This window comes from Elephas maximus, chromosome 5, assembly GCF_024166365.1.
Source record: "Elephas maximus indicus isolate mEleMax1 chromosome 5, mEleMax1 primary haplotype, whole genome shotgun sequence".
Taxonomy (NCBI): Eukaryota; Metazoa; Chordata; class Mammalia; order Proboscidea; family Elephantidae; genus Elephas; species Elephas maximus.
This window is the reverse complement of record NC_064823.1, coordinates 159,451,298-159,521,081: the sequence shown is the minus strand read 5'-3', so window position 1 is coordinate 159,521,081 and position 69,784 is coordinate 159,451,298. Positions and strand designations below refer to the sequence as shown.

At 49.1% G+C, this 69,784-nt stretch overlaps 1 protein-coding gene across 2 annotated transcripts; it reads right to left on the bottom strand.

The window, feature by feature from the left end:
* Window positions 1-9,036: 9,036 nt before the first annotated feature.
* MAEA (macrophage erythroblast attacher, E3 ubiquitin ligase) lies at window positions 9,037-60,264 on the bottom strand. 2 transcript variants are annotated; one of them, XM_049886570.1, is made up of 10 exons: window positions 60,160-60,264; window positions 40,687-40,869; window positions 30,029-30,232; window positions 25,868-25,990; window positions 25,052-25,165; window positions 20,758-20,834; window positions 16,081-16,189; window positions 11,030-11,163; window positions 9,497-9,692; window positions 9,037-9,224 (listed from the first exon to the last, which is right to left on the bottom strand). In XM_049886570.1, exons 1-10 carry the CDS (start codon window positions 60,226-60,228, stop codon window positions 9,129-9,131), a joined length of 1,305 nt encoding a protein of 434 aa, XP_049742527.1. In that variant the 5' UTR covers window positions 60,229-60,264; the 3' UTR covers window positions 9,037-9,128. The 2 variants fall into 2 exon arrangements, with proteins under 2 accessions (XP_049742527.1, XP_049742528.1); XM_049886571.1 differs by lacking the exon at window positions 25,052-25,165.
* Window positions 60,265-69,784: the final 9,520 nt, after the last annotated feature.

The window sequence follows — 69,784 nt, the reverse complement described above, 5'->3', positions numbered from 1 at the left end:
CAGAGGAAAAAGGCATAATATGTCCAGAGTTACAAAGACAAGGCAACCGTCAATTTCTTGGGAGAAACAATGAAAGCCATGAGACAATGGAATGACATCTTTAAACTAGTGAAAGAAAAAAATACTGTCAACCTAGAACTGTATATGCAGTGAAAATATCCTTCGAACATGAAGTAAAAATATTTTCAGACAGAAGCTGAATGAACTCATTTCCAGCAGATCTGCAGGACAGGACATGTTGCAGGAAGATTGTCATATGAAAGGAAAATGACACCAGATACACACTTATATCTATAAAAGAAATAGAGTGCTGTAAATGTAAAAATGGGGGTAAATATAAGATCTATTTTTTCTTATTTTAAATTTCTTTTTATGAATGACGGACTGTTTAAAGTAAATAATGCACTGTAATATATCTGTTGCAGTAAAATATATGATGACAATGGCTCAAAGGACAGGAGAGGAGACATGGAGGTATATGTTATAAGATTCTTACATCTTACATATAAAAAAAAAACCAAACCCATTGCTGTCAAGTCAATTCCGACTCACAGCAACCCTATAGGACAAAATAGAACAGCCCCATAGATTTTCCAAGGAGCTCCTGGCGGATTCGAACTGCCAACCCTTTGGTTAGGAGCCGTAGCACTTAACCACTATGCCACCAGCATTTCCATCTTACATATACTGGTATAATATTATTTGAAGGTACATTGTGATAAGTTAAAAATGTACAATGAAACCCTAGAACAACCACAAAAAAAGAAGTATAGCCAATAAGCCAACAAAGATGAAGTGGAATCATTAAACACACACACACACACACACACACACAAAAGAAGATAGGTAAAGATAAAAAGTGGAACAAAAAACAGATGAGGAAATAGAAACGAGTAGCAATGTGATATATTTAAATCCAACAATGATTACTTTAAATGGTCTAAACACCCCAATTAAAAGGCCAAGATTGTCAAATTGTATTTTAAAAAAGCAAGACCACTAATATGCTAACTGTAAGAAACACACTTCAAATTAAATGCTCAAGTAGGTTAAAAGTAAAAGGATTAAATATATAAGGTACGAACACTAAGCACACAAAAGCTGGACTGGTTTTACTCATATCAAAGTAGACTTTATAACAAGGAATATTACCAAAGAGGGACACTTCATAATGATAAAGGGGACAAAACTTTTAAGAAGGCATTAATCCTAAATGTGTATACTCCTGATAACAGTGACTCAAAACAAATGGAGCAATACTTGACTGAACTATCCTCAAAAAGTTAAACAGATAATTATTACCCTATGACCCAGCAATTCTATTCCTAGCTATGTACCCAGAAGTCTTGAAGCAGATACTCCAAAAGATACTTGTACACCAATGTTCACTGCAGCATTAGTCACAATAGCCAACAGGTGGAAACGCCCAAATGTTCATTAATAGATGAATGGATAAAAAATGTGGTACATACATACAATGGAATATTATTCTGCAATAAAAAGAAATGAAGTTCTGATACATGCTACAAAATGAGTGAACCTTAAAAACATTATGCTGAGTGAAATAAGTCAGACACAAAAGGATAAATATTGCGTGATCCCACTTATATGAAATATCTGCAGTAGGCAAATGAATAGAAACCAAATTTATTAGGGGTTTCACTGGGTTGGGGAAAGTGGGAGTTATTGTTTAACAGGCCCTTTGTCAAAGATAAGGAAAAAAACTGGAAACAGTGATGATCCTTGCACAACATGGTAAATGTTATTGATGTCACTTAATTGTATATGTATTCCTCTCTCAGTAACTGATGTAACAAGTAGAAAGGAAATCAATGATGTGAAAGATTTCAACTCCATCAACCAGTCTGACCTACTGACATTTATAGAACACTACCCACATTAGCAGAATTTCTTTTCAAGTGTACATGGAACATTCACCAAGATAGATCCCATTCTGGGTCATAAAACAAGTCTCAATAAATTTAAGGGAACTGAAACCATACTGAGTATTTTCCTTACGACAGAATTAAATTAGAACTTAATAATAGAAAAAGTTTTGGAAAAACCCTAAATACTTGGAAATTAACCAACAGACTTCTAAATAATGCATGGGTCCAAGAAGAAATCACAAGGAAAACTATAAAATATTTTGAATTGCATGAAAATAAAAACACAATTTTGATAAACATAAAAAATATGTAGGATGGTTATATTAGAAAAGAAAGGCCCCAGATCAGTAAACTAATCTTCCCCTTTAAGAAGTTAGGAAAAAAGAGAAAATTAAACCCAAAGTAAACAGGAGAAAAGCTATAGTAAAGACAAGAGCAGAAATGAATTAAACAGAAAACAGGCAAACAATGGGGGGGCGGGGGAGGGAAGAAGCCAATCAAACTAAAAGACAGTTTTCTGTAACAATCAATAAAATTGATAAATACCTAACTAGGCCGATGAAGAGAAAAACAGAGAAGAAACAAATGACCAGATAGGAGACATCACTACATATCCTACAGACATTACAAAAAATAATAGGGTATATTATGGAAAACTTTGTATCAATAAATTCTACAACTTAGATGAAATGGACAAGTTCTTTAATGACATAATTCTCAAAACAGACTTAAGAGGGAAAAAAGACTTGAATAATTCTATAATAAAATATATGTCCCATACACTGAAAACTATAAAACTTAGATGAGAGAAATTAAAGGAGACATAAATATATGGAGCGCTATACCAGGTTTGTGGGTTGGAAGACTCGATATTGCTAAGATTTCAAGTCCCCAAATTGATCTATAGATTTGATTCCAATTAAAATCCCATAGACTTTTTTTCTTTTGTAGACATGGAAAACTGATTCTAGAATTTATATGAAAATGTGAAAGACTTAACAACAACAAAAACCAAAAACCAAACCGGTTGCCATCAAGTTGATTCCAACTCACAGCAACCCTACAGGACAGAGCAGAACTGCCCCATAGGGTTTCCAAGGAGCAACTGGTGGATTCAAACTGCGAACCTTTTGGTTAGCAGCTGAGCCCTTAACCCCTGCATCACCAGGGCTCCACACAAAGGATTTTGAACAGCCAAAACAATATTTGAAAAAAGAACAAAGTAGTTTCACAATTTACTTTAAAACCTCAGTAATCAAGATAATGTGGTAATGGTGTAAGGCAGACTTCAAGATCAATTCCACAGAAGAGATTTTCCAGAAATAGACCCAAACATATATAGTCAATTTTTTTTTTTTTTTAAACAAAGGAGCCAATATTCTTCAATGGAGGGTGGGGAGTGGGGGGATCTTTCCAACAAATTATATTAGAACAACTGGATAAACATAAAGGGGAAAAAAATGAACCCCCACCACTTCCTCACACCACATGCAAAAATTAACTTGAGATGGGTCACAGACCTAAGCATAAAAGCTAAAAGTATAAATCTTCTAGAAGATATAGAAGAATATCATTGGGATCCTGAATAGGCAAATATTTCCTAGATAGAACACAAAAATCACAAACCATAAAAGAAAAAAAATTGTTAAACTGAGCTTCACTAAAATTAAGATCTCTGTTCATCGCTGACATTGCTAATAAAATGTAAATGTCTACACGTATGGCAAACAGCCTGTATCAAAAATATTTAAGAATTCCTACAAATCAATAAAAAAATACAGATAATCCATTAAAAAATGGGCAAAAGACTTGAACAAATATATGAATGGCCAATCAGCACATGAAAAGGAGGTCAATGTCATTAGTCATGAGAACACAAAACCACAGTGAGACACCACTCCTCACCCACCTGGATGGCTAAAGAATGACAGAATGACAGAGCCAAATGTTGGCAAAGATGTGGACCAGCTGGAACCCTGCTGGTGAGTATAAATGATATGACCACTTTGGGAAAATCTTTGGCAGCTTTTATAAAATTAAATATAGAGCAACACTATGACTCAATAATTCCATTGTCAGATATTTAACCAAAAGAGATAAAAATAACGTCCACAAAAAGGCTTGCGCACAAATATTCATAGCAGATTTATTCATAATAGCCAAAAAGTGGAAAGGGCCCTAAATGGGTATCAAGAAGAGAGTGATAAACAAATTGTGGTATATTTAAACATGGACTACTACTCAGCAAAAACAAGTCAGAACCACCGATACATGCAACAACGTGGGTGAATTTCGAAAGCATTCTGTTGAGTCAGAAAAGCCAGACACACAAGAGTACATAATCTATGATTTGATTTACCTGACGATAAAAATCGAAACAGTGATTGTATATAAGGGGTGTGGATAGCCTGGAAGGTGCACTGGGTTGGATAGTGTTCCCCCTCCAAAAAAAAAAAAAAAAAAAAAATTACGTTCTGCCTGGAACCTCACAATGTGACCTTATTTGGAAATAGGGTTGTTGCAGATGTAACTGGTTAAGATGAGGTCATACTGAAGTGGGGTGGACGCTCAGTCCAATAGGACCGATATCCTCATAAGAAGAGGAGAAGAGGCAGAGACAGAGGGAAGATGCCGCGTGAAGAGAGAGGCTGAGACTGGAATGATGCTGCCACAAGCCAAGGAATGCCTGGCGGCCACCAGAGGCTGGAAGAGGCAAGCAAGAATTCTCTTCTGGAGATCCCGGAGAGAGCGCGGTCCTGGTAACACCTTGATTTCTGACTTCCAGCCTCCGGAGCTGAGAGAGAAAGAATTTCCCTTGTTTTAAGCCATCTATTTCACGATACTTTGTTACCACAGCCGTCCTAATACACAAGGTAACTAACTTTCTGGGGTAATGAAAATGTTCTACACCTTGACCTGGTGGTGGATACATACATGTATACATTTATCAAAACTCATAACATTATTTACTTAAGACTTGTCCATTTCAATATATGCAATTTTTACCTCAATTAAAAAACAAACAAAAAAACCCATAGTGAGATAACATACAGAAGCAACGGAATGTCTAAAACTAAAAAGCTTCCCAATGCCAAGTTCTGGCAAGGGTGTGGAGCCGCTGAGCCCTCAGACGCTGCTGGTGGAGGTGTAAGCTGGCACCACCACTTTGGAAAAGTGCTTGTCAGTATCTAGTAAAGCTAAAAATATAACCCAGAAATTCCCCTCCTGGGTATATCCCCACAGAAATACACACTGTATGTACACCCTGGGTGTGTCTGTGTTCGTGTGTGACATACTATTGCACTGTGATACCACTGAGTTTATCACACATTGTATATATCCAGTGTATGTCCATATGGGTAAGTGTGTTTACAGCAGCTGTATCCATAGCAGCCAAAATCTGGCAACAACCCAGAGGTCCACCAACTTGTGCTGTTCATGTCGTGGAATACTACACAGCAATAAAAAGAAGGAACTATCGCTACACCATGAATGAAACTTCCAGCAGGCTCCGGGCAGCCTGGGAGGCTGGCACCCAGCAGGCTCCGGGCAGCCTGGGAGCCTGGCACCCAGCAGGCTCCGGGCAGCCTGGGAGCCTGGCACCCAGCAGGCTCCGGGCAGCCTGGGAGCCTGGCACCCAGCAGGCTCCGGGCAGCCTGGGAGCCTGGCACCCAGCAGGCTCCGGGCAGCCTGGGAGCCTGGCACCCAGCAGGCTCCGGGCAGCCTGGGAGCCTGGCACCCAGCGGGCTCCGGAAGCTGAACAGGTCTGGGTTAGCAAGCCTTGAAGGTAGTTTGTTTCCCAGGGTGGGAGCCATGCAGTGGTTAAAGCAGAAGCCCTGTCTTGAACTCTGTTCTTATGAGTCCTGCTTCTACCCCCTGGGTTAAGAAGGATGGGGCGGGATTTTTATCTTTTCCTGTGTTACGTGTTTGCAAATTCAAATTTAAAGAGTTCTAATAAAGCATCAAATTTCAAAAGGAAAAAAAAAGACGACCATGCACTACATGGGGTCAGGTGTTGCCCGGGCGTCCCGTGGTTCATGACTACATGTACTGACCTTGAAGGACATCCATGTACTGCAAGTGGCAGAAGTACGTTGGAGAGCATCGCATAGACGTGATCATGTTTTCCAAGAAAACACGTACGATGCTTGCGTGGACCACAGAGTGTGCGGACATACGTACGGCCAGCACCGTGGACTGCCTCCACACACAGGACTCAAGGGAGCTCTGGCTTTTTGAAAAGGCACTTTTCAAAGGCTTGTAATAAAACAGAACCACTAAAAAAGTGGCTGTGTGAACAGAGACTTGGGCTGGAGGGCTCTGAAGTGGGATGTCTGGGTGAGGGGTGGCTGGGTCATCCCTAAGGGTGTGGCGCGCCCGCCTCCACGGAGGAAGCTGGGTTCACAAGGTGGCTCAGAGGGCCTCTGCTGGACCTAGTGGTGCCTGGGGTGGGCGTTGGGGGCAGGGAGGACCAAGGAGTCAGAGGCTGCTGTGGCAAGGTGGGGGCTCCCTGGCCCTGGCTTTTGCTTTCTCAACAAAGAGGGACAAGTTCATCCAGGAAAGACAGACGTGGAGACACAAGCATGGCAGGGCCTCGCTGGAGGCTCATGGGAGGGAGGCCAGAGTGTGCATAGGGCCAGGCAGCCACAGCTGGAACAGAGGTGTGGGGACAGGAGGGTCGGGGGCTGGGTCCTCCAGGTGAGCTTGGAGGAGGCCAGGGGTGAGGACGTGGCCTTGTGGAATCAGGTGGCCAAGCTGTCTCTGTGCCAGGCCAGGCCGGCACTGGAGGTCTAGGTGTGAACAGCTAGAGATACGAGGATGGGCTCTTGGCAGAGCCTGCGTGGTGACAAGGGACGGACAGCGAACAGCGTTGCTGAGCCACCTTCAGGAGCCACCACGAGGAGCTGTGGACAGCCAGCACCCTGCACTGAAGAGGGCAGGTGGGAAGGCCCCAGGCTGGGGCATCCAGTGTGGACCTGAGGGAAGGGGCTGTGCTGCCGAATGAGAATGGAGAGAAACCCAGTGGCCACCAGCAGCTCTCAGAAGAAGGCTGCAGGGGGTAGGGAGGGTAGAAAGCCAGTGGCCGTCCAGGCCCTGGCAGCTGCCTCAGGAATGGCAGGGCAGGTGGCCCCAGGCTGATAGCAGCAGCCACAGGCCTCCCCAGGTCCAGCCCCCAGCCTCAGTACGCCAGCCCCTGGGTCACTGGTGGCTGCGGCCAGATGCTGCGCCCACAACAGATGATGCCCGCATGTCTCCACAGGCTGCCCCGAAGGTCCCAGTAGCCAGGGATGCAGTCACAGACACGCAGAGGCTGGAGACAGCTCCTCGAATCCAAACCAGGAGGGCTCGGGCTGGGACACCAGGATGTGGGTGCTCTCACCCTTCAGGGACCCCTGGACTGGCCAGTGGATGGCCATCCATGGCGCTGGCAGGTCTGAGTGCCAGCAGGAAGCAGCCCCTCCAGGATGGATGCACCCTACTCACACTGCTAATTGTCCTTTTGGTAGACAGGCCTATGGGGCCTCTTGCTGTATTTTGGGCCCCCTTTAGCTACAATCAGGGAAGCGATGCTGATCAAGAGGGAAGTGTGGAAGGAAGCGAGCCAGTTCTCAGGGCGGCTGGGGCTGGAGCAGCTGAGTGAGCCCTCCCCAAGGGGAGAACCCACCGTGCAGGGGGCCCCACTGTCATTGTTCTGTGCCCTCATTGAGACCACAGCTGCCTCAGGAACGCACCTGACAACGCCTTCACCAGCCACGCCAGCAGAGGGGAGCTCCGAGGGGGAGACAGGAGGCATCTGTTCCCAAGGAGCCTCACACCCTGGAGGCTGTGTGGGGGAGTGGCCAGCACAGCCCCGGGCTGCTCAGAGGCTGCTGCAGCCCACAGCTCGGGTGAAACTGGCCTGGATTCAGAGAGGAGGCCCGGGGGCGTAGCCATGACACCGGGGGCCGCCAGTCTCGTACCCACTCAGCACGGGGCACGCTTCAGTTCAGATGATCCTAAAGGACCTGAGAGGCCCAGTCACCAAACCCTTGGTGACAGCCCCAGGGGGCAGCTGAAGTGAGACATGAGCAGGCCTCTTGGGAGGGTTGGCATGTGGAGGCTCACGTCTTGAGAACCACAGCTGCTGTGGCACTAAGAGCAGGCGGGCCTCAGTGGGCTGCCCGTGTGTGACAGACCCAGGCCCCGTGCCAGCCACTGTGGCCAGGAAGCCTGGAGGCTGGGCTGGAGGGGACGCTGCTCACTCACTAACCGGGTCAGGAGAAAGGGCTGGAAAAGAAACCTGGAGCCAAGGGGGAGGAAGAACAGAACCCAACAGCAGCCTCCTTCTTACACAGAAATGAGAAATAGAAAACAATTTTATTAACATGTTTTACATTTACAGTTTATTAGCTAATCAACATTGACATGCAAAAATAAGCGCTAAATACAAACCTCTACAGCATGGTTCTGTCAACTACCACAGGTTTTGTGTCTGGAAGGTCACTGGTAGCTGTCCTGACTGAACTATTTGTTTCTGTAATGAATAATGTTTACTCTAAATGTATGGAACCATCCGGCAAGGCCTCTGCAGAAACTCGGTCCAGTGGATTTCCACATGAATACATTCTCAAAGCAGGAAGTAAGGCGGCGTGCACGGCGGCGTGAGGTTACCTGCGCACCCTGGTGAGGCAGGCGGGCTCCTGTGAGGCTGGCTCCCCATGGGCCTGTGGGCAGGTGCCGGGCGGCTGGCAGCAGCTCTAGGAGGGAGCCATCATGTCACTAGCAGGGCACGCCAGAGCTGCTGCGGTACACCCACGGTCACACTGCGTGTCACCACTTGGCCAGGTCCAGGGCTGAGACAGATGGGAGTCTGGTGAAGAACCAGCCCTCGTTTCCCAGGTCTCATTATTAGCAAAAACGGGAGGGAAACTGTGAGAAACCATGAGGGAAAGAATCGATTCCTATTTTTGAAATGTTCTAGAAGTTTCCCTTGGTGTTGAAGTCCGTCTGTAAAGAAAGGTCGCCTTTGAAAGGTGAAAGGACGTTCCAGAAGCATCCAATAGGTGTCGTATGTTACAAAACCCTACCCATCAAAACGTTTTCCAGTACAAACTTACGAAATCGTATTTCCTCTCTTCCTGTGAGTACCTGTCGTTGCTCGCTGATCTTTGGTCGCAGGAAACAATGATGCTGTGGCAGGTGGGAGCTGAGGGGGGCGCCTGCTGCCCGCCACCCCAGCCGCTGCGTGCCGGCGACGGCCTACATGATGTACACCTTCTCAGCTTGTGAGAAGTGGAAGACTTCTTTGGTTCTTGGGCAAACGACTTTATCATCTTGACGGATAGAAAGCAGAGACTGAAAAGTAAGATCAGGACACATTAAGACAAGCACGTGTAGCCTGAATTAACTCCCACTGAAAACTCACACCGTGAGGCGTCAGGGAGTACACTGTTGTATTTGCCAAAGTTACTTCTGAAGACCCCAGGGCTCTCTCTCAGCTGTCGTTCCCCATCTCTCCTCTGCCCACTTTCAAATGACAGGCGGGCGGCAGCATGGACAGCAGTGCGGATGGCGTGTGCTGCCCTGGCCCCTCCCCACCCCTCCTCGTCCCCTGTCCCCTCCCTCACGTTATAGCCATAGACGTATCCGTTGGGTAGCATCATGGGTGGGTTATTCTCATTCATCACATCGCCGGAGATCTTGCAGACCAGGCGGGAGTTGGCACAGTGGGCCATGGGCAGGGGCTGTGCCAGTTTGTTGAGGGACCGGCTGCACACGGGGCAGTCAGGGCTCTTGGAGCTGCCATCTTCCTTGTAGCACTGTCTGCGCGGCAGGTTAAGGAAGGCTCGGCAGGGCCACCTGTGGGCAGTGAGCAGGTGGGACGGGGACACGCTGGTGCACTCACCTGCCCCAGGCCCATACAGGAAACAACACGTGCTCACTTTTCAAGGCAAAGACAACACTTGCACCCACCAGGAAAATGGCCTCACTGAAGCCTCCGGGTCAAACATGGAGCAGACCCGGGGCACCCACAGGCACTGGGCCCCTGGAGCTCCACTGGGTCAAATAGAGCAGACCGGGGCACCCACGGGCGCCGGGCCTCCGGGACTCCAGGCTGCAGTGGCACTGGCCTGGGAGAAACCTCTGCCCCAGGAGCCTCCAGCTGGGAGGAGGGCAGAGCAAGGGACAAAGAGCAGAGGTGAGAGCGCCACCCCCTCCAGGGACCCTCTTCTGTACATGACCTTGGGGACCACAGCCATCTTTGTGCCCCAAAGTGCACTGACCCTCCACCCTGGTTAGGAATTTCTTGTGGACTTCAGAAAAGGCAACATGTTCTAACTCTTGACAGCAGGGAGGGCAACAGGAGGGCCTTGCGCTGGGCGCTGCCAGGTTATGGGTGGCTCCTGGACAGCCACTAACCCTATGGGGCAGGGGGCGATGAGTTGTCACACACATGGAAGGACGGCCCGACAGTGCTCAGGTGAGGATGCTGAGGACAGATAATGACTAAGAGGCAGTCTCCAGGGAAGGGGCACCTGGCAGGCCTGGTGGAAAGAAACCACAAAAGCAGTCCTGAGGGGACCTGTGGAGAGGACAGCGTGGCTTGACTGTGCCCTCAGCTATGTGTGCACAAGAGAGACCCGCAGGTGCCGGTCAGTGCGCCGTGTGGCTCGCTGCAACGGGAGAGGCTGCAGTCTGCTGGAGAAGCAACTGCCATAGTACAAACTCATTTGAAGAGAAAAGAAATAAAATGCAACTTGGATGCGACACTGAGGGTTCAGACCAACTAAAATGCTTGAGGATTCTGGAAAATCAGAAGGGAAAGCCATCTGAGAGACTAATGTCACAGCTGTCAGTCTACATGAAAGCGTTTGCTTACAGAGCAACGTACCGTGTACCTAGTAATGCTTCAGACTGTGGGAGGGAGACGAAGCACACGTGCAGAAACAATGCGGAGACTTGGCATCACATGTGCTGGGCTCTTTGTAAAATCAGACAGACCTAGAGCCCGTCTTAACCTCGCACAACAGTGACAGCACCGACCTCCTTTTCCATTGCAGAGAACAAAGCTGAGCCGGTACAAGATCGAGTCTATCAAGATTAGATCAGAGAAGTGAACAGCAGACTGAAGCGAGAGGAGCGTGCAGCCGAAAGGATACGGGGTCTTGATGGCCGAGAGGCCAGCCTGCAGCGTGAGCGTGAAGACGGAGTTGTTGCCCAGCTGATGCAGCCGGTAGTTGTCATACCGGAACTGCTGGATCAGCATCCGCCACCGGGCTGGGTCCAGAAGGTCCTGGAAGAGACAAGGACAGAGCGGCTCTGCAGGGCCCTCCCAGGGCAGCTCCAGGGGACTCAGCATCCAGGTTGTGACCCCTGATGGGACAGTTTAAAAGAGCAGTGGGGGTGGGGCGGGGCGGTGCCCTCAGCTGCTAAGAGCAAACTAATCCGAAACTTTTTCCGTGTAGATGAAAGGCAACCACGTTAACCCAAAACCAAACCCAACCCGTTGCTCACGGCAGCCCCGTGTTTCAGAGAACTGCACTCCTGACATGCACGGCTCCAGCTTCAGGCTGAAGGTCGGCACCAAGCGTAGCTCTCCCTGAGCCTGGACTGACAATCCACGGTCAAGGCCACACGACTGACGTCATTTTCCAGAACATTCCCTTGTCTGTGAAGCAACAATAGTACTCTGGCGCATGGGGTCCCTGCGGTCGCAGTATAGGGCTCAACGGACCTGACACACGGCTTGGCGCAATGTAAGCTTCGGAGTCTCTCTCCCTAAAAGCGAAGAGTTAAAGGGCAAAATCTTATTTCAGAGAAACTATTTGTTTGATTGGAAACAGCAACTCCAGCTCAGTTTAGAGAACCACAGAACAGAAATTTAAATTTGGTTCACATTTGTTCCTGAATCAACATTGGGTACAGCAGAGCGAGACAGGGACGGGATATGAACACGAACATTGACGTCAGCCAGGTCTGGAAAGGCTTTCCCCAAACTGCCGGGGGACAGCCACTCCCGAGGCAAGGGAGATGGTCGTGACGTGGGCACGATCAGGCATCTCCTGTGAGCTCCACAGGGCACCATACTTAATGACGACATTTTCTTAAATTTTAATTTTGTATCAAAGTAAAACACATCCAGAATTAAACACACAGTCCATAAGTGCTCACGATGAAAAGCACAGCCCCTGGACCCAGCCTTCCACTCTCTGGGTACCCCTGAACTTTCTGGCCACCGTTGGCCATGGCCTCCCGGTGTTTCCTGCTTGATCCCGTTTAGACCTTGCCTACTGACTTGTCGCCACAAGATGAGGGTTTTGTTTGTACTTTGGCAACTCTGCTGTATTTCAACAGTGTTCTGGTTCTTTGCTCCATTTTTCATAGCATCCTGTTCTCGTTTCTAGGATACAGTACAGTCTCAAATTCCTTTGAAGATATAATTAGAATTTTAAGAGGTTTTTTGGGCTCTGAGCTACCCGTTTCCTCTGAGACGCCGTTTTCCCGTGTTTATCTGTGTTTTCCTTTTCCCAGGCTGCAGTTTGTCTGAACGTCTGGTAATGCTTGGTTGTCTGAAGTCATGTGTATGTGGAATGTGCTTGTCATCCGACAGCCTTGAATCAGGGAGGGTGGGTGGGTGCCGGCTGCTATGCTAGGGACCCCTACGTGCAGAGTGGAGGTGCTCTGCTCAGTCGAAGGAATGCTGCACGGCTCCCCAAGCGCTTCTCCCTGGCACTGGTGAAGCGCCTGCCCTGCAGACGCTGGTGAAGCACCCGCCCCGGCTGACACTGGTGAAGCGACCGCCCTGGCAGATGCTGGTGAAGCGACCGCCCCGGCAGATGCTGGTGAAATGCCTGCCCCGGCAGATGCAGGTGAGACACCTGCTGTGGCTGCTCTCTGCTGCCTTCAGCCTCTCCTGTTTCTAGCCCAGCTCCTGTGCGTGCTCCGCCCTCTGTCCTCAGCTGGCGTTGCTCGAGAAGGTGGGGCTGTGTCTCCTCACTCTTCACCACTATATAGCAGAAGAGGGAGCCACACGCACTCCAGGCTCCACCTTGAACTGGACATCTCAGTTCTAGAGCAGGTGGCCTTCTTACATTTCTCAGTCTTCTCCAGAGCAACAAAGTGCTATGACTTCAAATCTGAAGAGCTCTGTGACCCCACTTGGCTGTCTTTTATTATACAATGCTCCAGACGCCTCAGAACTACGTGAATTCAGTCAGGGCAGAGAAAGCTTCGCTGACAGGGCCACACTAGTGACATAATTTTCCGGAATAGTCACTGGTTTGTGAATCAACAATAACACTCTGGAGTACGAGGTTTCTGCATGAAGGCCTGCAGCCACAAGCTCCGTGGTGGGGGCTGCCAGGGAAGCAGTCTAGGTTCTGCCACGTTGTTCTACAAGATAAGATGGCCAGCTGCAAGGCTCAGTGATAAACTTCGTGCAACCTATGAGAAGGGGATCTTGCTCTTTTTTCCTGGAGCTGTGTGAAAAGAGCAGCAGCGCGATGGATGAGAGAATTGGCACACATGAAGTCCTGTCAGCAGCAGGTTGACGAGGCCAAGGAGGCGGGAGAGGCACTTCAGGCTTTGCAGTACCCTGGATTCAGAAATGCCGGGCTTCTTGTTAATGAGGGTACAATGACAACGTGTCCTTGCCTCCTGAGACTTCACAGTCAAGAAACTACAAAGATATCAACCCACAAGGTCAGAGAGGGTGGGGACAGTCCTCCTTGAGGATCAGAGGTGTGGGAAGCAGTCCTGCCACTGCAAAGAGAACAAAACCGGGATAAACAGGAAAATGAGGCCAGGGGGGCAGAAACGATCAAGGGAAGAGAAAAAACTAACCACAAGAACCTGCCAGTTATCAGAGTTAGAGGGTGTGCATTTATAGCTAAAACACCAGCCAGAGAGGTGCAGAGGCCCCTGGCGGTCTAACTCTGATTAAATGGGATCCACAAAGAAACAGAGAAAAGGAGGGAAACACTGCAAATAGTCAAGCGGGATTTCCCAGGGCTGGAGATGCGAGTTCTAGACTGAAAGGCCTCTCTGGGCAGTACAAGTAAGGAGTCCCACCCACAGAACAATTGAGAAGCTTCAGAGCATCAGGGCTAAGGCAAAGATCCTAACCCCCACCAAAGAATAGGCCCTGTGCCAAGGAATGCAGGGCTCTCAGCAGGTCTGTGTGCTGTGGGAATAGGGTCTGTAAACCTGCCTCTGTCCTCCCAAATGACACCCCAGGGAGAGCGGTAGGCCCAGGAGGGTGGCCAGAGGCACTGTAAGGGAGATAGCCCTGGAAAAGAGACCTTAAAAATGGGGCACAATGCAGCTCAAGGGGTCAGAATTAAAGGTATGCTGGGGCAGGTGAGTCCCAGGCAGGGAGGCCAGCAAAAACTGCAGAAAGAACACAGGAGCCATGGCAGGAAAGAGCTATCAGCCAGGGTGCTGTTTGTCCGGGGGCACCATGGTGGGCGGCCACACCCACTTGGTGTGGACTCACCAAAATCAGCACCACAGTCACAGCTGCCATCGGCCAAAGCTCCTCTGCTTGAGGCCGCATCACAGCGGGAGCTCCAGGCTACGGCAACGGTCGGGTCTCTGCTTGAGGCCGCATCCCAGCGGGAGCTCCAGGCTACGGCAACGGTCGGGTCTCTGCTTGAGGCCGCATCACAGCGGGAGCTCCAGGCTGCGGCAATGGTCAGGTCTGTGCTTGTAGGGGGAGTGGAGGCCAAGGCTCCGGGAGCCTGAGACCTGTCCCAAGTGAGTGGAGAAGGGCCAGGGGCCCCAGGTAGCCTCTGCACTGCACCTCTGGGCCCGCGTGCTGGACGGTGATCTACTGAAGAGCAAGTCCTGGCACGTCTACTTGCCCTCCTCTCCGAGTTCCTTGGTGTCTGGCCTCCAGCTGTGAGCCGCCCACCCAACAAGCCACTGTCAGAGCTCAGGATATTTTAGAACGCAGCCATGTAGGTCAATCAAAGTGCTGTTTTCCACCGAAGTGTGAGAGGATGGCTGGAAGGACTAGCAGACACGTGCCTCCTCCTTCCCAGCTGGGTCTGTGTCATGGCACCACCTCAGGGCGTGCCAGCCATTCTTCAGGGCTCTCACTGGCATTTGACCTAAGCCATGAGTCTGTCTGGAGGGGTTTGACAACAGATGACCTCACACGCACCTTGACTGAACCCAACACTACTTGTGGAGCTTGCGGGGACATGAAGACGGAGCCCACGTTGGGGACAGCTAGCCAGGAGGTGGGGACGCTGTGCTCCTACGATGCAGAGAAGAGTCTGGACAAAGGCAAGTAGGGCAGCCCTGCCACTGGAGAGAGGGACTCTGGGGCGTGCGGGGAATCCAGAGGCTTGACAAGGACGCACACAATGTCCTTCACTGAGACACAAATTGGGTGTGTTTGGTCTGGTTCAGTTACTCATGTGGGCAAGGAAATTAAGCCGAACTTTGATTGTCTGAAAACCAGAGGCCTCCGTGAACACTTGCTCTGAGGTGGGCCAGGCTGTATGCACAACAGGCCTCGTTTGAGCCAGGCACTCTTGTCAGACTGTTCTCAGTGGACACTGGAGCCAGGCACGCACTTCCCAGCCCACACTTCCCATCGTGCCCTCCCGATGCCTGGTCTCTGGCTCTCCTTGCTCAGTCATGTCTCTGTCTGTAGTCCCTCCAAAGCACCCAGTCTCAAGACGCCTTCTTGGTCCTTGCTCTCCCTCCTACCGCGTGGTGGCGATGCTGCTGCAGATGCTGGGCGTGACCAAATCCTCTGTAGCCACCACCATCAAGGTTGTACAGTCCTGACGGCGGTGCCCTCAATACATGGGTGTGGAGGCTGGGTGAGAAGGTGGGACAAGTGCAGGTGGAGCTCTCTTTACACTGTCCCATCCTGACTCATACTTGGGGCAAGAACGTGCAGAAAGGACAACTCTGGGGTAAGACAGGCCTGGGGCGGTGATAGCTGGGGGAACTCGAGCATGTTCTGGAATGTTCCTGAACCAAACTTCTCACCAGCGCAGTGAATAAAATGGGACCAGCCTGCTGGGTGTGCTGAGCAGAGGCATGCGTGTACAGGGCTGTGGACAGCCCAGGAGTGGAACGTGGGAGTGACCAGACAGACCTTCAGCGCAGTCCCCGTGTCCTCACGCACTGGACACACATCCTGCACACCTCAGGCAGTGGGAAGCCTGGGTGGCGGGGCGCGGCGGGCTGTTACCTTGTACGGGGAGATGTGTGTGTCTGACGGGAAGGCCAGCATGCCCATGACCTGGCGGACCTCATCCAGCTGGCTCCCTTCAGCCTGGCTGAAGTGCTTTCTTGCGTGTCTAGAAAACAACAGTTTGCCACATTTAAATTTCTACATTTGCACCTTTAAGAACTGAGCTAACAGTCTTTATGTCTGAGTCTAGGTAGAAAATGAGCCACCCTGCCCCATGTGTTGGGAACCCTCACACTCCAAGGAGCCTCACTCCATCTGCTCACTGGGGGGCCACCTGCTGCGGGGCCTTTCCTCCCACCCAGGCGGTGAGGGGAGCAGACTTAAAACGCAACAAGTGCACCAGCCACAAAACCCTCGGGGCAGACAGGGATGGGATCCAGAACAGTGTGCACCGAATCCTCCAAGTCTTATTTCGGTTTAAAATGAACCCCTATGACTCTACTGGCAAACCTCCCTGGGATGCCTACCCCATAAAACACAGCTGGATAAATGGGAGAGGATACAGCATCTGCTTCCGTTTCAGGCTCTCCTTCCTTTGGGACCTGTCCCACTAATGTTACCACAACTGTCTCTACGTGTCCCAGCTGCCCTTCAGACCACCAGGCACTCACACTGGTGGGGAGACGGCAGATGCTGAAGCAGATATGGCGCTTGGTGCCCACTCGAGGTCTCTTTAGAGCAACAAGCCAGTTAGAAGCCTCCACTAAGAGCGAGTGAGGCTCAGACTCCATTGTGCCTCGACCCTGTGTCCACTCCCACAGGAGACAACCTGGCCGCGTTCCCGGGCCCCTCTTGCCTTCCGGTGGCCTGTGCCCTATCTGAGCCTGCCATGGTTCTGAGGTTCTGACAGATGCTGCAGCACCAGCACAGGCCGCCAACAGAACAGCTGTTGTTGTTAGGTGTCATCGAGTCAGTTCCAACTTATAGCGACCCTACGTACAACAGAACAAAACACTGCCCGGTCCTGCGCCATCCTCACAATCATTGTTATGCTTCAGCCCGTTGTTGCAGCCATTGTGTCAATCCATCTCATTGAGGGTCTTCATTTTTTTTGCTGACCCTCTACTTTACCAAACATGATGTCCTTCTCCAGGGACTGACTGATCCCTCCTGATAACATGTCCAAAGTATGTGAGACGCAGTCTCGCCATCCTTGCTTCTAAGAAGCATTCTGGCTGTACTTCTTCCAAGACAGATTTGTTCATTCTTTTGGCAGTCCATGGTATATTCAATACTCTTTGCCAACACCACAATTCAAAGGCGTCAACCCTTCTTTAGTCTTCCTTATTCACTGCCCAGCTTTTGCACGTAGATGAGGGGAATGAAAACACCATGGCTTGGGTCAGGCACACCTTAGTCTTCAGGGTGACATCTTTGCTCTTCAACACTTTAAAGAGGTCCTTTGCAGCAGATTTACCCAATGCAACGCGTCTTTTAATTTCTTGACTGCTGTCTCCATGGCTGTTGATTGTGGATCCAAGTAAGATGAAATCCTTGACAACTTCAATCTTTTCTCCATTTATCATGATGTTGCTCATTGGTCCAGTTGTGAGAATTTTTATTTTCTTTATGTTGAGGTGTAATTCATACTGAAGGCTGTCGTCTTTGATCTTCATTAGTAAGTGCTTCAAGTCCTCTTCACTTTCAGCAAGCAAGGTTGTCATCTGCATAATGCAGGCTGTTAAAGAGTCTACCTTCAATCCTGACGCCCCGTTCTTCATATAGTCTGACTTCTCGAATTATTTGCACAGCATACAGATTGAACAGGTGTGGTGAAAGGCTACAACCCAGACGCACGCTTTTCCTAACTTTAAACCATGCAGTATCTCCTTGTTCTGTTCGAATGACTGTCTCTCAATTTATATATAGGCTCCTCATGAACACAATTAACTGTTCTGAAATTCCCATTCTTCGCAGTGTTATCCATAATTTGGTATGATCCACACAGTCGAATGCCTTTGCATAGTCAATAAAACACAAGTAAACATCCTCTGGTATTCTCTGCTTTCAGCCAGGATCCATCTGACATCAGCAATGATACCCCTGGTTCCACGTCCTCTTCTGAAACCAGCCTGAATTTCTGGCAGTTCCCTGTCCATATACTGCTGCAGCCGCTTTTCAATGACCTTCAGCAAAATTTTGCTTGCGTGTGATATTAATAATATTGTTCTATAATTTCCACATTCGGTTGGATCACCTTTCTTGGGAATAGGCATAAATATGGATCTCTTCCAAGCAGTTGGCCAGGAGGCCGTCTTCCATATTTCTTGGCGTAGACGAGTGAGCACCTCCAGCGCTGCATCTGTTTGTTGAAACATCTTAATTGGTATTCCATCAATTCCTGGAGCCTTGTTTTTTGCCAATGCCCTCAGTGCAGCTTGGACTTCTTCCTTCAGCACCATCGGTTCCTGATCATACGATACATCCTGAAATGCTGAACGTCATCAGTTCTTTTTCGTATGACGGCTCTGTGTTCCTCTATCTTCTTTTGATGCTCCCTGGCGGTGTACTTCTGAGAAGCATTGGCCAGTGAAAAGCTTATGAACAGCGGCAGAACAGACCAGCAGCACCCACCAAAACCAGAGTGTGCACATATCTGGTCAGTAGCAACTCTTGGAGCCACAGAAGGTTGGTGGGAAATTCAGAGCAGTCCAAGCCTCAAGGCGACACAAAAAGCACGTGATTATCAATACAGCCAGCTGTTAAGGACGCCTGAGCACCAATTTGAAAACAGAAAGTGTGGGCAGGCACCTAAGCTTCGGGTTCTGCCAAGTCATGTCAAAGGGAAGCAGGGGTGAGATCAAATTTTAAATGACGTGGCTCAGGATGAGCTGCCTCAACCGCAGAGCAAAGGGTCTCTGCCGCACCTCTGTCTAGCCCCTCATGCTGTTTTCTCTCCAGGCTCTTCCCTGAGGCACTGTGCCCAAGCCCCCACAGTCAGGGCCACCAACACAGGGCCCTGCCCGCCGCCCGTCAGCCCGACGCGCTCCCCACTGCCTGGAGTTGGAAGCCCACGATGGCAGATGCACACCTTCCTTTGGGATCCCTGGGACATCTTGGTTATCGTGTCCCTGACTTAGCAACACTGGAGAGAGAGAAGCCTCAAAACACAGAGTTTTTAGTTTACTTCAGGGTAGTTTACAAGAGAACAGATGCTTCCCTCCCTGCCAGGCCTGCTCCTGCACGTACAAAAGCTTCAGTTCGCCAAAATAATCATGAGGGTCGGGAGGGGATGGCGGGAACAAAGGCTCAGGGCCGGGGGCACCAGGCCTACCCCTCAGACGCTGTGGAGCCTCCTCAGTAATGAGCCCACGAGTGGATGTCGGCCTTGCAGCCTCTGGCTCAGCATTTCACTGGACCTTGCTGTGGCTGCCAGCATCCCTCATAGGCTCACTGCGGCTATGTACACAGTCTACTTCTGGGGGACATGGGGATGACTGCCAGACCAGGGTGCTTCTGACAGTGCAGTGCAGTGTAGTACTCTGACACTCATCTTTCAGCAAACATGTGTTGTGTTGATGCACTGCCCAGCAGCTCGCCCTGCCACGGGCACCGTGGGGTCCTGTGGCACCTCCAAGGAGAGTGGGAGGGCTGGGTTGCTATTCTGCTCACAGCCCCCGTCGCGGCTGCCAACATCAAGATTTAGGCTGGTGGGCACCTCAGCCGGCTGGGAAGCAAGTACACCTCCAAAATCAAGGGGTAGGCTCTCTGCTGCCAGCTGTACCAGCTCCCACAGCCAAGACAGTCAGCGGGCCTCTGAAGGGCAGGCACACACATGGCAAGGGTGGGAACACTCCTGTGCATGGGGGTCCTCAGCAGCCCTGCTGGGAAGCAAGTAGGAAGGCAGTGCACAGGCCTCTTGTATGGCTCTATGCTCTGTGGACACAACGGACCAAGGTCCCCAGCACTTGATCTGCCCATCCCACCAAGCTAAGCGCCATCTTGGGCCCGCAGCCAGCCTACCCATGCCTCCCAGCCTGGCGCCAAGCACACTGCTCAGGGTCCGGCACTGTCCTCGGGGTCAGAGATGCTCCGTGAGGCAGATGAGGCAAGGAGACCATGTGCCACCAGGGCACTGCCTGCCACGCTTGGAAAGCCCTCAGATGTTCTGAGTGCTGGCGATACTTTCTCCGATGATCACACCTGAACTTCCTGCCTTCTCACCTGCCCTGAGGACCAATCCCTCAGGCACACGCCTATGCGACAGCAAGTCACCTGCACCTCACCAAGTAAAAATATTGCTCGTGTATTTTGTATGGATGGTATACTATGAAAGAAAAACAAAATAAAAATCATAACCCCTCAACCTCTGACCCGCTGCCTTTCACCGGTCTGGATGCTCCTCTGACAGCCACTCCAGGAGCCGGGAGCCCCCGTTTTCCAGGCTTTACCCCACTGCTGCTCCTGTCCTCAGAGTTCTCCACCCAGTGGCAGGACCAGGCCGCCCCAAGACTGGAGAGGAGCCCTAGATACCCTGCTTCCTCCCCAGAATCCAGAACATCAGGAGACCGTGCGGAGGGGAAGGCACTTCTTGTTGGGTGAGGAAAGGAAGGGAAGGACCCGGGTGCCCATGCACGTGACGCCAGGCAGGGAACAGGGACAAGGTGTCCCTGCCAGGCAGGGTTTCTGGGGACCCACCCCCGCTGGCAACACTGCACGCATCCGACAGCCTACCTCACGGCGTCCAGTCTCTTATTCTGCCGGATGAGCTCAATGAACTCCTGAATCCGCAGGCTGAATTCCAGGCAGCTCTGAGTAAAGACAAGACAAGGCTCGTGTAGCAGCTTTCGGGGTGGCGGCAGCGCTGGCTGCAGACATGGCCCTGATGTGTGCACACTTCTGCACCAGAGCCAGCCACCACCTGGGTGGGCACAGCTGAGCGCAGCGCTCCCAGCAAACGGGCCCTGGGAAGGTAGCCTGGTTACTCTGCAGTAAGCACTTTTTAACTGCATCAACGAGCTTGGCCTCTCCTGGTGCTACTAGCATGGAGTGTGGGTCACTGCTGAGGGCAAGTGGGCGCTGAGGGCGTAATCACAGGGTGAGCGCCCTGGGGGAGGGCCGGGTGGCACAGCAACAGGTGCAGGCCCTGAGCGAGCCTGCCAAGGACACCCATGTGCAAAGGTGCCCGCCCCGTGGAGGAGCAGCACCAGCCTGGAGGCAGCGCGTGGTTTCCGGTAGGGCAGATGTCTCACCAGGAGCTGTCCCCAGTTCACAGGCTGACAGAACAGAACACCGTCACCTCCAAGTAAAATCAGTGACCAGAACAGGAGGACTTACGAACTCTTCACAAGGACAAGAAGCCTCTGGGTTCTACTTTGTTATCACAGAAGCCGTAAAGCGTGTGTACACTAGGCAGCACTTTCCTCACTGAGGTCTATTCCCTCCTCTTCACCAGTGGCCTGGGCCCGGGGTCCCCAACTAGCTGGGCCTCAGAATCATGCAGAGCACTCTTCCCCCAGATATTTACTTCGTTCTACATGTGTGCACCGGGGACCAGCCCCACAACAGAGGCTGTTCTGGGAACAAGTCCCTGCCTCTGAGCGTGGACGCCTGGTGGAAGGAGACGGTGAACAAAGCGAGTGAGTCTGACTGGTGCAGGACACACACACAGAAGGTGGGGCACTATCCCGGTGTTGCTAAGCAGGTGACAAAGGCCTGCAAGGGTGAGGGGAGAAGGCCCCAGGCAGAAGGAACGGCCAATATGAAGGCCTAGGTGGGTGCCTGCCTGCAGGCTCCACCGACGACATGGTTGGCTTGGACAGGGTGGAGACAGGGCAGAGGGCAAGACCTGGTCACTCACTGAAGGCCTGCAGAGGCGGCAGAAGCCCAGGGTCTGCTGACAGATACCCACGAAGGGTAAGAGGCGTGGGCTGGAACTACGAGCAGGTGGCACTTTGTGTATGGAGGCAGGAGGCCAGTGAGGCTAGGGGGAACCGGTCTGCAGGACTCTGCTGGCTTCAGGGATGGGTCTACTGTTAAAAGCGCCACACGAGACTGTGATGGAACGCTGGCAGAGCGGACCACTGGGGTGGTGCAGCTTCTGGGCAAACCTACAAGCTCACTTAGAGACCTCACCAGTATCAATCACATTTTGGCCAAAACCTTTGTGGCTGGAGCACAAGGGCAAACATGCAAAATTAACTTTTACAACCTCAGATGAAAAACTTGATTCTTTTACAGAAGTAATAATTGAAACCATAATATCTTCAACATAGTTTCGAAAATTAAAGACTCAGTATTTCCAGCCAGAAACTGGGTATGCAGAGCTAAGAGAACACGAGTCAAATCCTGGTGGTCTTCTCTCATGTGTCGTTTTTAGCTACCTGGTATCCGGGTCCCAAGATGTTGTGAAATGGAAACTCTACACAGCAAATAAGTAACCCATCTAAAACGTAAACTCAAAGTTTACCAATAACTTTGACCATTCCCACCTTGGCCTCCATGATGTGGTCACTGGTCTTCTGAGAAACGCTCCCAGCCCGACCCTCAGCTCACCTCCACAGACTTGGCCCCTCAAGGAACTGCCTTCTGCCCACCCTGCTGGCCACCCGCCGGATCCACAGACCCAGCCTCTTCAGCAGCAGCTCTGAAGGCTGGAAGATGAGCCAGGCTGGGCAGCAGAGACAGAGGTGAGGGCAGAGAGAAGCACCCTCCTGTCAGGGTGGGGCTGCAGAGGGTCACATTTCCAGTGCACCCTGCCAAGCAGCAGGGCTCCGACCAGAGTGGCCTCACTGTCCTCTCCCTTCCACCACCCAGAGGGCACCTCACAGAGCGGAGGCAGTGAGTGCTCCCGGTCCAAGCCCTGGGGCAAGGCTGTGGCATGGGCAGCAGACACTGAGTGGCAGGGCTGGTGTGAACCCTGGGGTGAGACTGTGGCGTGGGCAGCAGACACTGAGTGGCAGGGCTGGTGTGAACCCTGGGGCGAGACTGTGGCGTGGGCAGCAGACACTGGGTGGCAGGGCTGGTGTGAACCCTGGGGCAAGGCTGTGGTGTGGGGAGCAGATACTAAATGGCAGGGCTGGTGTGAACCAGTAAGGTGAGACAGGTCCTGCAGGCACGCTCCCTGGGAGGGGTTCGGACAGGCAGAGAGGCCTCTGCCATCCGCTGCCTTCAGTGCCAGACCAGCAGGGGCTGAGAAGGCAGACCAACAGCTCAGTGTGGGTGTGCTGCTGAGGGCCAAGGGACCCGGGCTCCCTAGTAGAAGGAGGCCATGCCCCCAAGGTCGGGGCCCCCCAGAAGCCTGCTCTTCCTCCATCCCCAAAGCGCCAGCCCCAGCCCTGTCTGCCTTGCCCAGAGGCCAAGAGAGAGCCACAGCTGGCCCCAGTCAATGGCCACGGCTTCCCGTTCAAGGGGCACCGAGGGGATGCCGTCTCAAAGCAGAAAGGAGCTGCCACGTGGATGTCCCGAAGGCTCATTATCTGGGGGAGATGCTCGGTGATGGCTCTAGCAAGCTAACTTTCAGTACTTTCAAACAGTCCACAGAAATGTGTGCTGAAACCTGGGGACACACAGTCCGATGGTAAGTGCTGTGATTCCGAAGGCTCCCATGGAGCCATGAGGCTGACAAGTCCTGCACAGCAGTCAGAGTCTACATGTCCACAAGGATGGCTCCATCTGACCTTCCTGGACACGCAGCACGGATGTCCTGACGTGTCCAGAGAGGAACTCAGCAGGCACCTGCCCCAGTATTTTAAAGCATTCTCCGCCATGGGAATCTGGGGCTTAGGAGCTTCTTCCACACCTACACTCTCCTCTTGCTTTGTGTGACTTCACAGAAGAGCATCACGCGGACCCTCAGCCCCCATGGCTCTGACCTGGGGGTCCCTGTGAGTATCCAGTGTGGTCCCGCCCAGATCACATCCCCTCCCTGGTATGTGAATGGGTGTCTATGTGAGTGTGATAGTGCCTGAGTGTACATGTTTATGTGGCACGTGAGTGTGTATAAATGTGAGTGTACACGTGGCATATGAATACATCAGTGTGCGTGTGAGTGTGAATATGTGCATGGGTGTGCTTTAAGTGTGATTGTACATGTGGCGTGTGAGCTAGTGCATAGGTGCACACAAGCACACGTGCACAAACACATACAAGACGTGCAGACACTTCTGTGCCCTGTGCTGTGCCCGTGATGTTTTGTAAGGGGCAGATTCTCATATCACTAAGTGGTCCTCACAAATCACTCCTGGGTGGCTCTTTGTGCTCCTTATGAGCCAAATGTCAGACGCAACACTCATCTGCAAACCACAAATGCCACCATCGATCATCCCCACACCTGTGGAAGGTGCAAGCTGCACCTGAGCCACTGGCCAGCTGGGAGGGCCCTGGCCAAGGGGCACAGTGGGACCACCCAGCAGTCCTGAGATGCCAGAGCCTCGTCTGGGAAACGGTTAGGGCTTGCAGAAATGGGAAGTCTATCTTCCTTCTAACGTCCCACTTTCTCAGGTGAGTTAGCTTACAGGGGTGGAATGGAGGAGGTGGCAGATACCAAGAGTTATATACCAGTTCTGTTCTAACGTCCTGTCTTCCCGGGTGTGGTGAGTGGGGTGGGCGGGGAGGGTGGATACCAAGGGTTATATACCAATTCCATTCTAACGTCCAGCTTTCTCAGGTGTGGGGGCAGGGGGTGGATGCTGAGGGTTATGTATCAATTTCATTCTAACATCCCACCTTCTTGGTAAGTAGGAGCAGAGGGTGGATGTCCAGGGTAACATTCCAGCTCGGTTTTAATGCCCTGCCTTCTCGGGTGAGTGGCGGGTGGATGCCAAGGGTTATATACCAACTCTGTTCTAACATCCAGCTTTCTCAGGTAAGTGGAGGTGGGGGTGGATGCTGAGGGTTATATACCAATTCTGTTCTAACACTCTGCCTTCTTGGGTGAGTGGGGGGTAGCTGCCAAGGGTTATATACCAACTCCGTTCTAACACACCACCTTCTCGGGTGCGTGGGGTGGCTGTCGAGGGTTACATACCAACTCCGGCCTTGCTCTCACGGCCTCCACACCCAGGTCCTCACTCTCTCTGGGGGAGCCACTGGCCGCTCTACTTTTCCGTGCCGTCTTCGCTTCGTGCTCGCTTTGGCGGCCCTGAGTGGCAGAGATTGCAGCCGGGGCCAGGCGGGCCGGGGCCGGGGGAGAGGGTCCAGTTGGCAGGGGACTACGTGCACCCCAACAAGCTCAAATGGGGTGGGGGTTAAAGAAGCACTCGGTTTAGAAAACAGAAAACAAACAGTTTTTCTAACAGAGGCAGAGGGTTGGTTAATGTAAGTTAAAACATTTCTGCAAGCCCTATAGTGACAGTCTTTTAGTAAGCAAGTGTAAATTCTAGAATTTACGCTAAAATGCCTATGCTTCAGGCTGCTGCAGACCTCGGGAAGAGTGTGTGTTTGGTGATAATAGCATAGTCCAGGGCTCTGCGCCTTAGCTCGACGGGCGATTTATGACTCAACTGCAGCCAGACCACAGGCGCCTGCAGCACACAGGCAGGGCCCAGTGACCCTCCACGTGCGGTGTGCCCACATGCTGCGTGCCCCCGCCGGCTTCACACTTGCTCCCTCAGAACGCTGTGCTCGGCACAGTCACCCACACCCAAGTGCAGAACACGGTGCACTGTTCATGGTTTTCACCCAAATGCCAAGCACCACCACCACAAAACCCAAAAGCCACACCAAGCCAAACAACCCCTACCCTACAAAATGAAACCAAATAGCCCCGTGCCCCAAGATGGAGGCCGGGTGTGCCGTGTGGTGGCAGCCATCTCTACCCACCCTCCCCCGGAGCCCCATGCACCTTCATTTTCCGCAGTCGGGACTTGTTGTCATGGCACCAGGCCAGGCAGGTGGCTGTCTCCCGCCTCTCCAAGGACTCCTCCACTTCTTTGGCCGTCAAGAACATCTCGATATTCACTAAGTCCTTCAAGACAGGAAGTGGTTCCTGGTTAGAACACGTCCCAGCTCAGTGACCTACCTTCCCCCAAATGCCTCCCACTGAAGTGGTGGGGAGCCCCAGTCCAACGGTTCCCTGGCCTCCCTGCCTGCCAACTGGACCCTCTTCCCCGGCCCCAGCCCCACCAGGCCCCGGCTGTGATCTCAGGTGCCCAGTCCCTGCTCTCCCCAGCAGCCTCCACACGGCTCTGCTCCTGCTCGCAGGACAGGACGGCCTTGTGGAGGGCCCCCCCGCTTTGCCGGCACTGTTGCACTGCAGGGCTTGGTGACATGGTAGCACCATTGCAACCCCATGGGGACCTCTCACTTCCTGTCCCCATGGAGCGGGGAGGGCGGCCCTGCACACACAGGTACACGCTGGATCAGGAGAGACATTTAAACCACACACCGAGAATGCTCAGCTCAGGTCAGAGACTAGCAGACCTCTCACTCCCTGTCCCCGTGGAGTGGGGAGGGTAGCCCTGCACACACAGGTACACTCTGGATCAGGAGTGACATTTAAACCACACACCGAGAGTGTTCAGCTCAGGTCAGAGACTAGCAAGGCAGCCCCGCCCATTTCCCGGTTTGCTGGCTCTCAATAACAGGAATAAACCGAAGAGCCCAGAGCACAACTGCGGCCAAGCCAGGAGCAGAGGGGGTCCTTGGTGAACAGCACATAGAGGGTGGCACAGCCATTGACGCCAGGACACAGGGGACAGAGGCCGGGTGGGGGACACAGCCCAGTCAGCGAGCTGGGGCAGGGCAGGATACAGATCATGATGCAAGGTGGAGAAGACGGACACCTGGCCGCGGGGAAAGACAAAGGGGAGAGGAAACGTTTGAAGAGCTAGTAAGGACAAGCATCCCGGAACTGAAGGGTGATGACGAGCCTGGTGCTGAAAGGGCTACCAGGGCGCAGAGGGAGGCAAGGAGGCCCGGACAGATGGGCCAGGGCAACGTTCCGAGCATCCAGGGCCTGGAAAGCCCCCAGCAGGCCAGGGCGGCTGCATCAGAGCTGAGCAGGGCCCAGCACTGCCGGTGACGACAGGAGCGTAGGGTCTCGATGAGGACACCCAGCTCAGGTCCCTGGTGGGCGCACGTACACAGTGAGGACGTTCCAGACATCGAGACAACTGAGGGTCGACAACACGGCCCACGGCGGGTGGCGTGAACAGTTAACACACTCGGCTGCTAACAAAAAGTTGGGGGTTCCAGTCTACTCAAAGGTGCCTTAGAACAAAGCCCTGGTGACCTACTTCCCGAGAACCAGCCTCTGAAAAGGCCCCGCGGACACAGCTTGACTCGGACACCAGGGCTGCTGGCGGCGGAGACGCGCCGGCCAGCGACGGCCTGAACGGAAAGGCAACCACGCGCCTAACGACTTAGACCCAGAGCTCTGGACGAGGTCACCAGGTGGAGGGCCGGGAGGAAATCGGAGGCTCCCGACACTCGTCTGAGGTGGGCAGTCATGGCTCTCCTTCCCTCCCTTCCGACCCCAGGGAACCCAGGGGCTCAGGGCTGTCAGCGTCTGACCGCTGTCACCACGCCCACGGCCGTCGCTCTGCACCAAGACTGAGACAGCTCGGGCCTGGGTCACAGGAGTGATCCCTGCGGATGCCCAGCGGCCCCCTTTGCCCCTCCGTGTGAGTTTTCAGAGCAGCAGGGTGAGCCTTTTAAAGCAAGCCCTCTGCTCCAAGCTCTCCCTGGCACACCTTGGCAAGTGAAATCCCCGGTCCTCATGATGTCCTCCAAGCTCTGCGTCTGCTCTTCCTAGCCCACGACAGCTCCCTGGTTCTGTCCTGGGACAGACGAGCTCCACGTGGTTCTGGCTCGGCCCAGACCCTCCCCCCCAGGGAGAAACACAGCCCACTCTGTCCCCTCCTCAAGCCATGTCATATGGTCTGTGACCGAGGGCTGAGGGGAAGCCTGTGGGAAAAGCCTGGAATCTCGTGATTCTGGGGAAGGACCAGGTCAGAAGAAACATACATGGGGCCTGAGGGTGGACACGCGGAGAGGAGGCCAGAAGCAGACTGTGAGGCCGCATAGTGTCCGGGAGCACCCGGCCCCAGACCTGCCTCTCACTGGCTGAGGAGCTTCCCCCTCTGAGCACGTCGACTCACTTATAAAACAGGGTCCCATGCCTGGCTGGGTGGTCCTGAGGAAGAGAGCCGACGTTTGCACAGGTCTGGGCAAGCAGGGGGCTCTCAAAAACATGAGCTTGTTCACACATTTAACCAGCCAACCCACATGGACTTAGCATCAACCAAAAAGAACAGCCTGCACCGTTCTGCCCTCCCGGAACGTTCCTTCCAGCAGGACTGATAACGCAGGAACACAGGTATGAACAAGTGAGTCAGGCAGACCCAGGCGGGGAGGGTGTTGTGTCCTGAACGGTGAGGAAAGGCTTCTCCAAGGACACGGCACTGGAGACTGTGTGGGGCGAGAACAGCGGCACACAAAGTGCTGGGGCAGCCGTGTGTGGCCAGAGTGCATGTCGCACGCGGGGGAGAGCAGGCAGCTGGCAGCTGGTGAGGCCCCAGGAGGGCTCTGGTTTGGGTGAGGGAACAAAGGGCCCAGGCGTCCATTGCGCAAAGGCACTGTGACTGTATGTCTGACTATGTGTTGGAGGGGTGAGGGCCAGAGGGGCAGCAGGGAGCCCGCCAGAAGGACCCTACGTGCCCTGGTGGCTGTGACTCAGATGGTGACACCAAGATGGCAGGACGCGGAGGGACCCTATGCAGAGACAGGGCACTGAGGATGACCAGGCCTTTGGGCCTGAGGGGCACTGAGGCTGCTTCCTGGGGCGGGGAGGGTGGGGCAGGCAGGCACCTGCATTGGGGTTTGGACTTGCAGGGCTGAGGCTCCATGAGACCCCAGGTGAAGAGGTCGCGTGGAGAGCAATATCCAACCTGGGGCTCGGGGGAGGTACAGTGCTAGGAGCCACACACGTGGGCAGGGGTTCCAGCCAGGTAAAGGGGTTAGGATCACTCTGGGGGCAAGTTAGACAAGAAGGGGGAGAAGGCCAAGATGGGTCCAAGAAGGCCACCGATGTTTAGAGGCCAGCTAAGGAGACGGAGGAGGGACATGAGGGAGGGGGAGGGGCACAGAAGGAAGAGGGAAGGGGACCAGGAGGAGCACCAGGAGGGAGGACGACAGGTAGATGGGAGACACGGTAGTCAGAAGCCCAGGAGAAGTGGCCGAGAAGGGGAGGCCAGTCAGGGGCTGCAGAGAGCAGAGGTGGCAGTGACTGATCAAGGGGTGGGTTGAGAAGAGGTCGTGATGAGGACATACAGACGAGGAAACCAGCCTCTGCAGACACTTTGCCACGAGGACAGCTGGTGAGGACAAGGAGGTTTAGTGACTACGGGGCCCGTACACTGTCCTAAGAGGAGGTGGGCCACACAGTGCGTGGCTGGAGGTGACCCAGGATAGGGATAAAACAGAAAGACCAACATGCTGGTCAGCGAGCAATAGGGGAGAGGACCCTGGCCATCCCCAGCTGTAATGCTTGAAGGTGGAGGAAGCACAGTGACCCTTAAGACCTGCTAGGGGGCTGAGGTGACCCCCACCGATGCAGGGATGCCTTCCACACCATGGGCATCCTCACTGTGTCAGTGCTGCAGACACGAATGCCTCGGCTGGAGATACAGAAAGCAAGGGCCTCACATACTTCTGCACCTTGAACGTTGGTGGCGCTCAAAGCGCACCAGCGGGAATTATGGCAGGCTTGGAAAAATCCGAGGAGCCCACAATAGCAGGAATAACGACACAAACACACCTATGTGGGTAACAATGGGAAATGCGTGTGTCAGGGTCAGGAGAGGTCCCTTTCCATGTTTCTCCAAATCAGAACACGTTTCAGCTGGTGGAGACAAACCATTAGCCCTATGGTGCCATCATGCACAGACACTGACATCCTGGGTGCAGAAACACTGAAGGTGAAGACACGTTCACACCAGGCCTCCCGGAGCAGTGCCACCGTGAGTGCTTCAGGCACCCGCGACAGACAGAGGCCAGGGCCCACCTCGATGCCGCTCTGCCGCGCCAGCTTCACGGCCGTGTTGTAGTAGCCGCAGCGCAGCAGGTGCTCCACCATCATGCGGTCCATGCGTTTCTTCTTCCACACGCTGGCCGCCGCCGGCTGGTCGCTGCTGTGCTCCTTCAGGTGCTCGATCCGGCGCTTGCACAGCTTGGCGCTCTCGTCCTCAGCCTGGATGGACTCCACCGCCTGGGACGTGCAGAAGAGAGAAGACATGAGGATGGGGGCCCACTGCCACCTCAATGAAAACCCTGTGCAACCTGCAGGTCACCATCCTCATGGCTCGTGAACGTGACAGCCGCCATCACTGGGCTGTGCCACAGAAATAAAGACCCAGCTACGAGGACCACTATCGCTTTACACATACTATTAAAGACCTGCACTAACAAGACAGATTTAAAAGAAAATACAGAGAAACCACATTAGAGAAGGCGGCCAGTGACCAAGAGGAGGGGCAGGCAGAGGACAGTTACAGAGAGCGCTCTGACATCTTGAGAGGACTCGCTCCTGAGGAACCATGGTGACTGTGGCCTTCGGTCCACTCAGCAGCAGGTGTCCGTCTGGACGGCGAAAGCCCATCAGGGGTCACACGGGGTCAGACAACACGTCCCTGGAAGACGGCACTAGAGGTCTGAGTGCTGACCACTTCCACGTCTTACTCTCTCCCATCCTGACAACCTGGGAAAACCACGTGTGCCCCCGTCCCTTATGCTGGCAGAAAGCCTGGCCCACGTACAGGCACCACCCCAGTAAAGACCCTGCAGAAGGAGCCTGGGCCCTTGTGCCATTCCCTGTGCTGACATAACGCTTACTCCACCGCCACCTGGGCGCGTGTGTTCTTCCTTGTCCTGACGGCACACACCCCTGGGTGTGGCCACCTTGCATCCATCAGGGGATACTAAGCGCCCTGTAAACTAAGACCAGTGGCAAATGAGTGAGAGGCATCTTCCCAGCTGTGAGAGGAATCAACTCGTGGATCTCCACCCACGTGACACTAAAAAAGTGTGGATTCTTTCAAGTCTGAACATTCTGCTGCCTCTAGCAAACACCCCTGCAGGGACAGGGTGTCCTGTCTGTTCCTTTCCACCAAACAGTATAAACTGGGAATGGCTAAGGATGGAAAGCAGGACCAGGTTTCCTCACAGGTAACTAATTAGCAAACCAATACTTCTATTTATGCTATTAGGGTAAAGTAAACCTTCTACCTCGGCTGCGGGTTTTGTGAATCTTGTTTGTAAGTTGCTTTTATAAACCGTACCCAGGAAGTCAGCCCCCGAGAGCTTCAGATACTAGGCGACCCGCCGAAGTCAGGGAGTCAGGGTGCGTAGGGCGTGTGTCTGTGTGGGAAAGCAGGAGGAGCCCTGTAGAAGGCCTGGGGCACTGTGGCCTGCAGGGCTCAGTGTGCACGGCATGTGTCTTTGTGGGAGGCCAGGAGGAGCCCTGCAGAAGGCCCTGAGACACCATGGCCTGCAGGGCTGGCCCCAGGGCTCAGCACCCTGTCCACAGCACCCTGGGCTCCGGCAGAGGCTGTCTCTGCCTTCCAAAAATGGGATGAGAGCCCCATCTTCTTCCAGGGTTGTCTAATAAAAACGGTACCTATGACACCACTCTGTAAACACAGACCTTAGGGGCGCTGCTCTATGGGTACTTGCTAATATCTAACACCTGTGCCATGAAAGCTGGTCCCCAATCCTCCACCTGGAGCTCCCAGGCACTCGAGGGCGGCTCTTGAGAACAGCAGGGGCAGTGCACTTTCCTCTTTTTTCTGAATGTCATTAAATGCGATTGTGAAATGCGGCCTTCCTGATGTACCAGGGGGCTCTCAAAGGACCCTGACATCGGGGCGCAGCTTGCGGCGCAGCACTCTTCTGGGTCCAGAACAGCCACGAGGGTGGAAGTGCTGGTGCGGGGGCAGGGCCTCTGCAATGCCAGAAGTCACCCCTGTGCCCTGCGCCGTGAGGCGGGACTCTGAATCCTCACTGTCCAAACCTGACGCTGAATGCAGGCTGCACGCGGTTTTCTGAGCAAACCATCTAAGGAAGGTTGAGGAACTAGGACAGGCGGCGCTATCGTGGAAACGGAGAGTAACAACTTTGTAAGATGGAACAGCTGCTTTATCTGGCCCATCAACCACACTATAAATTCAACTACTCCTATTTAATCGGTCATGACAACCGAATTCCAAGCAATCTACAAAAGACCGTCACTGATAGGACCCAGCTCCACGGGGGCTCAACAGATGGGGGTGAGGAGGGACACAGTGACCAGGAAGGCCTGCACATCTGATGTGTGCAGGCTCTGGAGGAGAGGAGCTCCTGGCTCCTGCCCCATGAGCTCAGCCACGGGGGAAGGAGGCCAGGCATCGCAGGAGGTACTGCAGAGGGTGGAGGAGCACAGAGCCCGGAGCCCTGGAGAACAGCAGTCCCCAGGAGTGTCCTTGCTCAAGGGGCCCCTGTCTGTTCATTCTCTCTGTCCTCCCCTTCCGTGGAAGGCACTGCTGCAAAAATCCCCCACAATGCTCCCTTGTCAGGAGGCCAAATCAGAGGACTGGGGCCTCACAGCACTCCTTTGCCGCCCGGTGCCCACCCAGGGAGTGACAGAGATGTGGCGATGCTCTCTGTCTGCCTGGGCATTTGCACGCACCAGCCTGCACGCACCAGAGCACACTTCTGTGTCACATGGGGCACGTCACTGCAGGACTCTGCGCCCAGGTCCTGCTCCCAGCAGGGGTGGTTCTGAGTGGGAGGAAGAGGTGAGAGCAGGGGAAAGGTCCTCTAACCTGTAAAGAAAGCCCTAGGACGGTTCTTCCTCTGGGGCAGGAGAGAGCTGCAGTTAGCTTAGCTGACCAAAGGATGAAGCAGCAGTTGGCCTGAGTTTAGGGGTCACTTTATTCATATTCCTGAATCCAGGGTGAGTGAGCAGCGAAGGTCATGTCATTTACACGGTGTCTCTGGAAAGAGGCTGAATGCCCTTGAGGCAGCCCTGCTTGCATACTCTAGATCTAAGCCGTGTGGCTGAGGGCTCCAAGCTGCTCAGCTGGGCGAGGAAGCACGGAGTTCCCTCTCCCCAAGGCCACATGATGCAGGGTGCGGTCCACAGCTGACTGGCTGGTCTTGTAAGAACTTTGAAACGCTACGCTCCTGAGGGTTAGACCTGGGAGAATAGAATGACCCCATGCAACTGGCTGGAAAGGCTGACTGATTAGAAGGCATGGATACCGCTTCACGTCTGGTCTCTCTTATACAAGGTGAAGGGGGCAAGTCACTGGTTGAGGCCGGTTTCCTCCTCCAGCTGGAATGGAAATGGAAACAGTCTCTACCTCTCAGGGAACGGTCAGGTATTCTGGTATTCTGCAGTCCTGAGAGTAACATCAATCTGCTTCTGTGTTCCCAATAACTAATAAGCACCTTCTAAGTGCCCTGCCTTGAGCCAGGACCTGCGTTTCTTGAGTGAAGTGCGTGTTCATATCCTTTGCCCGCTTCTTGATTGGGTTGTTTGTCTTTTTGTGGTTGAGTTTTGACAGAATCATACAGATTTTAGAGATCAGGCATTGGTCGGAGATGTCATAGCTGAAAATTCTTTCCCAGTCTGTAGGTGGTCTTTTTACTCTTTTGGTGAAGTCTTTAGATGAGCACAGGTGTTTGATTTTTAGGAGCTCCCAGTTATCTGGTTTCTCTTCGTCATTTTTGGTAATGTTTTGTATTCTGTTTATGCCTTGTATTAGGGCTCCTAAGGTTGTCCCTATTTTTTCTTCCATGATCTTTATCGTTTTAGTCTTTATGCTTAGGTCTTTGATCCACTTGGAGTTAGTTTTTGTGCATGGTGTGAGGTATGGGTCCTGTTTCATTTTTTTGCAAATGGATATCCAGTTATGCCAGCACCATTTGTTAAAAAGACTATCTTTTCCCCAATTAACTGACACTGGCCCTTTGTCAAATATCAGCTGCTCATACGTGGATGGATTGATATCTGGGTTCTCAATTCTGTTCCATTGGTCTATGTGTCTGTTGTTGTACCAGTACCAAGCTATTTTGACTACTGTGGCTGTATAATATGTTCTGAAATCAGATAGAGCGAGGCCTCCCACTTTCTTCTTCTTTTTCAGTAATGCTTTATTATCCGAGGCTTCTTTCCCTTCCATATGAAGTTGGTGATTTGTTTCTCTATCACATTAAAAAATGACATTGGAATTTGGATTGGAAGTGCATTGTATGTATAGATGGCTTTTGGTAGAATAGACATTTTTACTATGTTAAGTCTTCCTATCCATGAGCAAGGTATGTTTTTCCACTTAAGTATGTCCTTTTGAATTTCTTGTAGTAGTGCTTTGTAGTTTTCTTTGTATAGGTCTTTTACATCTTTGGTAAGATTTATTCGTAAGTATTTTATCTTCTTGGGGGCTACTGTGAATGGTATTGATTTGGTGATTTCCTCTTTGAAGGACCTGCGTTTCTAACCAAGTTAGGCTTGCTGGCATTTATCATTCTAAAACTTCTGGAATCTTCTGGGACCTTTGCTGTCAAAGGTGGAGCAAGCTCCTCCTCATGACTAGGGAGCAATACTGTGGAGCCACCAGTAGGCTCATCCTGTACCCGGCCAAACAGGAATGACCTGACCTCACACAGAACGGAGGGCAAGACCACTTCACTGCTGAGCGGAGGCCTTTTCAAAAGCCTAAGATTCCATAAAGGCTCCACAAAGATGGAACCAGGTGCATGGGGCCTGGTGGGAGCTGGTAGCATGAAGGGATGGGGGGCCCACTATGAGCCGGGCTGAGAAGATCAGACTTCATGGACTAGGCAATGAAGACAAAGCAAGAAGTGAAGAAAAAACAAAGGGATAGAGTCATTTATATGCTCGTAGAATCTGAAAACTTAAAAACTTAAAGGGACCACAGAAATCATCTGGCAAGCCCCTCCTTCTTCTATAATTATTTTCATTACTGTTGTTGTTAGGCGCCACCAAGTTTGCTGTGACTCACAGCGACCTTATACACAACAGAACGAAACACTGCCCAGTCCTGTGCCATCCTCACAATTGTTGCTATGCTTGAGTCCACTGTTGCAGCCACTGTGTCAATCCACCTGGTTGAGGGTCTTCCTCTCTTTCGCTGACCCTCTACTTTACTAAGCACGATGTCCTTCTCCAGGGACTGGTTCCTCCTGATAACATATCCAAAGTATGTAAGACACAGTCTCACCATCCTTGCTTCTAAGGAGCATTCTGGTTGTACTTCTTCCAAGACAGATTTGTTCTTTCTTCTGACAGTCCATGGTATATTCAATATTCTTCACCAACACCACAATTCAAAGGTGTCAATTCTTCGGTCTTCCTTATGCATTGTCCAGCTTTCACACACGTATGAGGCGATTAAAAACACCATGGCTTGGAGTTGGCCCACCTTAGTCCTCAAAGTGACATCTTTGCTCTTCAACACTTTAAAGAGATCTCTCGCAGCTGATTTGCCCAATGCAACGCGTCTTTTGATTTCTTGACTGCTGCTTCCATGGCTGTTGACTGTGGATCCAAGTAAAATGAAATCCTTGACAGCTTCAACCTCTTCTCCGTTTATCATGATGTTGCTTATTGGTCCAGTTGTGAGGATTTTTGTTTTAGGGTGAGGTGTAAGCCATACTGAAGGCTGTGGTCTTTGATGTTCATCAGTAAGTGCTTCAAGTCCTTTTCACTTTCAGCAAGGAAGGCTGTGTCATCTGCCTAACGCAAGTTGTTAATGAGTCTCCCTCTAATTCTGGTGGCGCGTTCTCCTCCATATAGTCCAGCTTCTCAGATTATTTGCTCAGCATACAGATTGAATAGGTATGGTGAAAGGATACAACCCTGACGCACACCTTTCCTGACTTTAAACTACGCAGTATCCTCTTGTTCTGTTTGAACGACTGCCTCTTGATCCCCATGAACACGGTTAAGTATTCAGCAATTCCCATTCTCCACACGGTTATCCGTAATTTGTTATGATCCACACAGTCCAACGCCTCACCATAGGCAATAAAACACAGGTAAACATCTTTCTGGTATTCTCTGCTTTCAGCCAGGATCCATCTGACATCAGCAATGATACCCCTGGTTCCATGTCGTCTTCTAAATCTGGCTTGAATTTCTGGCAGTTCCCTGTTGATACGCTGCTGCAGCCACTTTTGAATGATCTTCAGCAAAATTTCGCTTAAATGTGATACTGATATTTTATCTTTGATTACAGATTTAATTTATGTAATGGTCCACAATAAATCAAGTTTTCCATTTCTTCTGGAATCAGTTTTGGAAGTGGTATTTTCTTAGACGTTTGGTAATTTTATTTCAATTTTCAAAAATACTCATATAATATTTGTAAGACCCTCTTAACTTCTTTTGGTATCTGCAGGGTCTGTGGTAATGTCCCTTTCTCACTCCTAATACAGCTCAGTGTGCCTCTTCTCACCTTCTAGATTAGTCTTGCCAGAATCATGTCAATTTTCTAAGAACCAAATTGGGCACTGTAGACCCTCTTTATGTTTGTTTCCTAGCTCATAAATTTCTGCCTTTTTTTTTTTTTTTTTTTTCCCATGTCCTTCCCTTCTACTTTCTTTGGGTTTAATTTACAGTCTTTTAAAATATATAACATTTCAATCATTCAGTTACAGGTACTGGATTTATGTTGAAGTACAGTTCAAAATTAGGTAATCCCCGTATGTTTGAGAGTTTTTTTGTTGTCTTTATTGATTTCTAGCTTAAGTGCATTACATGCAATTTCAATCCTTTGAAATGTTTTGAAATTTGCCTTATAGTCCAGCACATAGCCTACTCCTATTAATATTCCCTGTGTTTGAAGTTCTGCAGTTATTGAGGATGGTGTTCTATATACACCCACTAGACAAGTGTGTATTTGTTACATATTCTGTCAAGGACTGAATTATGTCCCCCCAAAAACGTGTGTGTATCCACTTGGTTAGGCCGTGATTCCCAGTAATGTGTGGCTGCCCTCCATTCCATGATTTTAACTTTATGTTGAGAGAATTAGGATGGGATTGTCATGCCACCCTTACTCAGGTCACCTCACTGATCCAATCTTAAGAGAGCTTCCCTGGGGTGTGGCCTGCACCACCTTTTATCACTTAAAGGAAAGGGAGGCAAGCACAGAGTTGGGGACCTCATACCACCAAGAAGACAGGGCTGGGAGTAGAGCACGTCCTTTGGACCCGGGGTCCCTGCACCTGAGAAGCTCCCCGCCCATGGGAAGATTAAGGACAAGGGCCTTCCTCCAGGGCCTTCCCCTGGAGCTGATGCCCTGAATTTGGACATTTGGCCTACTTTACTGTGAGAGAATAAATTTTTCTTTGTTAAAGCCATCCACTTATGGTATTCTGTTATGGCAGCACTAGATGACTAAAACATATTTGGTCTTTATTGACTTGTCTGCTTGTTCTATCGACTACTCAGAGACAAATTATAATTTACTACTTTACCAGTTCGTATCTTCTTTTCAGTTTTGTTATTTTTTGCTTTACATGTTCTGAGGCTATGTTACCAGATGCATATAATTTTGAATTTATTATTGCTTCCTGGTTAAACTGTTTATTATCATAAAATGACCTTCTTAATTGCTTCCACCGCTTTTTGCCTTAAAGTCAATTCTGTTCAAAATTAACAAAGCTAGATGGAAAAAGTTCTATATCTGGCTGTCCAAATACAGTAGCCGCTGGCCACATATGTGGCTCCTGAGCACTTGGAGCATGGCTAGTGCAACTGAGGAATGGAATTTTTAATTTTATTTAAATTTTAATAGCCACACCTCATTAGTGGCCACATACTGGATAGCACAGGTCTAGAATTCTGGTTGGCCTTATTTTCTTCAGCACATTCTACTGGGTTTTGGCTTTCAATGGTTAACAAGAAGTTGGCTATCAGGCTATTTGTTGTTCCTTTGGAAGTAGTCTTTTTCCTCTAGCTGTTTTTAAGATTTTTCTCTTTGTTTTCTTTAGTTTTACTATGTAAAAATCCTGCGTGTGTTTATTTTTATTACTGGGGATTCTTGAATCTCTGAGTTGGTAATCTTCACTGGTTCTGGAAATTTCTGTCTTTATTCCTTTATATATAGTCTCTGCCCCACTCTTTCTCCCCCTCCCTTTTGGAACTCTGATTAAAAATATCATAAGTTTTTGCTCTGTTCTCCATGTCTCTTAGGCATTTTCATCTTATCTCTCCTTGCTGTATTTGAGATAATTTCTTCGGACCTATCTTTCAGTTCACTAATTCTCTCTTCAGCTGTGCTAACTGTTAAATGTTAAAATGTTTGTTACAAGCAAACACTTGAGTTTTTCATTCCAGTTATATTTTTTCATTTCTTGAAGTTTTATCTGGCTCTTTTTTAATTCTGCTAAATCACTTTCCATACTTTCTGTATGAAAAGGTATTTTCAAGCTTTTTTTTTTATTCTTTAAACACAAATGCAGTACATCATTCTCATATCTCAAGTCTGTGCAGGTCTTTTTCTGTCGTTACTGCTGGTTCTCAATCATGGTGTCTTATGTATACCTGGTTATCTCTGTGCTGGTTATTGTCCTGGAATAATTATTTCTAAAAATAACTGGATGCCCAGGTTGAAAGGCTCCTCCTCACAGGAGGATGTGTATTTACTCTGCCTGTGCCTGGAGGCACCACTGGCTGGAACCACTTCTACTAAGCTGAAGGCTAGGGTTCCTGCGATCGCCCAGGTGTTTTCGAGTCTGGGCTGGGATTCCTTGTGGGAGTGAGCTCACTTCTGGTGTACCCTCACCTTGAGGTCTGGCACTCCAGGGTCCCAGCTTATCGTTGGAAGGGCCTCCTGTTAGGTTCTCACTCTGTGCTGGGCCCAGGGAGTTTACTTTTGTACTCTTTTGTCCCTCTTGGCCTCACCAGCAGCAAGGCCCTCAAGGAGTTTACATTTGTACTGCTCGGTCAGTACTCCCAGGGCAAAGGCAGCTTCCTGGCCTTTTCACCTCTCTGATTCCCTCTACCCTTCGACTCTGGACTGGTGATTCCTTTCTGTCTCATGAACTCTCTGATGCTTTTAATAAGAAGTTTTAAAATGTCCAGGTTTTTTGGTTGTTTTCAGTGCTAAGATTAATTCAAACACCCTAGTCAGAGAAAACAAGAAATCCCACATGCTGTTTTGAGGCAAAATTCAAAAGATATCAATCTATTACACATCCTGGCCTTTCAGCTGTCTGGGCTGGGGACACACCTGGAGCCAAGACAAACTGGTCCCTACAGCAACAGGAACATGGGACAGGAAGCTGGCCTGCTCAGCCCAATAGCAGCACTTGGGCACAAACAGCCTGGAAGGGAGTCCTTCTTTCCTATTAAACTTGGTTTCTTCTGACAAGACTTAGTGCCTTTAAGATAGTGTGAGCGTTGTTCTCATTTTGTGCATTGTAGGGATAGTCCAAGTTATTTAGACACCTAAATTCACTGAGAGTAATTCCCTATGCCCCATACCCCATCCTCCAACCCAGCCTGCCAGATTCTGTCCCCAGGAGACTCTTGAGAGGCCAGCGTGCAGGCTCCCTGACTCCCAGCTTAGCGCAGGTGCCAGGATGCAGGGGTCACAAGCACTCCTACCTGTCTTGGCCAGCTGGGCTCTAGGAAAAGTACATAAGAAAATCACACCACACCTGTGCGGCTCTATCTAATTCTGCAAAGGTCTGCGGGCAGGTTGGAGTCCTGTGGTGGGAGAGAGCTGGCCTGAGGTTTTCTGACAATGGAGAAGGTATTTCCTAGCTTTGCTCTGTACACATTCTCCAGCAGCCAGGCTGAATTCTGAAGCCATCTTCTCTGAGATCTGTGAAGAGAAAGGCAGCCAGCAGACTTGCCCTGCAGGTTGGGCATCTAGTAGCCTGGGGCTCATTTCTCAAGAGCGGAACCAGAACAGCAAAAGGAAGAGGGCATGGCAAAAATGAAGTCTGGGTTGCTGAGCTCAACCTACTTCGGGGTAAATCTAGCTCTGCTAACCTGCAAAATTCCTACTGTGTTATTCTTAAAAGACATAACCAGCTTGGTGAAATAAGCATTTGGAAAAGATTTAGTCCTCAAGCAGAAATACAAAGAAAGAATGGAAGACTGTTTTTTCCTCTGTATCTTAACCCCACCTGGAAAAAATAAGGGTACCTGCTATCAAATCTGATCTTTTAAAACTGTTAATGTGCTTAAGTTCAAACCTTAGAAATTCACTGAATCTTAAAAAAAAAAAAACAGTGAATCTTGACTCTCAAATCTTACTAAGTTAACGTGTAAAGTGTCTTTAAATGGAATGAATACCTACGGATGTGTTCTCATTCCAAGTCACAGAGTATTTCACAGCTGAAAATGCTAACGCTGGAGACGCTCGTGTTTTAGAAAATGAGCTGTGAGCTGAGAGCTATCACCTGCCCCGGGAGTTCGTCAAGGGCTTCAGTCCATCCCGCCGCCTCATTGCACCTCTTCTATCTCAGGACTTCCCACCTTAGTTGTGGCCCTGCTCCCAGAGAAAATGGCCCATCTTTATGGTAGACTGGGGAACCAGTGAGGCTGGGACTGCTGGGCCCACTCTGCAGCCTGAGGGCAGAACGAGGCCACCACGCACCCAGGGCTGGCTCCTGCTGTGTGCAAGCCAGACCTGAAGCAGCACTCACCTTCCTCTTCAGGACGCTGAGCTTTTCCACCACGCCGTCCAGAAGGCTGACCACTGAGTCCACGGCTGGGCAGCTGCTCAAGGTCTTCTCCAGCTCGGCGACCACCATGGTGACGTGGCTTGTTTCGCGGTCGATGTTTTTCTGAGCAGCTCGGAAGCGTTTATTCAGTGTTTCATAGGGCACCTGGTGAAGAAACCAGAGGCTGCTGAGAATCCTCTGAATCAATATTTCAGTCCCACCGTTTTACAGTCAGGACGTGAGAAGTCTTCATCACAGCACTCTTGTGGCAAAATGCTAGCCTTTCAGTTCTCTCCAGAACACGTATACTCTGAAACTCTACCAAGACACATAAAAGAAGACTCGAGTGAGCGGAGGTCGTTCTGGGGCCCCGCCTGGATGGGAACACTAAAGAATGTAAAGGTGCAATAAACAATGAAGCAATGATCAAAATGAAGACTAACAACAGGAGAGTCAATCTATCAGTTATTAAAACCTGTAATCACCTAGAGTGATGCTGGCAAAACCAGGTCAGAGCAGCATGGTAAACAACGCTGTGTGAAACCAACCCTGTGAGACCAAGGACATCCCGAGAAGCAGCACTGCAGGTCCACTGGGGTTCAGTAGAGTGCCATCTGAAACACCTGCGTGCCATTACAAGGGCATGTTTAACTAATTTCAGGAAGTGAACACTTATTTTTCCCCTCATTATGAAAACAAATTATTATTTCAGAAATTATTATTTATTGTAGAACATTTAGAAAATATAAAACAAACTAAAATGAACCTAAAAATCGGTGTTACTTTTTTGCCCTCTGGAGAGAACCACTGTTAATTTTCTATCCCGTTCTTTTCCTATGCTCCCACGATTTTAAACACAACTGCCAGGGCTACGTCATCTCCAGTATCACATCTTCCTCCTTCCACATGTAAACACCATCCTTAGATACTGCTCTAGAACCACCGGCTGTACTGATGGCCCGGTGGGAAGTCCGTAAAGTAACCACGCTCTACCGCCGAGCATTGTTTGTTCTGGTTTTACCACTGTAAACCACACCAGAACCAACACCTCAGCTTCAACAGGCCCACGATGTCTAAGGGTCACCCCCCGGGAATGGACTCCTGCTCCAGCCATTGGCCTGGGCACCGGGGCCGCTGTCGGGGAGGTGGGGCACCGGAAGGAAGATGGGGCCTGGTGGCCAAGGAAGGAGCCACTGCGACCTCTTTGCCAAAGACCCAGCTTTCTCCCCAGACCTAGAAGGCCTGCACACAAGGCTGGTGGGGGGAAGGCAGCCCTGTCCTCACTGCCTGCCCCTCTCCTCAGAGATCCTGGGGACTGAGGTGAACCCACCATGATTGGCAACATGACCGCGTGCAAACACTGCTATCTGCATCTGAGGTCTTACTTGCACAATGGGCAGAATGCCACTTTGAACAAGCGGGCAGTGAAGGACTGACGAGGTGCAGAAGGCAGCATCCTGGCGACATCTCTTTAGCAAACGGTAGCTAATGTTACTGCCTGGTACCAAGCAGGGACTCACATTTGCTGACGAACAAATGAATCAAGAAGCGGAATCCTGTAATGCCCGTTTCACAGTTGAGGAAAGCAGTCTGCCCACACTATGTGGCCACCCAGGGTGGCTGACGGACTCTGTGCCACCACCTGGCAGGCCTGCCCTCACACGTTCTTTCTCCTTCCGATTCACTATTACTATTATTCTGGTAAAAATGGAGGGGAGGGAAGTATCATTTTTTTCTTCTTTGAGTATCTGCTAGGGAGAAAGTCACAACTTAATACCCCTTTTTATAGATAGTGCTTGGACAGCACTCAGCACATGCTGTTGTTGTTAGGTGCCGTCAAGTTGCTTTCGACTTGTAGCGACACTATGTACAACAGGACAAAACACTGCCCGATCCTGCACCAACCTCAGTTGTTGATATGCTTGAGCCCATCGTTGCAGCCGCTGTGTCAACCCATCTTGGGTCTTCCTCTTTTTCGCTGACCCTCTACTTTCCCAAGCATGATGTCCTTCTCCAGGGACTGGTCTCTCCTGATAACGTGTCCAAAGTACGGGAGATGAAGTCTTGTCATCCTCGATTCTGGCTGTGCTTCTTCCAAGACAGATTTGTTCGTTCTCCTGGCAGTCCATGGTATATTCAACATTCTTTGCCAACACCATAATTCAAAAGCATCAATTTTGTTGGGTCTACCTTATTCACTGTTTAGCTTCTGCACGCATATGAGGTGACTGAAAATTCCATGGCTTAGGTTAGGCACACCTTAGTCCTCAAGGTGACATCTTTGCTTTTTAACACATTAAAAAGGTCTTTTGCTGCAGATTTGCCCAATTTAATACATCATTTGATTTTTTGACTGCTGCTTCCATGGGCGTTGATTGTGGAACCAAATAAAACGAGATCCTTGACAATTACAATCTTTTCTCTGTTTATCATGATGTTGCTTATTGGTCAAGTTGTGAGAATCTTTGTTTTCTTTATATGGACGTGTAATCCATGCTGAAGGCTGTAGTCTTTAATCCTCATCAGTAAGTGCTTCAAGTCCTTTTCACTTTCATCAAGCAAGGTTGTGTCATCTGCACATCTCAGATCGTTAGTGAGTCTTCCTCCAATCCTGATGCCCCGTTCTTCATACAGTCCAGCTTCTCAGATTATTCGCTCTACATGGAGATTGAATAGGTATGGTGAAGGGATACAACCCTGATGCACACCTTTCCTGACTTTAAGCCACACAGTATTCCCGTATTCCTTGTTCTGTTTGAATGACTGACTCTTGGTCTATGTACAGGTTCTTCATGACCATAATTAAGTGTTCTGGAATTCCCATTCTTTGCAATGCCATCCATACTTTGTTATGATCCACACAGTCGAATGCCTCTGCACAGTCAATAAAACACAGGTAAACATCCTTCTGGCATTCTCTGCTTTCAGCCAGGATCCATCTGACATCAGCGATGATATCCCTGGTTCCACGTCCTCTTCTGAATCTGGCCTGAATTTCTGGTAGCTCCCAGTCAATATACTGCTGGGTGAATATCTGATGCACGAATAACAGCAGCAAAGTGTATACCAACAAGGTCCCTAGTGCCAACACGCTGGTGGCCTGACCTCGCTCTCTTATCCTGTGTCACAGCAGCCTGAGTTTGTCTCTAGTCTAACTTGGCCACACTTGATTCTGTACCTGTGTTGCAAGATGGAATATCTTAACAACAGTTACAACAAAACATGCCGTTGTTTTTAATCATGCCACAGCCCAGCATGACAACAATTATCACAACAAACAAAGCCAACCAACACAGAGTCACCTTCAACACAGGCCAACACACAGAGCACCGCCAAAATATTTTTCAAATTGTCACCAGGAGAAAGACTTCTCCAAACATCCCTTAGCTACATTCAAGGTTCATGACATAACGAGGCCTTGCCTGACTTTACAACCCCATTAAGAGCCCCCACCCCACAGTCAGGTTAAGTGGTTTGTAAGTAAGGGCATAATACTTCTAGCAGTTGGCCAGCTGCAGGTGTAAACTTCTGTCCTGCAAACAAATCTTAGTTTTGATAAATGTACCACGGTTATGCAAGATGTAATCACTTGGGGAAGCTGGGGTGTATGGGAACTCTCTCTGTAGCATCTTTACAACTCTTCTGTGTAAGTCTAAAGTTATTTCAAAATGAAAAAGTAACAAAAACAAGCAGAACGAAAGGGGCATACAGATATATTTGCTTGGCTGCTAATTGAAAGGTTGATAGTTTGAACCCACCAGCCAGCCTGTGGGAGAAAAATGTGGCAGTTTCCTCCCATAAAGATTATGGCCTTAGAAACCCTATGGGGGCACTTCTACTCTGTCCTCTACGGTTGCTATGAATTGGAATCGACTCAACAGCAACAGGTACTTACTAGACTCCTTCTGGAAAGAGATGCAAGAAGCTACTAGAGGAAAGGAACCAGAAGTCAGGGGTAAGTGGGACACTCATAACCGTATGTTCCCTTTCATAACTTGACTTTTTAAATGCAAGAGCAGGTACAGATTTTATTGTTTTGAAAGTAGTAAGAAGCCCAGATTCAGGGCCCCCAAGGCTGGGTCCCCAGCTCTGGGGAGTGGGCTGCATATCCCTGAACAAAAGTACAGGTTACCTTGAAGGCCTCCCAACACACAGCATTCAGCACACTCTGGGCGCCTATAGCAACCTGGTGCCAGGCACACAAACACAAGTGAGACTGTCCTTGGGCAAGGACAGAAAGGACAGATCAGGAAGGCCTGGCTCCGCCAGCACTTTCTCTAAAATCCTAATAGATTAGGGCCTTGCTGTGCTTCGGTGCCTCGGGAGCCATCACCTCCGGGGTGAAGCCCAAACCAGGGCCTTGGAAACTATCTGCAGGGAAGGGCAATCTTTTTTATTTCCAATATGACTCGACGGCACCTAACAACAACAACAATATGACTCGAGATGGTTCCTTCATAAAATACAATAAAAACAAATCACCTGGTTCAGAAAAATGAACTGAAATCTTAAGGCACAAGATACACAAGCTCCAAACTTCCCTCTACTGGCTATGATGAATAACGAGGCTACGAGCATTCAAGTGCAAATTTTTGTGTGGACACGCATTTTCATTTCTCTTGGGTATATACCTGGGAATGGAATCGCTGGGTCATGTGGTCGTTCCATGTTTAACTTTTTGAGGAACTGCTAAACTGTTTTCCAAAGCAGCTACACCACTTTACATTCTTACCTGCAGTATATGAGGATTCAGCCTCTCTACAACCTCGCCAATACTTGTTATCGTCCATCTTTTTGATCCTAGCCACCCTAGTGGGTGTGAAGTGGTACTTCACTGTGGTTTCAATGGCGTAGTGGTTAAGTGCTGTGGCTGCTAACCAAAAGGTCGGCAGTTCAAATCCACCAGACACTCCTTGGAAACTCTATGGGGCAGTTTTACTCCATCCTATAGGGTCGCTATGAGTCAGAATCGACTCGATGGCAGTGGTTTTTTTAAGGACTAATGATGTTGAGCATCTTTTCATGGGCTTATTGGCCATTTGTATATCTTCTTTAGAGAAAAGTCTATTCAAATCCTTTGCTCACCTCTTACAACTCAACAATAAAAAACAAATAACAAATTGGGTTGTCTTTTTATTGTTGAGTTGTAGGAGTTGTTTATATATTCTGGATACTAGAATAGTAGACTCTTATCAGATATGTGGGAGCTCTGGTGGGTCAGCAGTAAAGAGCTCAGCTGTTAATCAAACGGTCGGCAGTTCGGATCTACCAGCTGCTCCTTGGAAACCCTGCAGGGCAGTGCTACTCTGTCCAACAGGGTCACTGTGAGTTGGAATCGACTGGATGGCAATGGGTTTTGGTTTGATTATCGGATATACGATTTGAAAATATTTCTATTGCTTCCCTATTCTGTGGGCTGTTTTCACTTTCCTGACAGTGTCTAAAGCACAAGTTTTTCCTTTTAATGAAGTCCCATTTATCTGTTTTGATTTGGTTGCTTGTGCTTTAGGTATTGTAAAAATGGCACGTGTGTGTGTGAGGGAGTGTGTAACCTCCTCTTACTTTACAAAGGGGAAGTAGAATCGAGATCCACAGCCCAAGGCTGATTCCTCTAAGGCGGAGGTCAGCCTTGCCGCCTCCCTCTCCTCCCTTTACCAGTCCCGACACCAACCACCCCTGCCATGGCACTCTCTCCTTCTCTGCAGGGTATAATTGGTCGCAACGGCTACACGGAACTCAAATACGATACTCACCATTACGGGGTTTGTTAGTAACAGGTTACAGTGCAGGGTCTGTAACACTCAGGGTACAGTCCTTTCTTCAGGGCAACCTCTTCTCAGCCGTGCCTGCGGGCACATCTCTCTCTGACTCCTCCTCTGGCCTTTGACAATTTAGATCAGCTGGTAAGTGCCTGGAGGCACCCCACTCTGCCAGTAAGCCTGGTGTCGAAGGCACTCTGGTTTCTTGTTCAGTGAACTGGGAAGGCCCACTGCAGCCATGTTGTGCCACTGTCTCTTGCCGTCTTCCGTATTACAGCTCCTCTCTGTCTCCTGGATTTAGGAGGTCTCAGTGCAGGGATCCCAGGTCCAAAGGATGTGCTCTACTCCTGGCTCTTCTTTCTTGGTGATGTTGAGACCCTCCCTTCCCACCACCTCTAGGGTAGCTCATTTTAAGCCTAGCAGGATGGCAAAATTGACCAATCCCCTTGTTAGGGTTCCATACACTTTATTTGCATGGTCCCACCCCCACAAGGGTGCCATTCACCTCATTTACATTATTATTAGCAAGCTATCCTATTTCCTTGGCACAAGTACCTCATTTGCATAGTCCCACTCAGTCATACAGTAAGCGTTACAAAGACTGTGGCTGGAAGGGCCATATTGAGTAATTCATTGCACCGCAGGTGTCATAGCTAAAAAAACATTGCCTAATCCAAGGTCATGAAGATTAACACCTTCATTTTCTTCTAAGATTTAGTTTTACCTTATACATTCAGGTATTCCAACCATTGTGAGCTGTATACGGTGTGAGGCGGGGTCCTATTTCGTTTTTTTCTGCACGGAGATATCCAGTTTTCCCAGTACCATCTGTTGAAGAGACTATTCTTTCCCCATTGAACTGTCTTGGTACTCTTACTGAAAACCAACATAAATATGTGGGCTTAATCCAAACACTTGGAGGGACAGAGTAGTTGGGGCCTGGGGGCCATAGTTTCGGGGGACATCTAGACCAAGTGGCATGACAAAGTTTATTAAGAAAATGTTCTGCATCCCACTTTGGTGAGTGGCATCTGGGGTCGTAAAAGCTTTCAAGCAGCCATCTAAGATGCATCAATTGGTCCCATCCCACTTGAAGCAAAGGAGAATAGAGAAAAACAAAGATACAAGGAAAGTATTAGCCCAAGAGGCTAAAGGACTACATAAACTGCAGGTTCCACCAACCTAAGACCAGAATAACTAGACGGCGTCCAGCTACCACCAAGGGCTGCCCAGAGAGGGAACACAATAAAAAGTGCCGGATGGAGTGGAAAAGTGTGGAGCAGAACTCAAATTCATGTAAAATGACCAGATTTAATGGTCTGATGGAGACGGGAGGAACCCCTGAAACTATGGCCCCTGGACACTCTGTTAACCCAAAACTGAAACCATTCCCAAGGCCCACTCTTCAGACAAAAATTAAACAGAATTACAAAACAAAAAATACACATGAGGACCGTGCATCTAGGTTCAACCAGATACATGAGACCAAATGGGCAGCTCCTGCCCAGACGCAGGATAAGAAGGCAGGAAGGAACAGAACCTGGTTAAATGGACACAGGGAACCTGGGGTGGAAAGGAGGAGTATGCTGTCATATTGTGGGGACTGCAACTAATGTCACAAAACAATATATGTATAAGTTTTTATATGAAAAACTAACTTGAGCTGTAAACTTTCACCTAAAACATAGTAGAACTGCCCCACAATTTCCAAGGAGCACCTGGTGGATTCGAACTGCCACCTTTTGGTTAGGAGCTGTAGCTCTTAACCACTATACCCAGGTTTCCAAACTTTCACCTGAAGCACAATTAAAAAAATATCTATATATATATATATATGTACGTATGTATGTATGTATGTGGGCTTATTTCTGGACTCTCAATTCTGCTCATTGTTCTATATGTTTATTCTTTTCCTAGTACCACACAGTGTTGATTACTGTAGCTTTGTAGTAAAGTTTTGAAATCAGGAAGTGTGTCTTCTCCATCTCTGCTCTTCTTCAAGATTGTTTGGGCTATTCTGGTTCCCTTCAATTTCCATATGAATTTTAGGATCAGCCTGTCAATTACTGCAAAAAAGCCAGCTGGGATTTCGATAGGGATTGTGTTAAATCTGTGGATCAATTTGGGGAGTACTGCTATCTTAGCAATACGCCTAAGTATTTTACTCTTTTTGACGCTTTGTAAATGAAATTGATTTCTTAATTTCTCCTTTGAATTGTTCATTCCTAGTGCTGATTTTTGTATATTGATCTCATATCTGGCAACCTTGCTGAACTAGTTTATTAACTCTAATAGTTTTTTTTTTTTTCTCCAGATTCCTTAGGATTTTCTACATTCAAGATCATATCACTTACAGAGTTTTATTTTTTCCTTTATAATATGAATGCCTTTTATTTCTTCTTGTCTTATTGCCCTGGCTAGAACCTCCATTACAATGTTGACCAGAAGTGATGCGGGTGAACACCCACCAATGTCTTGTTCCTGATTTTAGGGGGAAAGCTTTCAATCTCACAGATGCCCTTTAGTAGGCTGAGGAAGTTCCCTTCTATTCCTAGTTTGTTGAGTGTTTTTTTTTTTTAAATCATGAAGGGGTGTTAGATTTTGTCAAACGTTTTTTTCTGTGTCTATTGAGAATATTGTGTTTTTGCCTTTATTCCGTCAATACGATGTATCACATTAATTTTCACATGCTGAACCAACCTTGTATTCCTGGGATAAATCCTACTTAGTCATGGTACATAATCCTTTCTATATGTTGCTAGATTCAGTTTGCAGGTATTCTGTTGAGGAGTTTTACATCTATATTCATTCATAAGGAATGCTGGTATGTAATTTTCTTTTCTTGTGATGTTATTGTCTGGTTTTAGTATAAGGGTAATTAACACTGGCCTCACAGAATGAGCTGGGAAATGTTCCCACCTCTTCTGTTTTTTGGAAGAGTTTGTAAAGGATTGGTGTTAACTCTTTATTAAACACTTGGTAGAATTCGCCAGTGAAGCCATCTGGAACTGGGCTTTTGTTTGTGGGAAGTTTTTAATTACTAATTACTCATCAATCTTTTGTTACGGGCTTAAGCGGCCTATCACCTACAAAAATTGCAATTTTATATGGTTCAACTTAATACATTTTTCCTCCTACATATTTTCCGCTGTGTCCCCTGTCCAACGCCACATTGGGAGGAGGGGAGGCCTTACATTTTTCTCATCAATTTGAATCAGTTCTTTATGGTTCATATTTGGTGACTGTTTTCTGGCTTGTTTTTTAGTTTATCTGTTTTTTAATTCTGGTCCTATTTTATCTGGTTATACCAAAAATTTAAATTTCTATTAATTAGATCTATTCAATTTTACCTTAGTAATTTGTTGCATTACAGGTTTTAGGATCACAAGATTTCTTCATCTAGTTAGCTGATGTTAAATTATATTTTCTCCAGTACATCGTTCCCCTTCAGTGACTCACCAAAAGTAATCCTTCCTGTTTCCATTATTGAAACAGAATCTGGCAAACACCATAAGTTGAGACTTGTATGAAACATCTGTACTTTCATCCAACTCTACAGCACCCCTCCCACACCGTGCCATTTGCCTTAGTATGTGTTTCTTCAAGCCTTCTCCAATGTTTGCGTTGGATTTTCTGACAGTATTTGCTGATAAAGAAATGCATTTTAGTTTGTCATCATAATGCTGTCAGCCATTTTTATCAGCGCAGGAAGGAAATGTTTTCCCAATGGCATGTGGTTTTTCGTCTTTCACGATTAAGTAAGAAACCTGAGAAGAGGTTTCTAAATATTTACCACATTTTCTAAAGTGCTGGATTCAGCACTGAGTGGCAGTACACATCCCTCTACATTCTGCAGAGTTGTCTCAGTGTCTGGTTTCAGCATGGAACAATCTTGTAAATCACGGTTGCTTCATGCTATCATGAGCTGACTTACACCCTGAGGGTGGCTCACCAGGGACAGGAGTGGCTCAAATCCCCTACTTTAAATAGGCTTCTTGAAAACTGACACGTTTCAGGCCAATTTCTAGGGGGATCTGAGGTGCTGTTTCTGCCTCAGAAACTGGCTGACAAGGTGTGTGCAGTAGGAAGAGAGCTGTCAGTGCTGCCATGTTCTCCCCCTTTCAGTGCCTGCATCATTAGTCCCAACCCTCTGCTTACTGCAGACATCTTTATACCTCGGATCCACTTTAAAAAGGGCCACAGAAGTACAGTAAGAACATGAGCTGCAAATCCAAGTCATCCGCTGCACACTCACTAGAGCAAAGCGCCCCCCACTGGAAGTCCGTGCATGATGGGGCACGCCAGGGCCCTGTCTCCACCGACTCCCGGGACAGCTCACAGACAAACACGAACACAGGCTACATGTGGGCACCAGTGTTGATTCCTACACGACACCACCAAAGCACACTTTCTCTCCTTTCATTTCTGTTGGTGGGGCTGCAAGTTTGAACAGGATGTCAGGGAAGGTCTCACTAAGGTGAAGGTTAGGGAATAACCCCCATGGCTGTCTGGGAGAAGAGCATTCCGGGCAAGGTAAACAAGTGCAAAGGCCCTAGGGCTGCAGAAGGATGACACAGCTTAGTAACAACACGGAGGCGCTGAGGTTAAGTAGTGTGCCCAGAGGAAATGGAGGAGGAGGAGGCAGGGGGCCTCTCACAACCCTGGCCTTTACCCTGAGGAAGCTAGGAAGGCACCAGGAGACAAGAATGATATGACCTGGCAATCTGGTGGCTGGGTAAGAAGGGACTGTGGTGGGTAAGGGCAGAGCAGAGGACCAGTTAGGCTACTGCAAGAACCCAGAGAGGGGATGGTGGTTCTGGCTAAGTGGAAGCAGGAGAGAAGGGAGAAGTCATCAGATTCTGCATATATTCTGAAGCTGGAGCCAAGAGGATGTGGATGGGCTGTCTGTGAGATGTGAGACCAGAAGGTCAAGGCTGACTCCAAGGTTGTGACTGACTGAAGGAGGAAGGAGGAGCCGCCCTTTACTGAAAAAGGGAAGACAGAGAGAGCAGGTGGGGGAGGGGGGAGACAGGTTAGATCAAAAGCTCAGATTCAAGTATGCTGAGGTACCTCAGAGAGGCCCAAGTGGAGATGACTTATAAACTATTGGGTACAGAGTACCGGGGTTGAGACTAGAAATAAATTTGGGAGCTATCACTGTATAACCGAGGGTCATGACACAGCTTAGTAACAACATGGAGGCGCTGAGGTTAAGTAGTGTGCCCAAAGGAAATGGAGGAGGAGGAGGCAGGGGGCCATGAGACCATAGCAGACCACTAAGAGAGAGTGTAAACAGAGCTGAGGTCCAAAGACAGAGCCCTGGGGCACTCCAACATTTAGGGGTCAAAACCAAGAGGAGGGGCCAGCACGGGAGACCGGGGATCAGCATGTGAGCTCAAAAAGAAGCCAGGCAAGGGTGGCGCCGTAGAGCCAAAGGAGGACTATTTCTAAGGGTGCAATGCTAGGAGAGGTCAAGACGAGCACCACAGGGGTCAGCTGGTGACCCTGATCAGAGCCATGAGCAACAGCACAAAACCAGAGGAGAAGCAATTCAACAGAGAAGGGGAGGCGAGCCCTCAAGACCGTGACATGGTGCCAGCTCAGAGAGAAGGCGATTTGAGGGTTCTGTCTGCTTGCTGTTAACTAGAAGGTAACGGCACAGGCACGCATCCTCGGGTGGTAGAGAAGGGGTGGAGAGGTCGTTCCCAGACAGGGGTGCAGGTGGCCCACCCTCAGTGACAAGAGGGAGGCAGCAAGTGTGGGCTTAGAGCTGGCAAAAGGCAGGCGGTAAGTAGGACCTGGACCAAGCCATCCGCTGAGCGGGAGAATGGGGGGTGTCTGAAGGTGGGGAGCACATGCAGCAAGCCTGAAGAAGGGCAGCCATGCTGTCAGGCATGGTAGGACCCACCTGAGGTCAGCCATCAGGGGCCGGAGCCAGGTCCGCCCCTTCGAAGTTGGCACGGGCTGGTGCGGGGCAGAGCGGGTGGGGGGTGACTTACCTAGTGCCAGCATTGTGTCAGGCAACAACGATCCATGGGAGAAAGGGACGGGGAGCCGAGGCAGCACTGCTGGGGGTGTGTGGGTAAGAGGAGCTGGTGAAAAAGGAATGTCAAAAGGCCGGCCACACCCAGACTGCTGTGCAGGCCACGCTGTGTTCTCTGGAATGCACCAAGTGGACAAAAGTGAGACAAAGCATGAAGAAAGAATTTTCCAAGCAAACAGAGGTAAAACTCACTAGCCGAAAGCTACTTAATTGTGTCTACTACTTGCCAAGCAAGTAGGTCCTTGGAACACAGCAATGAACAAAACAAGGTCCTTGCAGGGTACTCTGTACAGGGGACAGTCTCAGGGGAAAAGATACAAACAGATGCAGGATGCGCTGTTAGATGGTGACTAGTGCTGTGAAGAAAACAAGAGGGTGAGACAGAGCAGCAGGAGTTACAAAGCCACAGTTTTATTTAAACACTCAATGAGCGTCAGTGTAAACGCTAAGCAGGACTCCTGGGGAGGCTCCGGCAGGGAGCTGCCAATGGGGCGGCACCTTTTCCACTTTCCCTCCTTCCTGCTGCCTGCAGAATGTGAAGGCTGGTACTTCGGCAGCCATTGTGGACTAAGGAGGAATCTCAAGGATGAACATGAGAAAGACAGAGGAGTTAGGAATGCCTCCCAGGGTTTTGGCCCAAACAAGTGCCAGGAGGATGTCGTCCTCCTGGAATAGCAAGAGTGGGCTGGTAAGGAGAGACTCGGGGCAGGGGGAGGCAGAGATCAGGCACTCAGTTTCGCCCGTGGTATCTCAGTGTCTCCCAGCCGCTGAAGAGATATCAAGCAGATAGCTAGCTACATGAGGTGGGAGTTGAGGAAAGGGTCTGGTGGAGGTAGATGTGTGGGAGTCATAAGTACGAGGACAGCCTAAAGCCACATACAAACAGTTGAGTGCTGAGCTACTAACTGAAAGGTTGATGTCTCGAACCCAACCAGAAGCACCTTGGAAGAAAGGCCTGGCAATCTACTTCTGAGATATCAGTCACTGTAAACCCTGTGGAGCACAGTTCCACTCTGACATACATGGAGCTGCCATGAGTTGGAATCAATGAGATGGCAACTGTTCAACCAGGTAGGCAGAAAAGTGAAAAGATCCCAAGACTGAACGTGGGCACATCAGTTTGCATGTGAACAGCATGCAGAGAGGAAAGAAGAGAACCAGGAGAAGGTGTCATATAAGCCAGAGGAAGAAGTACTTCAAAGGAGGATGGTCAACTGGGCATTGTCCACTTTTATAACATGAAGTCAATGGTGACCCTGACAAGAACGCTTTTGGTGGAGTGTTATGGGCAAAGCCCTGATTTAGAGGATGGGGAAAAGACGCTGGCGTAAGGGGAGCAGGGTAAGACGGTGGTGGCTGGAGGGAGACATGGGGCAAGGGAGGAGTGTGGTCCTAGATAGGAGAAATTACAGCCATTTGCACAATGACAGGAATGACCCAGTAAAGATGGAAAAACTGATGATGCAGGAGACAGAGAGAAGCCAGCTACTGAAGTGACAGGCAGGAAGGGACAGAACTCAAGCTGAACTTTGATAGGGGCAGAGGCAGCTCCTCTAGAGGATGTGGGCACAGGCGCTGGCAGGTCAAGAGCGGCCAGGCTGGGGGAGTGGGGCAGCAAGCTCAGTGGTGAGGAGGCAGACCCTCGACAGAGAGAGGTGTGGGTGAGGAGAAAAGGAGCCTGGCCCAGAGATGGGTAAGGAGGCCCATCAGCACAGGTGTATATTTTCTCCATTCAGTCACACCGAACTGAGTAGTCCACGTTATTACAGTGTTTAGTTCTCTTCCTCAGAAGGTTTTCAAAATAACAGTCCCTAAGATAAAGCTTCTGAAACAATGTACACCCGCAAGTAATCAACACCTACCCACAGCCGATACGGGGCTTTGTGATATGTAGGTTAGCACTGTTACCAACTTCACTTCACCTAGACCCCCATCCCCAGAAAAGGACGTGAATGGACGTGCCCCACGCCACATTTCCGGATGTTTACACGCTGGATAGATGGGCTGTCCTTTTTCCTGGTGCCAACTTGTGTCCCACTGATCCATGTACCCACGGTTGGCATCACTGGCCTTGACACTCACTAGTCTGGCGGTTTCAATCTCTCTGAATGGCTTTGAGAACATCCCAAGCCACGTCACCCCAGTGGGACTGTATGTCTGCTGATGATGGGGTTTGCCAAGACTTCAGTGCGTTCCACATAGCTTTGCCAACCCAAAATACAACTTCCTTGACCACCCAGCCAAAGCCACCAACTTCATCCCTACAGGGCCACCTCCCCCTCTCCTTCCAATATCAGCTTTTACGTCCTAAACATCTTAAAGTACCTGAAATGTTTGCGTGTAGCCGTTTAACATCCCCTCTACCACCAGGGTGTAAGGGATCTTATTCGTCTTCTGCATGACATCCTAGTGCCCCTGACAGTGCCTGGCAAGAGATTCTCAAAGAGCTGTTGACGGAGTACATGCGAGAAGTGGTGTGCACGGCTGGATGTCGGGAAGGTCTGGGCTGGCATCTCAGCCTGGCAGTCTGCCAGCTGTGCCCCTGGTCAAGGTGCCTGACCGCTCCATGCCTCAGTCTCCCTTGCCCTGAAATGGACAGCTGTAACAGCTATAACAACAGGACCCTCCTTCTCAGTCAGCTATTGGAATGATGAGAGAATGGGCGAGTTGTGCTCAGCTACTGTGGTTATTAGGGACCCTCAAAGCTAGGGGTCCAAGAAGAGAGGGGCAGGGACGGAGGGAGGGGACCTCGCTAGAAGCCCCTGGGCCATACCACTCCCCTGCCAGCTGCTGCTACCACTTGTCCTGGGCTGGAGGGGGAGGTTAGTTCTGCCTCTAGCTTAGACCACTCATTAGAGACTAGTCATTAGCAAGTCTTTTCTTTCCCAGACTTGAAATTTGTTTAAAAAAAAAAAAAAAATCTGCAAGCTAGCCAAGAAATCAGTCTCCGTCCTCATTACAATCCACACTTATCCTGAAAGGCCCAGGGCACACAAAGGCAGGCCGTGGCCCACCGCAGGACAGGCACAGAGGTGCACCAGTAGGACACAGCAGACAGAGTATCTTGCCTGTGTGGTTAAGTATCTAACGTCAGTGTAAAAGTGAAGAAGAATAAAAGGGTACCTAAGACAAAAGCGGAAGGACAAGGCTGTTAAGGAAAAAAAAGAGATTTCAACCATGTTTCCGAGCATGGTAGGGTTCTGAAAGGCAGAGGGAACACTTGGGGACGTTCCAGGCAAGAACACACAGTGCTGCAAGGTCTAACAAGGCCTTGAGATTCGGAGAGAAAAAGATTATTCTTTATTAAGTGCCACAGGTCACTGTCTTTAGTACAATCACCTTCTGAGGGAGGCACTGGCTCTATTTTGCAAAGAAAAAAAAAAAAAAAAACTAAGGTAAAAAGACTTAGCCTAAAGCCACCCATCTAGCCTAGGACACAGACAACCAGGATCAAACACAATGCCTGTCTGGCTCCTAAGTCCCTGTGCTGCATGGTCACTCGTGCTCCCTAAACTTAAGAACACACGGATCCCCCAAATACAGCCACAGGCCAAGTCTGGAACGCTGCGTTAAAAGTTAAAACTTCAGCATATGTGTGGGACCCAAACCTTCTACTACAAGGAAACCCAGACTTCGAAACTGCAAGGCAGTACTTGTTTATATGAAGACAGTCAACCAGGTTGTCATCAAATTGAAAATTTAAATATTACTGTAGAGAATTGGGCAGTTCTCCTCTGTCCTTTACGGTCACTATGAGTCAGAATCAATTCGATGGCAACAGGTCTGGGTTTGGTTTCTTCAGTAGAGAACTCAAAGGCCCACGAAAACACGTCTATGGACCCACTTTAGGAACATCACTCCAGCCCAGCCTGCTACCTGTGAGGAGGAGAGGACAGCTGGGAGAGAGAAGGGGATTCAACAGGGCTGAGCAGAGGAGGCCCTGGCTGGGGCGTGGAGACGAGGATCCCACAGAGGACAGAAGGAGCCCTGAGCCAGGTCTACCCCTTCTCTTGAGCCGTGCACAATTCCAGCTGATCTGGGTGTTACATGCAAAGAAGTGATAAAGAAACTCTCTAAATATTATTCTATATTGGTTATCTGAAGGAAAAAAAAACAGAAGGCAATATAACAAACGTTAAGAGAATGATTTCTGTGCAGCAGAACAACAGGCAATCCCCAATTCTTCTGTATACTTTTCTTCATTAAAGAAAATTTGGTAAATTTCTTTTATAGTCAGGAAAAAAAAAAAAAACTTAAAAAATAACTAATACAGGGGCTCTGGTTCAAGGTGGCAGACCGGAGTTTATCTCCCCTCCCCCTGCAGAGGCCCACCAGGCATCACCCATAGCACGACACCTACGTAGCGTTCAGGAAGACTCAAGCCACAGCCAGAAGAGGAGAACGCATTCTCATGAGCTATAACCCCACATGTTGTTTTAAGAAGATAAAAACAAATCCAGTAAAGCAGGATTTAGTTCAGTGGTTCTCAGTGGAAGTGATTTTGTCCCCCAGGGAACACTTTGGGGCCGTGGTTGATTCCTGGCCGATGCAGTTCACATGTAGCCACCACTTGTCTATCAGCGGAGGCTTGCATGTTGCTATCATGCTGAACAGGTTTCAGCGGAGCTTTCAGACTAAGATGGACTCGGAAGAAAGGCCTGGGATCTACTTCTGAAAATCAACCAGTGAAAACCCTATGGATCACAACAGTACAAAGTGCAACCAATCACGGGCATGATGCAGGACCAAGCAGCATTTCGTTCCACTGTGTGTGGAGTTGCCACGGGTCAGGTCCAACTCCACAGCGGCTCACAACAACTGACATCTGGTGGGTGGAGGCCAGGGATGCTGCTAAGCACCCTACACTGCACAGAACAGCCCCCTCAGCAAAGAATCATCTGGCTGAAAGTCCACGGTGCCAGGTGAAGAGAGCCCGTGCTAGTCCCTTTTGTTGTAGAAATGGGCACTTAGTGAGGATGAGAGACTTGCCCAAGGTCGGAGCGTGCTGGCGACAGCACCTCATGGCCACTCTGAACTCCTCCTGCTGTAGCAGTAAAACAGCTGCACGAGACATGCCGGTCGGGAGCCCGGGTGCTCCACCAGTTCTCAGGACATGATGCGCATCATAGGCTCCACTGCTCAAACTCAGCTGGGGGCGACCAGCCACTTAACAGTGCGTGCTCCCATCCTATCTGTGGAGTACTCACTCGACAGCAAAGCAGAGTAAGCTCCACCAGTGAAAATCCAATCCAGCACATGCTAGCTCCTATTACTCTGCAAAAGAGCTTGTCCTGGGTTAAAGGTGCACCAGGCCACAGGGCACGTTCTAAAACCTCACTCTCTTCTCTAACGTCCACACTGCACCCTCCTACCTCCACCACTCCTGCAGGAGTCTGGACTGCTGCTCAAGGCTTGATGCACCCAGCCCGAGCCATAAGCTCTCCCAGCGTTGTTTCATTCTGTGTTAACAAACACTTCGCAATCAAGGGTCCCTAGTTTCCCATTCAACTTCCCCATGATACACTAGGAATTACTCCTGGGAATTCTAGGAAAAAATACATTACCTGAGCACTGATACAAATATCAACAAAGAAGAGAGAACTTAGTATGTGGGCTCCAACCTGGGAGGAACCATGGTGGAAGCAGTATCTCTAATTGCAAAAATACTGCCATTAAAATCATTCTTAAAAGAAAAAGGAGTAAAGTGTTTTAAATTTGGCAGGCTCACTTGGAATGACCCTGTACTGCCTCTTTACCTGTACGAGTACCCACACGACTCTTCATTAGTAACAACTCTGGCATACAAACCAGGGACAGAAAAGAGGAGGACTTGCAGGAAAAAGCACTTCCTGAGGCCTTCCAGCTCTGTTCCTGGTTCAATTAACGAGCAGTGAGATTTTCAGAAATCTTTCCTGTCTGGTGTTTCCTGTATTCACCAGCCAGCACCAAAAATGACGAACCATCAGGGTTCTGGTCTTCGTGCCTTCTTGTCTATCAGTTCAAATGACAGGCCCTGAAGGCAAGTTGAGTGAGACAAGAGGTCAGCAGTTACAAGCTCCCCCCACAACGTCTCTCTTTTGAGGGGCAATGGGTCACGAAGGAGGAACCAACATCAACTCAAGCAGCTGTCTAGTTGGGGGCCTCCAGCAGTATGGTACAGACCTCTGTGAGTCACAGATCTTCATCTTCAAAAGAAGGGTGATCCACCAACCTCATGGAGCTGAGTACACAGCACCAGCCACCTGTTTCTTGAAGGGTCTGACAAAAGGCGTTTGGGACATGTCGGCAACCTTCCCTCTCCCTTTCTCAGTCAAAGTCGATGCTGGATGTGCAAGTGCTAATAACGAAGGAGGCAGAGAATCGATGCTTCTGCTTTCCTGCGAAGGCGATGTTGACCAAGGCACAGTCTGACCTCAGGAGCAATAACTGTAATAACCACCTTTTCATGGGTGCCAGGCACTGTTCTACCAATAGGTAGGTGACATAGGTACTATTAGGAACTACACTTGGCACAAGCAAACAATCAGAGTGGTTAAGCAAGCTACCTCCTAAGGGGTGAATGCAGGAGGTAGGATTCAAACCCCAGCAGGTCAGCTCAGAGCCTGTCCTCTTCTGTCCTTTGCTAAACTAACTTGGGGTGGGGGCGGCTCACAGCAACTGGGTCATACTGCACCCACCACCACCTGTCACCACTGTGATGGACCAGGACCCTGGAGTCCTCTGGGAAGAAAGAGAAGCTACTCGGCCATCCAGGAAAGGAACCAAGTCACATAAGCTCGGCCACAGCTCTCTCAGGAACGTTATGACCTTGATCGTTTAAAGTATTTCTTCCCAGGTGCCTTCCTCGATGCAATCACCATAAGATCCTCTGTTAACGTGTAAGGAGCAAGGACTGGCTCCTGCTAGTAAGAGCACAAATTTCATCTTAATGGAATGCCACCTGGTGAAGTGATCACCCAAGGTCACACAACTGGCAACCGAGTGGCAAGGGCTGTATTTCAGGTTTGGTGACGCCCAGTAAAAAAGGTTCCCCATTAAATCGTTAGGGCTCTCCTTACAGGTTCCCTAAGAAGCGACTGGAAGCCAACTCATCAACAAAATCTAACATTAAGCTTCCGGGTGGTCAGCTGGACCCCCGATCTGCGAGTCAGGTTGGGGCACTCTGGCTGGGCGCCCGCGACCCCACACCACGGGAATCCCGATCTCCATCCGACCCCCCAAATTGACCAGCCTGCCTACAGCCAGGACTGTCGCTGGTTCGGCTCACTCTCTTTTTAACCCAGAGGGGCCACAATCGGGGTCCAGGGGGCGAAGCGGAGCGCGGGCAGACCTCTCCCCGCCCTGCCACGAAGCCTCACAGGCTGGGCAGGGCAGACAGCCACACTGGCCACACCTGACAAGCCGTCCGGCCACCGGCTCCTGGCAGTCCAACCCGACGCGGGGGGGGCCCCGCCACCCCTGGGAGAACCCGACCCGCCCGGGGCAGACCGCGTCGCCCCTCGGAGAGCCGGGTCCGGCTCGGGAAGGCCGCACCCCAGCCCCCGCCCGGCCCCCTCCCTTTTTTCCTCCCTGGGGGTCGTCTCCTTCGCGGCCCGCGGGCACCGGGGGGAGGAGCAGTTGCTTCCCTTCCGCCTCCCCTTGCGAGACACCCACCTTAAGGGTCGGGTACTCTTGGACCTTCAGGGTCATGGACAGCTGAGCAGCTGACTCCTGCACCGCCATCTTGAATTGGCCAAAACATTAGCGGGCGGAGGAGAAGCCGACGGGCGCGGGGTACGCCGGGTAATGTCCACGCCCCCCAGGCTGAGGGGGCGGGGAGGGGGCGGGGCAGAGGCGGGCGGACTCGTCTGCACCAATCGCGTTCGCTCAGCCTGTCCGGCGGCGGAAGAACTCGCCTGCCGGCGTGAGCGTCGAGGGGCGTCCAGCCGGGCCAATCACCACCGGCCTTCCTCTCTTCCAGCCAATCAGCCGAGAGCTCTGACTGAGCGGTCTCTTTCTTGAATTTTTCGGGCTGGGAAGGATGGCTTCCCGGCTCGGGGTCGCGCTGTCGGTTCCCGGCCTGTCTTCGCATCGGCTGGAAGGAGAAGCTGGCTTTCCCCGACACCCAGGCTGGCTCGCCGAGGGAGGCGTCCCACGGAGCGTCCGGAGGGTGGGGGCGGCGCTCCGAGCCACACCGCAGACTCGGCCCGCTGCCGGGCGGGCTTCGGAGTGGAGTCCTGGAAGCCCTGGTGGCGTAGTGGTTAAGAGCTACGGCTGCTAGTCAAAAGGTCGGCAGTTCGAATCCACCAGGCGCTCCTTGAAAACTCTATGGGGCCGTTCTACTCTGTCCTGTAGGGCTGCTATGAGTCGGAATCGACTCGGCCGCAACGGGTTCGGTGTTTTTTGGTTTGGGCGCCGGCCAGGGACGTGGGGCTCGAAGGAGGTGGAACCCCGAAGGACGTGGAGCCCTGGTGGAACAGGACCGAAGGGGCGCCTTCCTAGAGCCACAGGAGGGGGCGATTCCAGAGCGACAGCGGCCCCTCCTGTCAGTGGTCCCTCCAAAACATCTGCAGGCCTCGCGTTGTGTGTCAGCAGGTGGCTCTCCGTTGGGCCCCCATTTCCGCAGGTTAACAGCTGCTGGAGTCCTGATGTGGACCAGTGGGTTTCCTACTGGAAGAGGAAAAGTGGAGTATTTCAAATTAACGTACGAAAAGAAATTCCCAAAGTTTAAGAAGGGCTTCGGGCTCTGGTGGCCCAGTGATATACGTAAAAGACTTCCCGAATAAACTCTCTTGCATTTTAGATAACGCATTTCTAAGACAATTAAAAAAAAATATTTAGTGTTACAAAATCAGTGTCTACAGTGTCTAGCAATGAAGCAGGAACCTCTACTTGAAGATGTTAAACAACAGATGATTGCAGGGATCTTAGCTGCTACATACCAGCAGGAACACAAAAAGTTGTGCCTACCTTTAGGACATTTTCCTTTTTATCAAGGAGTTGGGGGCCAAGGAGGGCATTATTTCTTAAATACATGGCTGCAGACTGCAGTTACTAGGGTATTTTTAGATTTTTTTTTGAGGCATATCTTACAGTAAAGTGCACAAATCTCAAAAATACAGCTCGCACTCCAAAGCACACAGGTGATCTCTGGGAGCCCCTCAGTGAGTGGGCAGATGACTGTCTCCTGCACAGGTGGGAGGATGTGACCTCCAGCTCCCATGTCTCAGCTACACTTGCATGGCACTCCAGGTAAGGATGGGGGCTCCCTATCACAGTCAACAAGCCATGAGCTGAATGTGAGGGCTGCCCTACTGGGAAGATTTGGTCAGACCCTGGTGGGCCCTTTCTTTCCTCTCCACTGATGGACCACAGACCATCTAGGACTTCAAATAACTACCAAAGTTCGGGGTGATGGCTTAGCCCAGAGCTGTATGACAGAGCTACCTTACCTGCTCAAATCAGTTTTATAAACTAGAACTGGCTTTGGAGTTATTTTAATTCGTAAGCCTTGTAGGAGGTGGTTAAAAAAAAAAACAACAACAAAAATTAAACAAGTTGAGTCAGTTCCAACTCATGGCGACACCATGTGGTACAGCCATAGGGTTTTATTGGCTGTAATCTTTGTGGAAGCAGATTGCCAGGCCTTTCTTCCGTGGTCCTGCTGAGTGGGTTTGAACTGCCAACCTTTAGGTTAGCAGCCAATCCAAAACTACTTTCATCACCCATGGACCTAGGAGGTGGTTAACACCTGCCAATTCTGCTTAAATAATTCTTGAATAAAATGTGTGCCTCACATCAGATGATAAGGTATTACAAAGTTGACTGGTCTATTGATAAGAAAATAACATTGTTTGATTTTCCCTTGAAATTATTTAGTAATACACCTAAAATTAGCTTCTATGATTAGCTGTAGAGATGGAGTTCACTCAAACCACATAATTGTTATTTTCACAACATTCTCCAAGGAAACAGCCCCCTGCTGCCACATGACGGAGCAGAGAAGCGCTGCTGGGGCTGCCTTGCAGGTCCCAAGTGGGGCTCAACCGTGGGCAAGTGCTTTGTGGTCATCCCTGCCAGGGCCTGAAACTGAAACGGAGCTTGAGCCTTAAGAACAAAAAGGTATATATATAAAAAAAAAAAAAGGTATAACAAGGACAAAGTAAGTATCTTGGGTCCAGAAAGCCCTATCTCGTGTGGACAGTGTCACCAGTAGAAGTACCTCCCAGTTAGGGACTCTGGGGACAAAAAAAGCTACAGTGATATGTGCTGGTCCCACCCCTACTCCAAGTGTTGCTGTAACCCTAGCTAAATAAGCCAGGAACTCATGTGAGTGTAGGTGGTATAAAAGTGTGTATGTGGCGAGAGTGTTGTGTGTGTGTAGTGTGAAAGTAAGTGTTGTGAGCTGTGTGTGAGAAGGCATGTGTGTGTGTGTAGTGTGAAAGTATGTGTTGTGAGCCGTGTGTGAGAAGGCATGTGCGTGTGTAAAGGCTCCTTCTGCATATTTGACACCCATCTGAAAGGATGCAATTGGTGTCATCGGTGAGGTGTGCATGAAGACCCTCACTCCCATGCGGTCATGGTTTGCTTTTGTGAAGGAGAAACAGTGACCTGGGTGGAGATCAGGTTTTCTGTGCCATGAGGCCACTGAGTCATCGCAGTGGGGGGATGGGGGTGGTCATGGCAGTGAAACTAATCCATAACTTCCTTGACTACAGTAGTTTATGCATTAGATCACAATGAACATGCTAATACATTGCTGAGAGCAGAAATAGTACAGATGAGATTCATAATCACAATGGCCCCGAACCAGAAGTTATTAACAGAATAAGAAAACAAGGCGATTCCACTTGGAAAACCCTTGTTCTAGAGCCAAAGAGGAGATAGAAACGGAGATTGCAGATTTTCTAGAAAACGGCAATGATAAAAGCAGTGCCTGTATCAGAATCAGTGGGATGTCGCTCACTAGAAAATCTACAGCTTTCAATAATTGTATTAATGACAAAAGGGAGAAAGAAAAATGATTTAAGCATTCTACTTAAAGTAAAAAGGCAATGTTATGGATCGAAGTATGCCCCACCCCACCCCCCACCAAAAAAATGGCTTGAAACCCTAACCCCTGTGGCTGTGCATAGGGCACTGTTTGGAAGGAGAGCTTTCTTTTGTTATGTGAATGAGGTCATACCAGTGTACTGTGAATCCTCAACTAATCACTTCTGAGTTATAAAAAGAGCAGACTAGACACATGGACACACAGGGACAGACAGACACCTTGTCAGGGTCATCTATAAGCCAAGGAACCAGCGACCACCAGGGCTACCAACAAGGAAGGAATCGACACAGCCAAGACCCTGATTGGGACTTTTTGCCTCCAGAACTGTGAGAAAATAAATTTCTGTTCTTTTAAGCCATCCACTTGTGGTATCTGTGTTATAGCAGCACTAGATAACTCACACAACAACAACAATAAGAAAGAATAAAGACAAAAGCAGAAATTAGAAGGTTAGAAAATTAAAAAGTGGTAGAACCAACATATAAATAAATCGGTAATATGGTTGTTCAGAGAATAGCATACGCAATGCCACTGACTACTTAGTTTTTTGAAAAGCGAGGTATCACAAACACGGAAAATAAACAACAGAGGGAAACTGCCACAGAGATAAAAGGAATTTCAGGAGTCACAAGTGATCTCTTCATTCCGCTTCATGTGGTGAAACATAAAACAAGCTTTTAGAAATGAGCAAAACCCTGTCCTGCGCACCTGGTCAGCACTCTGAGGCTGAGGGAAGCTGTGCTGAGATGCTCTCGGTGGCAACATCTCACCTCCACTGCCTTCCTCAATTGTTACTTCTCATCAATTGGTAGCCTACCACAGATAATGCAACAATCTTTTGAATGAATTTCATATATTTAAAGTCATTCCTTAAAGTGATTTAAACTATTGTTTTGTTTTTAAATGGAATATAATTTATATACAGTGAAATGTCTGAAGCTTAAATGTATTGTGATGACTTTTGACAAACGTAATCATCAATATTAACACCACCATCAACGTATTCAAAAATCCCCTTGTCTACAGAAGTTTCACCCTGGTCTTTCGATACAATTGCTTTCATCGTAGAGGCAAACACTGCTCTGTTTTATCTCTATGGATTAGTTTTGTCTGTTCTTGAACTTTATATAATGGAATCATACAATATGTACTCTCTCCCCTGGCTTCTATCATTAAACATTTTTGTAGTGTGAGGTGGAATCGAATCTGACTCAACGACCTGATAGGACAGCATGGAACTGCCCCACAGGGTTTCCTAGGCTGTAATCTTTATAGGATGAGCCCTATTCGTGCTATGCTTAAGCACTCAGCTGCTAACTGAAGGGTCAACAGTTTGAACCCACCACCTGCTCTGGGGAAGAAAGACCTGGTGATCTGCTTCTATAAAGATTTACAGACTAGGAAACATGGGGCAGTTCTTCTCTGTCCTATGTCATTGTCGTTAGGTGCTGTCTGGTTGGATCTGACTCGTAGTGACCCTATGTACCACAGAACAAAACACTGTCTGGCCCTGCACCATGCTCACAATCTTTGTTATGCTTGAGCCCGTTGTTGCGGCCACTGTGCCAGTCCATCTCATTGAGGCTCTTCCTCTTTTTCGCTGACCCTCTACTTTACCAAGCATGATGTCCTTCTCCAGGGACTGATCCCTCCTGATAACATGTCCAAAGTACGTGAGACATAATCTCGCCATCCTTGCTTCTAAGGAACATTCTGGTTGTGCTTCTTCCAAGAGAGATTTGTTCGTTCTTTTGGCAGTCCGTGGTATATTCAACATTCTTTGCCAACACCACAACCAAAGGCGTCAATTCTTCAGTTTTCCTTAGTCATTGTCTGGCTTTCTCATGTATATGATGAGATTGAAAATACCATGGTTTGGGTCAGGCTGCACCTTAGTCTTCAAGGTGACATCTTTGCTTTTCAACACTTTAAAGAGGTCTTTTGCAGCCGATTTGCCCAACACAATGGATCTTTTGATTTCTTGACTGCTGCTTCCATGGGTGTTGATTGTGGATCCAAGTAAAATGAAATCCTTGACAACTTCCATCTTTTCTTCATTTGTTGTGATGTTGCTTATTGGTCCAGTTGTGAGGATTTTTGATTTTTGTGTGTGTGTGTGTGTGTGTGTGTGTGTGCGTGTTGAGGTATAATCCATACTGAAGGCTGTGGTCTTTGATCTTCAGGAGTAAGTGCTTCAAGTCCTCTTCACTTTCAGCAAGCAAGGTTGTGTCATAGGACCCTGTACTATAGGGTCGCTATAAGTCAGAATTGACTCAACTGCAATAGGTGATCTTTGCAGAAACAGATCGCCAGGGCTTTTTCCCGAGGAACCACTAAGTGAGTAAGCAGCCGAGTGCTTCACCGTTGTGTCACTAGGGCTCCTTCATTAAACATTAAGGCAGTGAGATTCACGAATGTTGTATAATTCAGTAGGTTATTCCTTTCTATTGTTGAGTGTGTTCCATTACATGGGTATACCACAGTTTGCATACCCATTCTTTGAACAGATGTTTTCATTGTGTTCAGTTTGGGGCTATGATGAATAAGACTGTTCAAATGTTCTTGTACAAGTCTTTTTGTGGACATCAGCACTCATTTTTCTTGGGAATGTATCTAGGAGTGGAATTACTGGGTCACGGGTAGGTATTTAACTTTATTAGAAAGTGCCAAACTGTTTTCCAAAGCAGTTGTACCATTTTCTACTCTCACCACAGTGTTATGAGGATTCCAGGTGCTCAACACCCTCACCAACACTGGGAAGGTAGCCAGTCATTTTAGTGCACGTGGCTTAGATTTGCTTTTCCCTGCCTTGTGAGGATGAACACCTTTCCAAACCAAAACCAAACCCAGTGCCGTCGAGTCGATTCCGACCCATAGTGACCCAAAGCACAGAGTAGAACTGCCCCACAGAGTTTCCAAGGAGCGCCTGGCGGATTTGAACTGCCGACCCTTTGGTTAGCACCCGTAGCACTTAACCACTACACCACCAGGGTTTCCTGAGCACCTTTACATGTACTTATTGGTTAGTCACATACATTCTTTTGTGAATTGCCTGTTCTAATGTTTTGCTTATGATTAAATTGTGTTGTCTTTTTATTGTTGATTTGTAGAGTTTTTGAATCCTTGGTATATTCTAGACACAGGGTTTTGGCTGAATTATGCTTTGCTATTATTTTCTCTCAATCTGTGACTTGCCTTTTTATTTACTTAATTCGTCCTTTGATGAGAAGATGTTAATTTTAATGAAGCCTAGTTTTTGTTTTTTTTTTTTTAGTTTATCTTTTTTTCTTTTATGGATCATGCTTTTTGTCTCAAATCTGGGAAATCTTTGCCTCAAGATTGTAAAACACCCTCCTTCTGGGAGTTTAATAACTTAGGTTTTTACATTTAGGTCTATGGTCTATCTCAAATTAATTTTTCAAATGGTGTAATAAAGCAAAGTTGTTTTTTATTTTTCCTCTCTCAATTTGGATATCCAATTATTGCAGCACCATTAAAAAATTTTTCTTTTCTTTCCCTGCATCAGCAGCTTTGTTGTAAATCACTTGCTTTTGGGCTGGTCTATTTTTGGATCGAAGCCCTGGTGGGGCAGTGGTTAAGAGCTCTGCTGCCAACCAAAAAGTGGGCAGTTCGAATCCACTAGTCACTCCTTGGAAACTCTATAGGGCAGTTCTGCTCTGTCCTGTGGGGTCGCTATGAGTCAGCATCTACTTGACAGCAATAGGATTTTTTTGGGCTAAGGAGCCCCAGTGGTGCAGTGGTTAAATGTGCTCCGCTGCTAACCAAAAGGTCAGCAGTTTGAACACACCAGCTCCTCTGCAGGAGAAAGATGTGGCTGTCTCCTTCCATAAAATTACAGCCTTGAAAACCCTATGGGGCAGTTCAACTCTGTCCTGTTGTTGTTTAGTAAGGTCGAGTCAGTTTCAACTCATAGCGACTGTATGCACAACAGAAAGAAACACTGCCCCATCCTGCCCCGTCTTCATGATCTTTGTTATGCTTGAGCCCATTGTTGTAGCCACTGTGTCAATCTCTCTTGTTGAGGGTCTTCCTCTTTTTCTCTGACCCTCTACTTTACCAAGCATGATGTCCTTCTCCAGGGACTTGTTCTCACATGTTCAAGCTATGTGAGACAAAGTCTCACCATCCTCACTTCTAAGGAGCATTCTGACTGTATTTCTTCCCAGACAGATTTGTTCATTCTTTTGGCAGTCCACAGTATATTCAATATTCTTCGCCAACACCATAATTCAAAGGCATCAATTCTTCTTCAGTCTTTCTTATTCATTGTCCAGTTTTCACATGCATATGAGGTGATTGAAAACGCCCTGGCTTGAGTCAGGCGCACCTTAGTCCTTAAAGTGACATCTTTGCTTTTCAACACTTTAAAGAGTTCTTTTGCAGCAAATTTCGCCCAGTGCAATGCTTTATTTGATTTCTTGACTGCTGCTTCCATGGGTGTTGATTGTGAATCCAAGTAAAATGAAGTCCTTGACAACTTCGATCTTTTCTCAGTTTATCATGATGTTGCTTATTGGTCTAGTTGTATTTCTGTTTTCTTTATGTTGAGGTGTAATGCAAACTGAAGGCTGCGGTCTTTGATCGTCAGTGAGGGCTTCAAGTCCTCTTCACTTTCAGCAAGTAAGATTGTGTCATAGGACTCTGTCCTAGAGGATTGCTGTGAGCTGGAATCAACTTGAGGGCAACAGGTTTGGACTTTTGGACTCTTCATTCTTTTCCAATGATGTATCCCTATGCCAAACCATTTTGTCTTTATTACTGTAATTTTATAAGTCTTAAGGCCACAGTATAAATCCTCTAAATTCTTCTTTTTTTAAAGAATGTATTGACTATTTAAGATCCTTTCATTCCCATTTAAATTTTAAAATTAGCTTGTCAGTTTCTAAAATAGCCCTGTTGGGATTTTGATTTGCATCGAATCTATAAATCAGTTTGGGGAAGAATTGACATTTTAACAATATTGAGTCTTCCAATCCATAAACATGCTTTATCTTTCCCTATATTCAGATCTTCTTTCATTTCTCTCAAAAGTTTTGTAGGTTTTAATGTATAGGTCTTGAGCTTCTTTTGTTAAATTTATTGCTAACTTTCAAGTGTGTTTTTTTTTTTAAATAAATTTGTATTTATATCAATTACCTTTTTTTTTGCGGGTGTATTGAAATACCATTGTTTGTTTTCCACAGACAGTGGGGATAAGGAGCATGTTCTCTCCTTTGTTTCCCACTTGGTGCCTCAAGCTCTCCTCTCCATTCTTTGTAGCCAGTTCCTTGAGCCACTTGTTCTCTATTGCTGTGTAAGAAATTAACCTAAAATGTAGTGGTTTAAAACAATAGGCATTTATTATCTCATGGTTTCTGTGGGTCGAGAATTTGGGAGTGGCTTAACTGGGTGGTTCTGGCTCAGGGTTACTCATGAAGTTGCAGCCAAGTCATCATTTGAAGGCTTGACTGGGGCTAGAAGAATCTGCTTCCAAGATGGCTCACTTACATGGGTGTTGGCAGGAGGACTTCGCTCCTCACCTGGTGGGCTTCACAACATGGCAGCTATCTTCCACCAGAGTGAGCGATCCAAGAGAGATTAAGGAGGAACTGCAGTGCCCTTGATCACCAAGTGTGGGATAAAGGACCCAGATTGTGTGTATATGTGTTTTAGGTGAAAATTTATACTCCAAATTAGTTTTTTACTTAAAAAATTTGTACACAAATTGTTTTGTGTCATTGGTTTCAATCCCCACAATGTGTCAGCACTCTTGCCCTTTCCCTTTCTACCTTGGGTTCCCTGTGTCCATTCACACAGTTTTGCTGTCCCTTCCTGCCTTCTTGTCTTTGCTCTTGGGCAGGTGTTTCCTATTTGGTCTAGATAGATTGAACTAAGAAGCACATTCCTTACGTGAGTTATTGTTTGTTTTATAGGCCTGTCTAATCTTTAGCTGAAAGGTGAACTTTGGGAGTGGCTTCAGTTCTGAGTTAGCAGGGTGTCCAGGGGCCATAGCCTTGGAGTTCCTCCAGTCTTTGTCAGATCACTAAATCTGGTCTTTTCTTATGAATTTGAATTGTGTTCTGCATTTTTCTCCTTCTCTGACTGGGACACTCTATTATTATCCCTGTCAGAGCTGTCTGTGGTGGTAGCCAGGCACCATCTAGTTCTTTTGGGCTTAGGCTGGTGGAGGCTGTGATTCATTGGTCCATTAGTCCTTTAGACTAATATTTTCCTTGTGATAAAGGA

Excerpts from the sequence above, each read along its gene's own strand:
- MAEA (XM_049886570.1), bottom strand. The coding sequence starts at position 60,228 with ATGGCGGTGCAGGAGTCAGCTGCTCAGCTGTCCATGACCCTGAAGGTC. Across the intron at positions 40,870-60,159 it reads AAGAGTACCCGACCCTTAAG|GTGCCCTATGAAACACTGAA; the intron begins GTGGGTGTCTCG and ends TTTCTTCACCAG. Across the intron at positions 9,693-11,029 it reads CTCTCGGCCATCAAGACCCC|ACAGTGCTACAAGGAAGATG; the intron begins GTATCCTTTCGG and ends CCTGCCGCGCAG.